Genomic DNA, 72,089 nt, shown 5'->3' with positions numbered 1-72,089 from the left:
ATCAAACAAATTAAGGTTTTTTATATGACTAGGGATTATAGGTTAGGATTTTACATAGGAACGGTTGTAGAAATACTAAATACCTTTTTAGAAACCAAACTTGCTATTAGTCCAAGAAAACACAACATGCAAGCTTACATCTTAGCCATGTTTGCTAGTACTTGTAAGTTACCCTTTTAGCCCAACCATCAGTACACTGCTGAGGTTAGGCATAGACCTGCTATTCCTAACAATTTAAAGAGTTGGCAAGTATTTGATAATGATCAGAAAATTAACCATTTTCTAACTTTAGATGAGGAATTTGTAAATAGCAAAATTGACACAGACATAGCATTAGATTTTGATTGCTCTGATAAAATAGAAATTAACAAACTAGAAGATGGTCAGATACATAGATTTCATCCCACAAAGTTTACAAAATTTGATATTCGAAATATAGAACAAATGGAAATTAATGAAGCAATTGATGAAGAAACTAAAGTCATAAACCTTAAAGGCAATTTTTTACCCAAAGGATTAACTCCTTTGGAGGACTTATTTGATTCAAACGATATTCCTAAAAAGCCTAAAATGGAACCCTTGAAATCATACGTTGAGGAATGCAATATAGGATCTGAAAAAGATCCCAAACTGATAAAAATTTTGAAATCATTACCTCCCAATGAGAAAATGAAGTATATGGAACTGTTGACAGAATTCCAAGATGTTTTTGCTTAGAATTATGAGGACTTGAAATCCTATACCAGCATAATACAACACACCATTCCCTTAAAAGAAAATCAAAAGCCTTTTAGAGAGAAGCTTAGAAGAATCAACCCTGTTTTACTACCTTCTATTGAAAAGGAGATCAAAGGAATGTATGAAGCTAAGGTTATTGCACCAATTAGATACTCAAACTGGGTTTCTAATTTGGTACCTACTAGAAAGAAAACTAGCAAAATTAGACTGTGAGTTGACCTTAGTAATTTGAATAAAGTTTCACTCAAGGATAACTACCCCCTACCTAAAATAGACCACATATTACAGAGGGTAGTAGGTTCCACCAAAATCTCACTGCTAGATGGGTTTTCTGGTTATGACCAAATCCTAGTCCACCCAGATGATCAGGCAAAGACTGCATTCGATACACCATGGGGCACTTTCATGCATGTGAAAATGCCATTTGGGTTTTAAAATGCAGGGGCCACCTCTCAAAGAGCAATGGACATAGCATTTGCAAAATAAATCCACAACTTACTGGTAATATTACTAGATGATATCACAATATTCTCTAAATCAGATCAGCAACACTTGGATCATCTTAGGCATTTTTTTATCAAGTACAGGAAGTATGGAATTTATCTAAATCCTGAAAAATCTTTATTTGGACTAGAAGAACGGAAGTTACTAGGCCACATTATCTGAAAATATGGTATTAGAATTGACCCAACAAGAATTGAAGCCATTTTGCAGAGACCACATCCCAAGAACATCAAATAACTTCAAGAATTTTTAGCAAAATAAACATTTTAAGGATATTTATCTCTAATTTATTTGAACTAATTATATTACTAAATAACATGTTAAAGAAAGATTTGACTATTAAATGGAATCTAGAGGCTAAAAAGCCATTTGAAGATATAAAGTTAGCCTTAACGCAAACACCAGTCCTTATCAGTCCAATGTTTGATAGGGAATTTATCACGTTTTCTTTTGCCTCATAAAATACAAATGTTGTAGTCCTTTTGTAGAAAAATGATCAGGGTTTTCAACAGCCAATAGCCTTCTTTAGTAAAGCCCTAAGAGATGCACTTTTAAAGTATATTATACTGGAGAAGCAGTATTTTTCTCTAGTTAAAGATATTAAATATTTCAGAGTTTATATCTTGTACTCTCATATAGTCGCTTATGTTCCCAATGCTGTAATCAAAGACATTCTAAAACAGGATGGACCAGATGGAAATAGAGGGAAGTGGATAGCTACAATATTAGAGTATGATTTAGAGATTAAACCTACAAAAATGATCAAAGGCAAAGGTTTGGCTAAGCTCATGGCTGGATCAAACTACCAGGCCCTAGACATAAAATTCATTGTAGAACTGAACAACGAAGAGGAGATGGTGACTCCACAGATCAACCAGGCTTTTATAGATTCATCATGATATGTTGACATAATATATGTTCTACAAAACCTTCAAGCTCCTCCAAAGTTGTCTAGAACTAAAAGTAGGTCTTAAAGATGAAATCTTTAAAGTTTTGTATAATTGACAATGTTTTATTTTGGAAAAATCATGAAAGCATCATTCTTAATTGTTTGTTAAAGGAGGAATCTGATAAAATTTTGAAATAATTACATGCAGGTGACTATGGTGGACATCTCTACTGGAAGACCATAGCTGATAAGATCTTAAGAGATGGTTTTTATTGGCCCTCTCTATTTGCTGATGTAAAGAAAATTGTAACCTCATGCCACAAATGTCAGATTTTTGACGGAAAAAGAAAATTGTTGCCCTTACCTTCGAAACCTATATCTACCAAAACACCTTTTCAACAGTGGGGTCTTGAGTTCATTGGTGAAATTCAAAACCCTTCCTCTACCAAACATAGATGGATCTTGACTACTATAGACTATTTTACAAAGTGGATAGAAGCCATACCCTCAAGGAAAGTCATTGATACTGTTATTATAGGTTTCCTTGAGACCAACATTCTCTCCAGATTTGGTTTCCCTACCAATATCATCACTAATAATGCAACAACCTTCAAATCAAAGAAGATGATTTATTTCTAACACAAATATCACATAACCCTTTGTTATCGGGAAATCTAGTGTCTATGCAGAGCTGCTAGTCCCACTAAGGCTGGTAGCTACCTTAGAAACAAACAAACTAAAACCACTTTCATTTTACTTTATGAAAAATAGATAAGAGGGGAATAAAGGAGACCAACCTCTGCCTTGCGCTTGGTTCCTTGCTTGATTCCTCTCCCTTTTGATAGATCTTTGCCACTCGCTTCCTCATCTACCCAGCTTCAAAGAGAACCTGTAGAATCAAAGCATCGTAACACTATCCAAGAACATAGATCTATTATCATAAACAATATAGGACCATATATATATTGACCACACCAATGCATATATCATCAATCATACAAGAATGTGGAGGAAAACTTGAATAGCTTTATTAATAATCAAGAATAGCAAAGAGGATTACAACCAATTGTTCTGACCCAACATCATCCTCTGAGCAAGAAAGCCCCTATTCACCTCATGAAAAGCTTAGATCACCCAACACTATGATGTTGCACCAAGAAACCAACAACACTTCCTTACAAGATAAAAAATTCCAGCCTCTGGATCTCTAGGATGAGGGATCCATATATAGATGTTTTCAACGGGGGTGAGTCAGCTTTTGAGATTTTATTATTGTCCTCTCTCTTATAGTTCTTGATTCCACTTGGAGATTGATGATCTCTTACTCATCCCTAGGTGAATGTAGAGAGGCAAGTGTCACAAGAGAAGTTTCTGGAAGATTCCATGATCCTCCACCTTGTAGATTGACCCTACCATTTTTCCACTCTCGCCCATTGCACCCCATAGAATGGATTTTCAGTATCCATCGCACCTCCCATGTGTATTTAGGTGGGATGCAGTGCACTTTGACCATGGAGCAGGTAAGATGGTCCTGTTTTGACCAGTTCTGAGTACTTTTTCATGGAGAACTTCTGGGAGAAGATGTAATCAGTTGACCTTGTTCTTTTAGAGGTTGGAACAACACTTTTAGGGGCTTTAGAGTGCTTGGTTTATGGACATTTATGATTGGGGTTGCAGTGCCCAAAAATGTCTATAACAGTTACCCCCTAAAGCATGAGGTCATTAATCTATTGATGTCGGGTGAAATGCTTTATCATGAGGATCTGAAGTTTTTCAAGCTGGAAGGTGACCTGTAATAAGACACAATACAATACATTATCTTCATAATATTTTCATGATCTAGCTAAGATGGGCATTCCCATGCTCAGCTTTATAAATTAATTTTCATGTACATAAGACAGACAATCGTTTGAGTGTAGACTGATGATTCTGGTAGAGCCATCATCCCTTGGATTGGATGATTATCTGTGCAGTAATGATGTACATTTTATGTCTTTATTTTCCTGAATATATATCGCAGCCCGGATGGATGAAACTAGATCCAGAGTCTTCAATCTCATTCGATCTTCACTCAAAGTACAAGTCGATCCATGTGAGAGATGTTCTAGAGTCGAACACGGAAAGACATCGTTTGATTACCAGCCAATGATGTAAGCTGTTAACAGGCGCGAGAGGAATCACTGATAATGATGATGACCCTCAAGGTGCTATAGTACAATTTACATGGTGTGAATAAGGGACTTGGCATCGAACACCACGAAAAATCATTCGGTCGAAGGCCATTGACGTAAACCAGTCGCCGAAAGTGAGAAACTTTCCATTCAGGAATGCAAGTTTCAAAGTACTGAAAGGGTTGTGCCTAGATCGACTTCTTGGATAATGAGTTGATGTCGAAAAGAAGTGATCCATCATAGGAGGGCCTTAGTGAATCCCACATCAATGACACGGAACGGAGCAAATTATTTTAATGGTGGTGAAAACGATTTGATGATATAAGGTTCAGGGTGGCGGTCATGAAAGAATGGAGTGCAAATGTATTATAGTGGGTGAGACACAGGTGAATTCTCTGAGCGACTTCTCTTGAACATATCGGTGATAATGACATCATCAATTGGTAGCATTAACCCCAAATATGGATGGTGTGATGGACCCATGGTGATATGAGCAGTGAACGGAACAACCCAACCCGACTCGGAGGCGGAGTGAAAGTGTCATGTTCAAGAGTGACTTGCTACCAATAAAGTTTCTTCAAGTTTTCTTCCTAATTTTTCCCCAATCATTGTTGACCAGTACCTCTTTATTTTTGTCAAGCTTGAGGAGGATAACATATGCTTATTCTATAATTTACCCTTCAGGAAAACACATTGCTATGTTTTAACGAGCCTAGCGATAGTGAAACTCGTTCTTGTCTGTATGGACAAGTTTGTCGCTATTCGGTTTTAACGAGTTTAACGACAAGGATAACTCGGTCCTTTTCTATTTTAGAGAGTCTGAAAAAGGGACGTAAAGAAAACTCCAATAATCCTTTTTCCTCACATAATCCCTTTAGTCCGAAAAAGTATAAAACAATACAAAAGGGATGAATTTTTAGTAATTTTAACAAGCTGAACAAAACAAGCGCTCGATATTTTTATGTAATAATCCCTCAAGTCCAAAAAGATTAAAATTTAAGGGAGGGATAGCACTTCCGGTCACTTTAATGAGCTGGAGAGGCAAATCGCTCGGCAATCTTTTCATATTTTACGAGTCAGTTGAAAAGAGCTTAAAGGAGACTCGTTATTTGAGGAATGAGTGATAAATTTGGGTAGAAGCTAATTCCAGGTAAGGTTTGGAATTTTCCAATCACGACAGTGTCACAAGGATGGCTAACAGGATCACTCTGCGCATTTGTTCCTCAAAAAGGGTAAACAATCAAATAGAGGTGAATGATCGGCCAATACAGAGTGGAGGTGATGACGAGAACATGACCAAGGCTTCAAAGGCTGATGATAATACATTCATGATGGTTATTTACCGGAAATTGGTTCATTTTTTAATGAGCTTAAACTCTAGGGGAACATTTTCTCATTGCTTATGTTTATTTTTGACGAGCTTGAATTCCATGTTAAAACTGCTCGATCCAGTCGTATAATAAGGATGTCTCATATAAAAAATGGCACTTTTTCAAAGCTTTTCCCCACATCCTTTCTTTATGCAAGTTAGGAAATGGCCAATCCTACAATTTTAAAGGGTTAGAGGACCTACAAATTTAAAAAATAAATGGTCGCTCTTCGCTTGCATGCAAAAATGTTTGCATGCCTCCAGGTATAGTGAAGTAGAGTTTCCAGGTTACCTCTCAATTTGTATACAAAACATTTGTTTTAGCGGGAAAGGACTACCTTAATAGAGGTATCTTATTCTAGTCTAACCCCATTTTCCTAAATGGATGGATGTGTCAACCAGTCATATATCCTTTGCGGAAACCTACCCTATTCCCATGGTTTTCCTGTCGAAACAGGCCAAGGTGCATGCCCCCTGGGTGTCAGTCATATCCCCCGAATCACTCGCGCTCATCAAGAGGACGGACTGGGGATTGATGAGACATTCCTTATGTGAAAATACCATTCAGGGATGGTGTATGACTATTTGCTATGTGTGAACCAGGGAATGAAAGCTGGTCTACGAGCTTGACCACTCTTCCTTGATGCGGAAAACACATTACTCTAAAGAGTGAGGAGACAATGGCTCCCATGCAATAAATATAGTCACGTCCAAGGAGTAGATTATAATCCAGGGGTCCTTGGACTACCATTACGTTCATGTGAACGGTTTTCCTTCTCAATGTTATTGGCACATTGGGAAGGATCCCTAACAGTCAACTGGTTCCTTTGTCAAAGCCTGTGAGATTTCCCATTTCAGGCAAAAGCGATGGCGATCCAAGCGCTTTCCAAGTAGTCGAGGAAAGAATACTCATAGAAGCCCCTTCATCTATGATGGTACCAGCCATGACTATTCTGTATATCTGAGCAATGATTCGAAATGGTACACTAGCCAGTAAGCGGGGTCTGCCTAGTAGATTCCAATCGAAGGAAACAACTAGGTTGCTTGGAGGTGGGACTGAATAGACGGCCGGATATGACTCTGACGAACTTCCCTCCTGCGGTAAAAGAATGGGTAGACTGTCCCCATGTTCATCCGAGTCTGTGCTTACAAAGAGAATTTGGACAGTTTCATTTTAATTCCCTCCAGTGACTATATCATCTGAAGATGGATCCTCTAAAGGCAAGACCGGGTCAACTGCCGCCTTGACCTTTTGAATTTCATCTGCTGTGGATTCAGATGGTTTATCTTCAATGATAGATGCTTTGGCCGACCATAATGGCGTGTCAACCAGATTTTCAACTAGTGACGGACTCGGCAAGAGTTTCTTATATCTAGGAGGAAGTCATAAAAGTGAAACCAGACGGTCGTCCAAAACTATTTTATCCTTGTCTAAGAAGGGACAACGGTGGACAGCGTTATCGCCTTCACATAGTTTACAAGGAAATTTAGATTTTCCTTTTTGTCTAGGGGTTTCACTTTCACTAGTCGACAATGTATTTTCAATGTGATCATTAGAGGTTGATGACACTGGATTGTGCAAACGAGGAGACCAATCCCTTAATATCTGAGGGATGCAAGGAAAATCTTGATGATAGTGGTCTCCATTGCAAATGACACATGGTGATTTAGGCTTGGATAGTGCAGTGTGTGGATTTTCGCTAAACGATGCTTGGTTGCCCCTTTTTTCCTTTGGATCCTTCTTCTTCTTCTCTTTCTTTTTATTCTCCTTCTTCTCGGTTATTTGATTTTTGGCTTTACCAACTTCATCAAGTGAAGAAGAAGGAGGAGAGGAAGAATTGGACGAAGTAGAAGGTTGGGCGGTAACTCTGGTATCATTTAGTTGCTCACTTAATTGTTCAGGAATCACGGTGTTCTGAATGACAGAGGTTGAGAAGAGCCATATGAGCAAGCTGATTGTCAATCTTGGAAGCGACAATGTGGCCATATGGGGCGCACCAACATCTCCCCAAGAGGAGAAAGGACTAGGATTTCCCCCAAGGGGAACTCCTTGGTTGGTGGACTCCATTTTTATCAACCTAAGACCAACGTAGGAAAGGTGATATTTATTCCAATTAAAACAAATTTTAGATGCTTTGACACAACTTGTTTTTTCAATTTTTAAGAGTCGCGAAAAAACAAAATATCACTCTAGTCGCCTTCGATTTTTAGTGAGCTTGATGTGACAAGTGCTCAGATGGATATTTTCCTTTAAGGATTCTGGAAAGGAATGAAAGAGACTGCTCTAGAAATCTAGATAGAGGGATTACCAAACCAGTCGCAAAAATGTAGAATACTTTTTACGGTACGACAGTCAATCTTCCTGAATGCTGTGTTCAGTGCATTGCGATCGATAGGGTGGTAGACATGGCTTCCTATGGATAAAGGATAAATCCTATTGTTGGTCTCCCAATATATACTCAACGGTACGTGGGAGCACAAGTCCGTACTGGAACTTATCGTCTCAAAGTGGAGTGATCACCCAACCATCAATTAAAACAATAGTTACCAGGCTTTACGATGCTGGAATAAGTCTCTAGCCTAGACTTCTAAATGTTGTGCGTTAGGTTCCAAAGCGTTTTTAGATTCATTAAATTTATATTACAGTTGATCTTGCTTAAGAAATTTTCCTTTCAGGTTCACCACATGATGTAGATGTACAATTCCTAAAATGCAATCTAAGATGATAAATAATTGTTTAATCTTCTTTTTGCAATGAAAATCCTAGCTACTAAGGAAAGAGAGATAATATTCTTTCAACATAGAGCAGAGAGCACACACTATATGCACTGTCCTAAATCAAACCAACAAACAGTCTAAATGCAAATGCACATGCATGTATTTGTTTTTAGCCTTCTTAATGTGTGAATGATAAAAAGAAAGCTAAGCACAAATTTGAATTATTTTTCAAAGCGACATTACTAACAAGTTTCTTTTCAAGAAAAAATGAAGGCAATGACGACACTTTGCAATTTGGAATTGAAAACTTGCTTTAAACACTTGAAAACTATTAATTCAAATCAAATACAAGAGTAACAGTGTAATCAACTATCAAGAACAATCAGATTCTCTTCTATGACTGAAAGCAACACTTGCAACACTTTCAAATCAAGAAACGACAGTTCAATTATGCTACTTCTTTGTAAAAGAGAACTAAAAATGGCTCAAAATACTTAAAAAAACGTTTACAGTTCTTTGCACAATGGAGGCAGAATAATGGCAAGGAAGGGGGTTTCAATAGAGGTGTACTAACTACAGACAGCAAAACTCTTGAATAGAGCTGAAAAGAGTGAATACAAAAACCAAAATCTAAGAGTAGAAGAGGCCTTGTCTGATCAGCGCACTTGTAACACAGGGAAAAAGAGATGCATCACACCTACTACACTCGGGAAGTGTGATGCATCCAGAATCCAAGGAAGAGACAGTGCGATGGTCCAGGGACGAGACTTCAATTGGGTTCTGGGTCATAGTTTGCTGCTCAGTTCAGGGATTTAGGCCGACCAAGTGGTAATCAGTAAATCAATCACAGGGGTAGATCTAAGGAGGTTACTAGAGCCACCACAAGGGCAATTAGAGTGCTTGTAAATCGATTGTTCAGTTTATAAACAAAACCAGGAGATAGACTGAAGCAACATTCATCTACTTTGCACTTGCATAGAAAATGTAGTTCGAAGGCTAGTTGGCTTGACTTCAGGCTCTGTCTGTAACTTTATAAAGTAAACAAATGTATATAAACAAACAATGTATTCACTCCCCAGCGGAGTCGCCATTTTGTTATCGAGAAATCTAGTGTCTATGCAGAGCTGCTAGTGCCACTAAGGCTGGTAGGTACCTTAGAAACAAACAAACTAAAACCACTTTCATTTTCCTTTATGAAAAATAGATAAGAGGGGAATACAAGAGACCAACCTCTGTCTTCCGCTTAGTTCCTTGCTTGATTCCTCAGACTTTTGATAGATCTTTGCCACTCGCTTCCTCGTCTACCCATCTTCAAAGAGCACCTGTAGAATCAAAGAATCAGAACACTATCCAAGAACATAGATCTATTATCATAAACAATATAGGACCAAATATATATTGACCACACCAATGCATATATCATCAATCATATAAGAATGTGGAGGAAAACTTGAATAGCTTTAATAATAATCAAGAATAGCAAAGAGGATTACAACCAATTGTTCTGACCCAGCATCATCCTCTCAGCAAGAAAGCCCTTCTTCACCTCATGAAAAGCTTAGATCACCTAACACTATGATGTTGCACCAAGAAACCAGCAGCACTTCCTTACGAGATACAAAATTCTAGCCTCTAGATCTCTGGGATGAGGGATCCATATATAGATGTTTGCAAGGGGGGTGAGTCAGCTTTTGAGATTTGATTAGTGTCCTCTCTCTGATAGTTCTTGATTCCACTTGGATATTGGTGGTCTCTTACTCATCCCTGGGCGAATGCCGAGAGGCAAGTGTCACACGAGAAGTTTCTGGAAGATTCCATGATCCTCCACCTTGCAGATTGACCCTCCCATTTGTCCACTCTCGCCCATCGCACCCCATAGAAGGGCTTTTCAGTATGCATCGCACCTCCCGTGTGTATTTAGGTGGGATGCAACGCACTTTGACCATGGCGCAGGTGAGATGGTCCCGTTTTGACCAGTTATGAGTAGTTTTTCATGGAGAACTTTTGGGAGAAGATGTAATCATTTGACCTTGTTCTTTTAGAGGTTGGAACAACACTTTTAGGGACTTAAGAGCCCTTGGTTTATGGACATTTATGGTTGGGGTTGTAGTGCCCAAAAATGTCTATAATACCCTTGGTCACTCCACAACCTACTATCCCCAAGGAAATGACTTGCAGAGTCTTCCAATAAAAGCTTAGTAAACATCATCAAAAAAATATTTGAAGATAAAAAGAAAACTTGGAATAAGAAGCTGGTAAATGCCTTATTTGACCACTAAGAAATCCATTGGTACGAGTCCCTATCAACTAGCCTATGTAATGGAAGTAGTCTTCCCATCTTCTTTGGCAACACTAGTAATGAAACTAATTCAAGAAGCACAGGTTGAGCCAAATGAGATTCAAAGGAAGATCAACCAAACAATACATTTGCAAAAGACAAGGGAAGAAGTCTATATCCAATCACAAATTTTACAAGAGAAAATCAAAAAGCATTTTGACAAAAGAACCAAGGTAGAAGATTTCTACCCAGGAGATAAAGTTATAAAATGGGACTCGAGAATTGGAGAAAAGGGTAAACACAGGAATTTTACTTCTTGTGGAAAAGTCGTTACATTATTTATACTTTCAGAGGTAACAAAGCTTATTTTCTCAAAAAATTGGATGGTGCATAAGTAGAAGGAGGACTAGTTAATGGTCGAATGATAAAGAACTCTATAGATCCCAGTAACTAATTCCACTAATCACTTGTACATACTATATAATTTTCTAAAAGTTCAATGTGGATTGGATGCTAAATTTTTGGAGTTGAAGCCCAAAGAGAAGGCCCTAAGCTTCAAAAGTTTCACCATCATAAGTATCAATAAAGCAGCAAAGTAAAAGGGAAAGTTGTAGAGTGGAATCATAGCAATTTAGAAGGCCATTGATCTACTAGTTCTTGACATTTCACCAGGAAATTCCATCCCCAAGTGGAGCAACTATTAGGTTTCTCTACCAATAGGAGTCATAATTTATGAATGGCTAAGATTTTTACCTGTAATATGTACATACCTTTGCTTTCTACAAATGTTTTCCATATTCAAAAAATTAAAAAAAAAATAAAAATGTAAAGAGAGTATGTCCTAAAAGAAATATCAAAGGAAAAAAAGAATGGAAAAGGTCAACAAAGATAAAAAATGAACCCCAATATTATAGACATATTTGGCACTGCAACCCCAATCACATATGTCAATAAACCAAGGGCTCTCAAACCCCTAAAAGTGTTGTTTCACACCCTTAAAGATCAAGGTCAACTATTTGTATCATTTCCCAGAAGATCTCCCTGAAAAACTACTCAGAACTGGTCAAAACTGGACCATACAGACTGCTCCATGCTAAGTGTGCGATGCATCTCATTTGCTACACACAAGGGGTGCGATTCATATTGAAAATCCCTTCTGTATGGTGCAATGAGTGAGAGAAGACATACGGCAGAGGTAGTTTGCTACGTGGAAACCCAAAGAATCTTCTAGAAACTTCTCATATGACACTTGCCTCTCTAAATTTGCCCAGGGATGAGTAAGAGATCATGAAATCTCTAAGTGGAACCAGGAACTATCAGTGAAATGACACTAATCAATAACACAGAAGCTGACTCACCTCTCTACAAATATCTATAAGTGGATCCCTCATCCCAGAGATCCAGAGGCTGGAATTCTATAATTTGTAAGGAAGTGTTGTTGGTTTCTCTTTGAGACATTGTATTGTTGGGTGATCTTGATTTTCATGAGGTGAAGAGGGCTTTCATATTAGGATGATGATGCTAAATCAAACAGCTGGGTTATAATCCTCTCTTCTAATTCTACTATCAATAAATTTATCTGAGTTTTCCTCCATAGACTTGTGCACTTTTAAATCTTGTATTTGTGAATGCAAATGCACATGCATGTATTTGTTTTTCTGCTTTCTTAATGTGTGAATGCCAAAAATGAAACTAAGTATAGATCTGAACTAATTTTCTTCAAAGTGACACTTTAGAAATTTCTTTTCAAAAACGAAAGGAAGACTAAGACGACACTTTCAATTTCGAATGGAAAACTGCTTTCAACACTTCAAATACTGGCAATTCAAATTGAATATAATGGAAAAAGTACAATCGACTATCTAGAAGAGGAAGACTTTACGACACTCTTCTTTTCGACTCACAATGACAGTTGCGACACTTTGGAATCAAAAGACGACAGTTCGATTAAGCTACTATTTGCAAAGGAGGACTATAAATGATGAAAAATACATAAGAAACATTCACAATTCCTTATCGATGGAGGCTAAATAATGTGAAGGAAGAAAGTTTCAACAATGATATATTGATCATAGGCTGTAAAGCTACTGAACAAAGCTTAAAACAATGAAGAAAAACCAAATTCTATAGAGGGAAACAATCGCATTCAATCATCGCACCTGTCCTTAAGGGAAACAAGGATGCATCTCTCCTACAACACACGGGAGGTGCGATGCATCCAAACTGCCAATGAGAGAAAATGTGATGGTCTAGAGAATGAAATTGAGCTTGGTTTTTGCTCAAAATTTGCAGCTAAATTCAGCTATTTCAGTCAAGCTATAATAGAAAGTAAACACAAAGTATAGGGTTGTGATATTATGAGGTTATTGAGCTACCACTAGGGCACTTAGGATGTTTGCAAGTCAGATGTTCAGTTCATAAACCAACTAGGAGATTGACTAAAGTAGCGTTGATCTACTTTGTACTTGCATAGCAAGTGTAGCTTGAAGGCTAGCTAGCTTAACTTCAGGCTCTGTCTATACCTTATAAAGCAAACAACAATAACAAACAAACAAACTAGTCATTCCCCAGCGGAGTCACCATTTTGTTTCCGGGAAAACTAGTGTCGCTATTTTGTCTACTAGTCCCACTAAGACGGGTAGTCATCTTAGAAAGAAACAATTCAAAGCAACTTGTTTTTTCCTTTATGGATGATAGATAAGAGAGAAACAAAGAGTACCAACCTCAGTCTTTTTCTTGGCTCCTTGCTTGTTTCCTCTCTCCTTTGATAGAGATTTGCCACTCCTTTCTCTCTTGTCCCACTTCAAAGAACACTTGTAGAGGCAAAGCAGCAAAATACCATCAAAGCATAGAGATATATAATACTATAAACATTGTAGAATCATATGTACATTAACAATACAATTGCATTCACAAATACAAGATTTACAAGTGCACAAGTATATGGAGGAAAACTTAAATAACTTTACTGATAGTAGAAGTAGAAGAGAGGATTACAACCCAACTTTCTAATCTAGCATCATCCTCCCAACATGAAAGCCCTCTTCACCTCGTGAAAAGCAAGATCACCCAACAATACAATGTCTCAAAGAGAAACCAACAACACTTCCTTACAAATTATAGAATTCTAGCCTCTGGATCTTTGGGATGAGGGATCCATTTATAGATATTTTTAGAGGAGCAAGTCAGCTTCTAGGTTTTTGATGAGCATCATTTCACTGATAGTTCTTGGTTCCACTTGGAGATTTCATGATCTCTTACTCATCTTTGGGCGAATTTAAAGAGGCAAGTGTCATATGAGCAATTTCTAGAAGATTCTCTGAGTTTCCACCTAGAAAACTGCCTCTTCCATTTGTCTCCTCTCACCCATTACACCCTACAGAAGGGATTTTTAGTATGCATCACACCCCTTATGTGTAATAGGTCAGATGCATCGCACCTGTAGCATGGGGAAATCTGTATGGTCCAGTTTTGACTAGTTCTAAGTAGTTTTTCAGGGAGAACTTATGGGAAATGATGTACTCAGTTGACCTTGGTCCTTTAGGGTTTGAAACAACACTTTTAGGGGTTTGAGAGCCCTTGGTTTATCGACATATGTGATTGGGGTTGCAGTGCCCAAATATGCCTATAACACCCAAGGAAAAAGAAAAAGACCATGAAAGTGTGCAAGTCCAAATGGCACTACCATTTACTTTTTATGTATAATAATGATTATGTGCAACTTGTTATTCCTACCACAATCCACTGTCATCAAATAGTTTAATCTTTGTTATTCCATGTTTTGAATTTCATGTTTAGAGATAGAGAATAATATCTGACCAAACAGTGTAATCTTGGTAGATAAGTAGACACGTAGAGTGAATAAAAGGAGCTCAACAGTTTAATCTAAGCCCTTGGATGTAATAAGGATAGACTTGGATATATTTCCATTGTAAAATAAAAGAAAAATTTTTGATAAGGGTTTGCCATCTTAAGTGCACCCTAATAAAGAGTAGAAAAAATGGTAGGATGAGTAGATGGGTAAGTAGTTTAATGGTTGCAAAATTATGATGAATGATTAGTTAAGATCATATCATTTTCTTTCATCGTCAAGTTACTAAAGCATGGATGATAATTGAGCAGTTATAAAAAGTCAATTGATTAATTTCCCTATTCATTTCACCCTTAATTTTACTAATTTCCCATAAATAAAGGCAAAAGTACCTAAAACCTTAAGTTAAAGGGGTTGAGAGCATTTCTCTGACTTTTGGAGGGACCAGACCCTCTGCCCAATAATTTATAGGGTTTAAGTACTAAAACCCCCTTACCAACATTCACTCCCTCCCTAATACATTCATTTCATCTAAAAATCCCTTTTCCTAAGGTGAAATCACCATTTGCCTAGGAAAAATAATTAATACTACATAAAACCCCTTTTTTCCACAAAGAACCCACAAAAAGGAATTTAGCCTAAGTTATATTGAGTAGGTAATAATTATGTAGATAAATGTTCAACACATTATACTTAGCACAAAAACCCACTTTTCCTGTTTCATTTCATGTTAACTTTAATATTCATTATATTTATTTAACTCCCAAAAATAAACCCCTTTCTCGTATATTTATTAAATCCCATATGATAATAACCCACCTCGAGGTTTTAAATATAAACCTTACTTAGTAAATTAATTAAATGGATTAATTAGCTGATCAGTGACTAGTTAAGAGCCATAACCCTCTGCCAAACAAAAAAGGGTTAATTAATCAAATAGTGATTAATTAGTAACCCGTTCCACCTATCAAATCATCCCCGAAGGCATTAAGCCTCCCTAAACCACAACTAATATCTCGTCGAGCCCCTCCATTAACTCCCTGATCAAATAACACCCTTGATCACCGTACGATCTAACCCCTTTAGATCCAATAGCTGACACCCATATCAAGCGGCTCCCGAAGGCCAACCTTTACTTGCCTGATGAGAGTGGTTTTACTATTCACCCCACCGCTACGTGGTGCTAGATGAATGGCATTGGGCAGCCTCCCTCCAAAACCACTTATTTTGAAAAGCAATGTGATGGATTCCGCTTACCACCTCCACTAAACGCCAAAATGTCACATCCCCTTATTGGTGCCAACTGTCGTTTTCCCATGTACCCGCCAATATTATTGACTTTACACATGAAACCAGGAAACTCATTGTTTTTCTATTTTTCATCATGAAAGGAACATTCGAACTCCCATGCAAAGCATAGAGTACATTCAACTGTCAACCTGCTGCCAACCGTCAACCTTACACAGCTGCTGAACTCCAGACCACCTTGCAGACCTGCGCGCTTCCTGTAAATAGTGCATAACACAATTACTCCGTTCAAACAGTTGAAACTAGGTATTTACCCCATTTTCACTGGAAAACCATGTTTTATTGTTGAACCTGAGCTAAATTGCTTTAAGTACTAAGTAATTTACTAAATTAAGCCACCTGGTAGTCCTAAAACACCTTGAAACAAACTAATTTTTCCCAATTTACTATAAACCCTTTGCCTATGTCCTTGAATGCACAAGAAAAAAGGATGGAAGCCTCAATTGCCTTGAATATGATGCCCATTACGACTCATCATAGTGATTTAGACCATCTCCCACTTGCAGACAAAGATTTCCAGATTAAAGAAACAGTTTTCTCAACATCCCCCCTGAAATGTTTTTGCAAGTACAGAGACTAGTACTTGAACCAAATAGACTCCATTGGACTTTGGGAATCAGTTTTACCCACGTACCAGTTCCCCAGAGTGCATATATTCCCAGAGATTTTACATTACTGTCATGTTAACTATGATCCCATCCAAAAGGCAGTGAGAACCCCTGACCATGTTGTTCTATTCAGCATCATTGTTGAATCTATTAATGAATTGGTACAATTACAACCTAGCCAAAGTTTAAGTCCCCTTTCCATTCAAGATGTGTTGAATAGATACCCTACCCTTACATCAACTAGATTGGCTCAGTGTTTCCAGACCTTCATTAAAGATGAACAATATACCCCAAAAGACTCTCCTCCTTATCTATGGACAATATTCCCCAGCCTTGGCCGAGACATCATAGACATGATATCCAGTGTGCTAGGCTACACCACAAGTGAATTTGTTGATGAAATCATAATATATTCTATGTCAATCTATTCTCTTGGCCAACCCCCAGCCATCGTGTTTGACTATGCCATGTTTATTACTGACAAAATGCATAATCAATTCATGAGATTAGAAAATGAAAGAGTGTTTAAGTATTCCTTAGTTCTGTACCATTTATTCTTGTATTACCAAGCTGATAGATTTCTAATTTCCCTCCAAAATATGGATACTAAAGGAAATCCTAGATTAACAATCTTCTGGATATTGTTGGTCCATCAATTTGATTCCCAATACTCTTATACATATTTCATAGAGCTCTTTGTGCACCCTATTACAACCATGCTATTAGGAAGCCCTCCACCCAGAATTAGTGCAGACATTAGGAGGGTCCTACAGTTTTCAAAGCAGTACAAAGTGGGGGATTGGTAATTGTACCAAAACCAAACTGGAATTCGAATCTATGGATGTGAATTGGCACCCTACAAAATGCCTAGATACCTCCCCATGAGATTGGTTGCTCTGGAGTACTATAGGAAAATGATCAACTCAGGTGAGGTGCAATTTATCAAAGCCAAGAAGAAAGCCAACTCAGGATAAAGGATTAGCTGGGTCCATTTATTTGTAATAGTAGGGAAGCAGGAAAGGAGGTAGATGAAATCATCTAAAGGTTGAAACTGAAACAGAGTTTTGTATGGAATTATGATCCCTTAGAGTTCATTTGTAATAGGAGACAAAATAATAAACTATCTCCTTACATCCACCATAGGATCCCTGAAATAGAAAAATATGCTAATCAATCTGAATAGGTGGAAGGCACTTTGATAGATAGAGATAGAACAAAGGTTCTTGTTGATAATGTTTTGATAGATTTAAACAGAAGACTTGATGAAGATTCCTTTATACAGGTGCTAGGAGAGTCTCAATCTCAGAGGAAATCCTAGGGACACAGTGGAAAGACAACAAAGGGAAGACCATCAGGGCAACCAGAGTCTTCAGGTCAAGCAAGGCCATCAAAGCAACCAAAACTTTCAAAATAGCCAGAAGAATCTAAACATCCTCAAATTTCAGATGAACTTGCTCCACTTGAGCAAATCATGAGAAATACTCTTGTTTTACAGAATCCTTTAAATGAGGAGAGGAACCTAAAGAGAGACATAGATTATTCCACCCCTTCTAGCAGGCCTGTTGCCCAAACATATGCTAAGAGGTATAGGTTAAATCCCTATGCAGAGTAAGAATGCACTTAGTAAACAACAGGGACTTCAGGAGCAGAGAGGATAGAGAGTAGGCATACCATTCCTTTAGGGGGGGCACACGAACCTTCCACCTCTCAAACTCAAATGTTGGAAAGGAAATAGAGTGTGGAAGTATCCTCCTTCAGGGCTCCCACTAGACAGAGCCTTGATATCAAGGAAAATTACAAGGAATGAAAAGCAAGGAATGAAAGGTTAAAGGTGTAAAGCTATGCACATTATCTGAATATGGCTCCAACAAACCAAACAATGTAAATGTTAGCCTTTGACATCAAAGAAGGTAAGATGTAGATGAGCTTTCTGAAGGCAACCATACAGCAACCTAAATCAATGGCAGACTATTTGAAAAGAGATTTTGAGGTCTTGGACAAAGAACCTCATCTCATTGATCAAATAGAGCTACATAAACAAACTGGTGAAATGTTTTATTCAAAATTGACCAACAAAGCAATCATAGCCCACTAGCTTCAAAATTCATTAAACAACATATCAACACAATTTCAATTAAAGAAGGCTTCCTCTCAAGCCAAAGACACTAGAATAAAGTCCTTTGAGGACATGGTCATAGAGCTGGGACATTATCCCAAAGATGTAGAAGCTGCAGAGAAGTTGATAAAGAAGAAAAATGATGACATAGCTTTACTGAAGAAGTAGCTTAAAATTCCTCCACTACATCATCCTCAGACTGCTGAAGTGTTAGAAACAAAAAAGGAGGAAGAGCTTATGGACTTGGTCCTGAAGCTTAATGATCAGTTGAAAGAAACTGAAAAGGATCTAGACAATTTGATACAGTCTAAGCAGAGTGAGTTGGCCACCGCTCCTCACACAGTAATGCCTACAGTCTCCACAGTAGTACCCTCCACTTTGGCAGCTGCATTAGCACCAACAATTCCACCAGCAACTGCATTGTTAGTAACAGGTACTTCAGTAGGCACATCTACATCAACAAGCACAACGACATTAACAGAGAAAACTACAGAATTGATCAAAGCCATGGAAGAAATGAGTATCCAAGCCACTGAGCTCAAGAAACTCAGAGAGCAAGTGACAAGTCTAGAATCCAATTGTAAACTTGCACAAATACAGCACAAAGGAGAAACTCAAAGGAACCTAGGGATGGCAGAAGGGATAAAAGCCCTTGGGAAGGACTTAACACTACATGAGCCATTAGCAGGTATGAAAGAAATCCTTTGGTCCAACACCATTCATTCCATCAATGATGTTTGGCCTTCTATTTAGATTATTTTTTAGCAAACATCATTAGTCAAAATGGCTGGAGAGGCAATCCAAAAGATAGTGGAAGAATTGGGAAACAAACTTGAAGAACCCAATCAGTTGATCACAATTTTTGAACAAAAAAAATAGATATCAACTAGATGAATTGGAAATATAGGAAAAAATGGAAACAATAATAGATATCAAAAACATTCTTACCAAAACGAACCTAATGCTTAATCTGGAGAAAAGATGTCAAAGCATCCAAACAGATATTGACAACTTTATGCTAAAGTATGGCATCTTAAGAGAAACAAGACTTCCCAGCCCTATGGTGATACACGACAAGTTGATGACCTAGGAAGATTACATTGAAAAGTTAAACAAGTTGGCTAGGCACCAAGCTAGTACTTCAGGAGTGAAATCTTTACCCACTGGGAAGGTTCTTTATTGTGGCTTGAGAATCTGTTCTACATAGAACATGAAGTTAAGCACTTATTCACAAGCAAACCAAATTTTGCGAAGTACACAAAAGTTGATGAAGTTTACAGAAAAAACGATAAGGATGAAATTACTTGATAGTGAACGCTGGACAAAATTGACTGATTTACTATAAGTTACTATAGTAAATCTATATGGTAAAACATGGCTGTCAGGTAAAACGGGTAAAACAGAATCAAAGCAGCATAGATAAAGAGTATCAGTAGGTAGAAGATAAAAGTGATTCCAGCACATAACTACAAAGCAACTAAAAGAGCCAAATCCGAGTTACAACAACCAACACAGTCACAATACAAGGGACAACTAGAAGAGAGTTCTCCATCTGTCTCTATCTTCGTGTTGAAGACATTTTTTTTTCCTATAATAATTCTCATATGGTTATCAGATATTTTGTATCAATTTTTGAATAAATACTTCACAAATTGAAGCAATTAGGGTGGATTAAATTACATTTCTTTAGACATTTTATTTTTGAGGCAAGGAGCTATTGTACTCAAGACTAGACTGGTTTTACTGGAAATGAAATAAATCTAACGAAATTTCACTGGATTCTCGTGCACAATTGGAACAAATAAGTATCATTTTCTCATGTTTAAATATTATGTTCTTTTCATGTTTATCGATATTCATATGTGTTTCCTATTAAATCTGTAAAGTGATCAAGGAATGATATCAACAGAATTAGCTTAAGTGATCTCTATTTTAATTGTTTTATTCCTTTATGTTTTCAACTAAACTACCTTGGTCTAGGAATTCTTAATTGCTCCCTTACTTCCATAGTTTACCCCCCCTTTGGTCCATAGTAAAGAATTATTCATTTCCCTTTGCCACTGATCATCCTTCCTTTCTTCATCTTAATCCTGGTTAACGATTCTTCATTGTGCTTTTCCCTGTTTAGGACTACTTCACCCATTTAAACTTACAGATTTGCTTTTGTTGTGCTATCCTGCCCTGTGGATTCTTACCTTAGCGATAGATCAAATCCAATTAAACATTTCTTGGTTAACTCCATAGACCAATGGCCTGAATTCTTGCTTTGTCCATCTGTCTTCTTAATTCCACCACCTAATCAAAACAAAACACCTTAGTCTACCCCAAAACAAAGATAAATCATAAAGAGAGAGCCCTCTCTCGACTTAGGTTGGCTAGAACCTGAGTCTAAAAGATTAGGTTTGTGGTTACCTCAGACTATTCCTTCTTTGATAACTTCTAAGGAAAAAAAATTGACTGCTAACATAGTGGAGACCATACTGGGGAACTGAAAACCCCAGTCTTAATAAACCTTTGAGAAATTAAAATTTTTATTTTTAAGCATCTTAGAAGGTTATTAGAACTTATTTCAAAATTTCTTAAAGGGAAAGAAGTAGAAAAATCTCGAAATATGGCTTCAGGGAGAACTCATTATACCAGGGCTAATCATGATCTAAATCTAACTCCTCTATTTGAAAATCCCACCCTTATTCTGAGAATAATCAGAAGACAAGAAATTTCAGTAAGCCCTAGACCTGTTTTTAGATCCAACTTATGCCCTGTTGAGTGGTTATTCATTGAGGACATCCCTTTTGATGGTTATTTTGACCTATCACTATTTAGAACTAAGTTTGAGAGTGAAGTTGTGGACATAGTCCTAGACCCAGAATTCACAAGTGAACTTGAAGTCCAATGAGCCAACTTATCAATTGATCAGTACGTTTTGAATTTCCCTCATTCATCCCTTACCACTAATAGACTCCCTGAGCTTTCTGAAACAAATTCAACATCTTTTAGCTTAGTATCATTTCCCCATGTTTCTGAAGATCACCCTTCATCACCATTCATACCTTCACTCCCCCATCAACCTATCATTACCATTCAAACACCCACTACCCTTGTTACCCCAACTCCTCTTGTTGTCCCAAATCTGCCAGTTACCCCAACTCCAGTTCTCAATCCTGTCCAACTTAGAGACATGGCACTCAAATATGCCCCTCTTAACATGCCTGCACCTCGGGGTGTATTACCAGCTGATTATCAGAGTAAAATTACCTTATTTGATGGCATTGGAACTTACATTTCTCAACATCACACTAAGAAAATGGAAAATTATTTCGAACTGCATGAGATTGACATAGAAGATGTCCAAATGAGAATCTTTACCCAAAATCTAGATGGAGAAGTGAGAACATGGTTTAGATCTTTGCCTCCTAACAATATAGATAGTTCAGAACTTTTTTACCAACAATTTTTACATAGGTGGGAGAGGAAAAATAACCCCCTTCAAATTTTATCTGAATATGAAAATGTTAAAAGGGGACCAAATGAAACTATTCAAGACTACTACAATAATTTAACAATGTGTATAATGAAATCACACTTGACTTTAGGCCTCCAGCTAGCTTAGCCCTGATGAAGCTTCCAGATGTGTTTGACACAGATATGGCTTTTCAACTTAGAGAAAGGAATCCCCCTAAACTAGAAGATATGCAAAGTGTTGTAGTAAGTGTAGAAGCTAATCTGCTAGCTTAGAAATGAGAGAAGAACAACCCTGAAAGATGAGACTTCACCCTTTGATTAAAAAATGGATGGTTTAGCTAAAGGGATGGAAAAGTTGATGGATAGAATAGAAGTGATTGAAAGAAAACCCCATTGGGATAGCCAACAGGCACCTCCAGTTAGGAATCCAAATTTTAGGAAGAACGATAACCAAACCACTGGTAAAAATGGGCCTGATCAGAACATTCGACCACCTTTCGAAGAGAATTATGCTGAAACCTCCCATCAAGAAGACCCTGATATAGACACCCAAATCAACTTAATGGGATTAGATGAAGAAGAGACTGTTTTTCTAACTTAGGATGACCAAGAATTATACATGTTTCAACAGTTGCAGACCCAAACTGGAGAATCTTTTGATTGCAAGCAAGGGTATGACTCTACTATTTTTGAAGTGCATAAACAATACAATTTGAGGAGTAAAAAGAACATTGATGTTCTAGACCAAAACAAAAAAGTAGCACCTAATCAGCCTAAGAAAGTGAAAGCAACAAATCAGAATCCTCCAGTTACTAAAACCCTGCAAATCCTTTCTAGACCAAGTCAAAATCCTCCCAGTCCCACCATTGAATTTGTAACTGATAATCAACCTTCTAACGAGAAACCTTCCACTTCATTCCCCCTCAAGGGAACAATGGAACAACCTCCAGAAATTGTAGTAGAAAATCCAACTAGAAAGACTCTAAACAATGAAAAAGAAGAACAAATCACTCAGAACCTAGGTGCTAAAATTTCAAATTTCCAAACAGACAAAGCCCCTTTACCTTTCAATTTGGGAGTAGAGGTGGCCAAGCTCAAAATCTCAGTGCCTTTGACAAAATTGGTTAAACATGAAACTTACAGGTCTCAAATTAGTAAATCTTTAAACTTCGTTGAAAATGAAGACTCTGTGAATCTATTTGATGACCAACCTGACTTAATTTTTAGACTAGATGTTAATGGAAAGCTAGTCGAAGAAGGGATAACACCCTTTTTTATTAGCCTTAACATCCATGATAAAATCCTACATAATGCCATGCTTGACTCTGGAGCTTCACATAATCTTATGCTTAAGTCTGTAATCGAAAAGTTAAACTTGGATATCACTAGGCCTTACAAAGATCTGTTTTCCTTTGATTCAAGCCAAGTTAAGTTCTTAGGGCTTATAAAAGATTTGTGTGTTTCCCTAGTTCATGAGTACCTTGCTAAGACTATACTTATGGACATAGTTTTTGCTGATGTACCTCCTAAGTATGGTATGTTGTTGTCTATATTTTAGGATGCTAAACTCCAGGGACATCTACAAGTAGATATGTCATACATTACCATATCAGTCTTTGGACATCCCAAGAAACTGTATAGAGAAACTCTGATGAAGTATGTAGTGAGTACACTGGGGAGGCCTCAAAACTTTACTATATATTCAGTGCATTCTGATATTGATTCTTTCATGCTTTACAATGCTAAAACTAATCAAGAAGACATTTCAAATAGTATAACAATAGAACTAAAAGAAATTGCAATATTATAAGAAAATCAAACTGTCCAAATTCATGAGATTTCAGATAAAAAAAATGACCTACATAATTTAGTCAAGAAATATTCCATTACCCCAGATGAAAATTATGAGCATGAAATCCTATGCCATCTTGAATTTGATGGGCCAGTCAACAAACTTGGTGCAGGAGCAGGTGTATGGATTTATAACTTAGAAAATGATCATGCATAAGGTCATGCCTACAGATTGAACTTTAAATGCACAAACAACATGGCCGAATATGAAGCACTTTTGTTAGGTCTGAAACTGGTTAAAAGATTAGGAGCCATAAGAGTCTCTATTATGGGAGATACTGAGTTGGTAATCAAACAAATTAAGGTTGTTTATATGACTAGGGATTCTAGGTTAGGATTTTATGCAGGAACAGTTGTAGCAATACTAAATACCTTTTTAGAAACCAAATTTGTTGTTTTCCAAGAAAACACAACATGCAAGCTCACTGCTTAGCTATGTTTGCTAGTACATGTAAGTTACCCTTTCAGCCCAACCATCAGTACATTACTGAGGTTAGCGATAGACTTGCTATTCCTGACAATTTAAAGAACTTGAAAGTATTTCATAATGATCAACAAATTAGCCATTTTCTAACTTTAGATGAGGAATTTGTAAATAGAAACATAGACACAGACATAGCATTAGATTTCGATTTCTCTGATAAAGTAGAAATTAGGAAACTAGAAGGTGATCAGATAGATAGATTTCATCCCACAAAATTTACAAAATCTGATATTCAAAATCTAAAAAAAATGGAAATTGATGAAGCAATTGATGAAGAAACTGAAGTCATAAACCTTAAAGACAATTTTTTAATTTTTTAGCAAAAGGATTAACTCCTTCGGAGGACTTATTTGATTCAAATGATATTCCTAAAAGGCCTAAAATGGAACCCTTGAAATCAGACATTGAGGAATGCAATATAGGATCTGAAGAAGATCCCAAACTAATAAAACTTTCAAAATCATTACCTCCTGATGAGAAACTGAAGTATATGGCACTATTGAAAGAATTCCAAGATGTTTTTGCTTGGAATTATGAGGACCTGAAATCCTATGATACCAGCATAATACAACACACCATTCCCTGAAAAGAAAATAAAAAGCCTTTTAGACAGAAGCTTAGAAGAATCAACCCTATTGTACTACCTTATATTGAAAAGGATATAAAACGAATGTATGAAGCTAATATTATTGCACCAATTAGATTCTCAGACTGGGTTTCTAATTTGGTACCTACTAGAAAGAAAACTAGTGAAATTAAACTATGTGTTGACCTTATGAATTTGAATAAAGTTTCACTCAAGGATAACTACCCCCTCCATAAAATGGACTACATATTACAGAGGGTAGTAGGTTCCACTAGAATCTCACTGCCAGATGGGTTCTCTAGTTATAACCAAATTCTAGTCCACCCAGATGATCAGGCAAAGACTGCATTCACTACAACGTGGGGCACTTTCATGTATGTGAAAATTCCATTTGGGTTAAAAATTGCAGGGGAAACATTTCAAAGAGCAATGGACATAGCCTTTGCGAAAGAAATCCATGACTTCCTGGTAATATAGCTAGATGATATCACAATATTCTCTGAATTAGATTAGCGACACCTAGATCATCTTAGGCAGTATTTTATCAAGTGTAGGAAGTATGGAATTTCTTTGAATACTAAAAAATATTTATTTGGACTAGAAGAAGGGAAATTAATCAGCCACATTATCTCCAAATATGGTATTAGGATTGACCCAACCAAATTTTAAGCCATTTTGCAGATACCACATCCCAGGAACATCAAAGAACTTCAAGCAATTTTAGGAAAAATAAACTTTTTAAGGAGATTTATCTCTAATTTAGGTGAGCTAATTAGATTACTAAATAACATGCTAAAGAAAGATTCGATTATTAAATGGACTCTAGATGCTAAAAGGTCATTTGAAGATATAAAGTTAGCCATAACGCAAACACCAGTCCTCATCAATCCAATGTTTGATAGGGAATTTATCATATTTTCGTTTGCCTCAGAACATACAATTGTTGCAGTCCTTTTGTAGAAAATTGATGAGCGTTTTGAATAGCCAATAGCCTTCTTCAGTAAAGCCCTAAGAGATTCACCTTTAAATTATAATATAATGGAAAAGCAATACTTTGCTCTAGTTAAAGCTATTAAATATTTTAGAGTTTATATCTTGTACTCTCATATATTAGCTTATGTTCCCAATGCTATAGCCAAAGAAATTCTAACACAAGATGGACTAGATGGAAAGACAGGGAAATGGATAGCTAAAATATTAGAGTATGATTTAGAAATTAAACCAACAAAATTGATCAAAGGCCAAGGTTTGGCTAAGCTCATGGCTGAATCAAACTACTAGTTCGTAGACATAATCTTCATTGTAGAACTAAATAACAAAGAGGAGATGGCGTCTCCACAGATCAGCCAAGCCTTTACAGATTCACCATGGTATGATGACATAATATACATTCTAAAATACCTTCAAGCTCCTCCAGAGTTGTCCAAAACTAAAAGTAGGTTCTTAAATATGAAATCTTTAAAGTTTTGCATAATTGACAATAATTTATTTTGGAAAAATCACGAAGGCATCTTTCTTAATTGTTTGTTAAAGGAGGAATCTGATAAAATTTTGCAAGAATTTCATGCAAGTGACTGTGTTGGGCATCTCTACTAGAAGACCACATCTGATAAAGTCTTAAGAGCTGGCTTTTACTGGCCCACTCAGTTTTCTGATGTAAAGAAATTTGTAACCTCATGCCATAAATGTCATATTTTTGAGGGAAAAAGAAAACTACTGCCCTTACCTTTGAAACATATATCTACCGAAACACCTTTTCAATAGTGGGGTCTTGAATCCATTGGTGAAATTCACCCCCCTTCCTCTGCCCAACATAGATGGGTCTTGACTGCTACAGACTATTTTACAAAGTGGATAGAAGCCATACCCTCAAGGCAAGCCACTAATACTGTTGTTATAGGTTTCCTTGAGACCAACATTCTATCTAGATTTGGTTTCCCTACCAAGATCATCATAGATAACGTAGCAACCTTCAAATCGAAGAGGATTATTGATTTCTGCCACAAATATCACATAACCCTCAGTCACTCCACAACCTACTATCCCAAAGGAAATGGACTTGCAGAGTCTTCCAATAAAAGCTTAGTAAACATCATCAAAAAACTATTTTAAGAAAACAAGAAAACTTGGAATAAGAAAATGGTAAATGCCTTATCGGTAGATAGACTGACCAGTAAGAAATCCATTGGTAGCAGTCCCTATCAGCTAGTCTATGGAATGAAGGCTTTCTTCCCATATTCTTTAGGAACACCAGTAATGAAACTGCTTCAAGAAGCACAGGTTGAGCCAAATGACATTCGAAGGAGGATCAACCAGATAATACATTTGCAATTATAAGAAGGGTTTCGGCATAAATCACATGTAGAAAACATTATTTGACGTGTTTTGAACCAACCAAGTGGTTCATTGTCAGGACAAGTTGAAGAGTCAGATCATGGTTGGATATTAAATAGGGAGAGCAGATCTTCCAAACGGTTAGGTGTGACCATCAACGGCTATATAAAAATGGCTAGATTTGTAATATTAAATTAAAATACTCTTATAAGCTTAATCATGGGTTAATAAGTCAAAAGTTAATAACTAATAGTAATAATAAATAATATAATATTATAATCATAGTAAATAATTTTCATCTTAATAATTAATTATATATTTTTTAATATATTATGTGTTTGTACTTTATTCTATTTTATTTTATTTATATATTTCTATTTAGTTATTTATTTAATTCTTTTTAATTAATTTATTCATTTAATATCCAATAGGGATAAGATATACTCAATATAGGCAAATAAGTTTAGAAATTTTAATTCCTATACATATTAATATACTAGGTTATACAGGTAAAACAGGTAAAGGGGGTGTTTTATAATAATATTGATTTAATATAACTAATAATCGAATGGAATTAATAAATTATTATTGAATATTAGTTAAATAATTTTGGAATTATTAAGGTAAGGGTAAAAGATTAATATCAAAATTATTAGTAAAGTCATCTAATGGATCTAGGGATGCTAGTACAAGCCAGGATTGATAATATTAAGATATTAATGTTATGGTATTAGTAATAAAAATATTAGAATGAGAGACAAGTTCTAAATTCAAGAAGGTCAAGAACAGGACAATTAATAAAATAAAATAACCACAGGAGAAACCCTAGGAGGATAGGAAAGTCAAGGCTCAATGGAGAAGGATACAAGATAATACAGCGAAATACGGGGAAACCTAGAAGGCTAGAAAAGGTCAAAAAAGGGGGAGGCGGGGGGGAAGGGGAAGGCGTGGCTAGGAAGAAAGGGTATGGATCCAACAACTACTGATATTCCAACCGTCATCTCTATTGAGATTGTTTGGCCTTCTTTCAATTTCAATAGCTTCCCTAAATTTACAGTGATGGGGTTGTGCAACCTTGGCAATAACCTTGGCTTCTTCAATACAAACATGATGCTTGGTCTTTTCCACATGCTCTGCTAATGTAGAAGACTTGGTTCTCCCATGCCTTAGGTTAGCTACATGTTCGCTGATCCTTTGATCTGGTAATTCCTCTACCTCTTGCTAAATGTTTCCCTCTGTTCCTCTGATTTTGTTTTCTCAACATCTTCTCCTCTGCTTTCAAAGCTTCTTGATAGCCATCTTCAATTATCTTCAAACTCACCAGGTTTATTTCATCTTATATGCCATACCTCAAGCCATTGATGTATCTGGGTACCTTTTCTATATCATCCTCTGCATGTCCTGCTCTAATGCTTAGCTTATAAAATTCTTTTGTATATTCTTTGACAGTCAGTCCTTTTTGTCTCAAATTTTGCAATTGTCTGAAAATATTTAACTCATAATCTTTTGGCATAAATTTAGATTTCAATCTACTCACCATTTTATCCCATTGTTTGATCTTGGGCTTCCCCTTTCTTGCTCTGGATGTTTGTAGCTCATCCCACCAGATAGTTGCATGACCCTTCAATTTGGTAACTGCAAATTTCACCTTCTTTTTGTCATCAACCTCCTCATAATCAAAATACTTGTCCAATGAATTGATGCAGTCCATCAAATATTCTACATTGATATTCCCATCATACAAAGGTATTTCCACCTTTGGTCTTCCACTTGCTTTGGCCAATATTTTGAGTACTTTGTTAGCTTCACTTTAATCCTCTTCTTCTTCCTCAGAAGATTCCTCTGTAGCACTAACATTTCCTCCATCAGGTTCTCTCCTTTGAGCAGTTTCCATTATCTACATCCTTGTGCGTAAGTTTTGAATCTATTATAGCATAACTGCATTCACTACAAGTCTCCCCTGACATATGCCAGCTCCTCTCCTAGGTGGCATGTTTACTGTAGCAGAATTAATCCTTGGGATCTGATACCAAATGATGAGGGAGGTTGATGAAATTTGAAGTGATAGTCTATAATTAGACTAATGGTTCACTTCCAAAACAACTAAGCAATGTGTTAAACATAATTTGTACATGTATTTCCTTTGAGGGTCCCACCAAGATGACTAATCACCACCGGTCCCACTTGACTTCTTACTCCCTGAGCGTTTCAATCTCCACCATTGATCTGGATTTTCTAGATCAGAAAAATATCACGTGATATCACACAATAACTCATTGAACAATCTCCACCATCGATCTGTCCCGTTCGATCCAAAATTTATCACACCATCTCGCGTGAATTCTTGCACGACTGATATTAGGTTGAGAGTGTATCATAAAATTGGTTTTCCAGTGCTACATGTCAACTGTTAAGGTTAACCACGTGACTTGGAACAATACCATTTATCATTTCTTAACCACGCAAGATATTGCTTACCACTTGGGAATATTTCCCATGTGCTAAATACATAACTTTAAGAAACATAGTTTAATAGAGGTTTATCTCAATCTCAGAATAAAGCCTTAATGCTAATTGACAACGATTAACAAAAAACACATAAGCATCAATTAAAACCTGATTGGGGTCCAGAATGTTGATCCATAGATTCAAGAGAATTTCGCACCAAGAATAATACACCACACCGCACTTAATCAATTATTCAATAAAATAGAAATTATAGACTTGGCCCTCTCAGCTCAATTACAACAATTTCTCTGACCTTTGTTTCTCTCTCAAGTCCTATCTCTCTCTCAATTTCTTGATTCTCACTCTATCATTTCGTCTCCTTTATCATTATATTCTTTTCCTTTCTTTTATGGATCGAATCTTATCCTAACAATATGGACAACTCAATCTCTATTTTTAACAACTCAACTATTAAATCCACATTCTCAAGCTCTGATGCACACCTATTCTAACGACTTATCTCCTATTCTAAAAATAATACCATAATCCAATTATTACAATAATTTAGATAAAGATCAATTCGAGAGATCCAACCCTCTCTACTAAACTGATTTTTACCACTTAGGTTAATGAAGTTCATCTCATGTTAGCACAACTGTGAACATACAATCACATTGCTGGCTAAGTCTGGATGCTCCTGCATCACTGTCACTCCCACACCACCCATTGCTTGCCACTTGGATTGTTGTCCCCACTCACATCCATGTCATGTATCCTCACTATCCCCACCATATGTTCATTTCAGGGTTAGTTAAAGATATGTTTTTCTCATATACAACAAATTCATTTAAAACATGGTTTACAAACATCTAAGAATGAATTTTCAAAACTTGAAAGTGGTTTTTTCTGATAGCATCTTCCTATACAAAAACCTCTCTAAGTTTTGTAATATCTATTATCATTTGGGAGATTCCTATGAATCTTTGCAGGTATATTTGACCAAATTTTCCTACTTTTAGGCAATGCTTTAAAATGCAGGTTTCTAGCAGGTGGAAATGAATTTTTTAGAATGTGAAGAGATTTTTATTGCTAACATCATAGTTGACAATAACGTCTCTCAGTTGTCTAACATCTATTACGGTTTTTGATATACGAATGGATTACAGGACCCTATTTTTTAGAACTTCAAGAGGAAAATGCTCAAAGGCAGTTAGTGACTTGGAGGCCACCTCATCAAAAAAGAGTTGCTATCAAATTCAAATTTCTCTTCTTTGTCATTAGAAATACATAAATATAGTGCCAAGCAGATTCATTAGTTTTGAATGTCCTATATCTCAATTCTATTTGTGTAGGATAGTCTGTAATATTTGTAAGTAAATATTGATATTTTTTCAAGATATGTTAGTTTAGAATTTGTATAAATACTTCATAGTTTGATGTAATAGATGTTGATTTCTGAATATAATTTCCTCTGCATATTGTAAGTTTTCAATGTTGTTGGAAGCATCAATAATACGGGGACATTATCATAGGATTCATGCAGTGTACAAAATGGTGATGTTTTTCTTCAGTTTATGTGTTTAAATCATTGTTTTTTCCTTTGTTATTTATGGAAATCTTAATTACTTAAAATAAACTGTGATGAATAGGACGTGTTACATAGAGCACCCTATTCTGGCTCTCAGTAATTTATACATTTTCTGTTGAAGTCAAATTAAGTAATTCCTAATTTTTACTTGATTTCTACTGAATCTTACAGTTTTTTTCTTTGATAATCCATTTAATTTATTGAAAGATCCAGATAGTGCAACCTATCTTGCCTGGTGAAACTCCTCTAAAAATTGATGCCAAATGTAGTTAAATCTTTAGACTCCATATCCCAAGGGAATTATGATAGTTTAATCAACCAAACAATTAAAACAAAACAACCGGTACAATCATAACTAGCCTAAAATTTACATAAAACAAAGATAATTTTTAAAAAGAGATCCCCCTCTGAAGTTGGAAGTGCTAAATCCTAGCTCCCAAACTAGTTTTGATGTTGTCCTATGTGTTTACTCCCTCAACCTCAAAAATATAGAATGACAACACTTCCTTGAAAATAAACTATATAAAAAATATATTCAATACTTAGCCAAATACTTTTCAAAATATTTATGAATAAAACAATGCTAAAGGAAATAGATAAATTCTTCTTTTCTTCTACATACACTCCACTCAACTTCCATAGAAAAAACTGCAGGAATAACTTCCAGAAGAAAATTTGTAGCAATATTTTTTTAACTCCAAATTACTTAACCCCCATTTAAATGAAAACTTCAATAAACTTACCAATAGTCGTACGGTTTCAATACAGAAATTCGAATCATTAAGCAACTCCAACTTCAGAGCTTTCACACTCCAATGCAATTACAGTTTCAGTGCAGCATTAAACAACACCAACTCCATGGATTTTACACTCCAATACATATCTAAAGATGGGAAGTATGATGAGATGCATACGTAGCCTTGACTTAATGTTAATTGTCAACCTGTTATAGCTCCACAGTACTCTCCAAAATTCCTTAACAACACCAACTATTTCAGTCACAAGTGTTCTACACAGTAGTTCTATTCATCCTCACACAACAATGAATTTCAGGGACATGACAAAGGCTTCTAACTGAATCTCAGGGTATAAAGACATCCAATGAAATCCAAACTAGCTCTGATATCAGATGACAAAAACACGAAAAACACAGTGAACACTAGTTAAAGCTGCTTATTTAAACCAACAAGTAAAAACTAGGCGTGGATGCTTTCTACCTCTCTATGATCCTTCTATTTATAGGATATTTTAGGTCAGTTAAATCAATTAAAAAAATATATTTTATTGGGTGCTACGCATTCACATTCATCGGTGTTGGCCTTTCATATTTGAGGAGGTGAGGCAGTGTGACCGGTGGATAGTGACTCTTCGTTGTTTGAAATGTCATAGTGGTGGATACAGTAGAGGATGTGAAATAATTATTTTCTCTTATAGATCCCAAGGCTGTAAGCATGAGAATATACTAGTATTCTTCCATTTTCTCATCATTCACATTGCATGTAGTTTTGCTATAAATATTTGACGCGAGGAGTGATTATACATGCTAAGGATTCTTCATTAGCCTCAGAATTTAAGAAAAATTTATATCCCTTTCAAACATTACTATTATGATCCCAATTTGGGAGTAACAAAAGTACTATCAAACTGCATTGTGGTCTCTTTGCATGTCATATTTAATGAGGTTTTGAAACATATACAAGGCATTGGTAGTGATTTTAAGTTTAATGCTACTAATTCTCTATACTAGGAATTAAACTGATTGTTGTAGGCAACTAATCTCTCTACCCTTTGATTTTTGAAATCGTATCTCAATCTTCCCATCCTCCATTTTAGTCTCATACAACATATTTTTTTTAGTACAATATCTTTGATTTCTTCACAATGTTATAAATACTTCTTAATATGTTATCCTATATGCCTTTTGTGATGACTTGCATCATAGCCATGCCACTATTCTTTATGTCCTTATAGAAGGAATTCTAATTTTCAATTCTAGGGGGTTTAATTTTCCATTGTATTTCATGCTTCCCTCGTATAACTTATAGTTCAATGTTTTCGTATCACTTCCGCTACATTAAATATAATACGAGCATATCTTCATCACAAAGATCGTATCATGCTGAAATAATGGAGCTAGACTTGACTAAGAATGTCATTTTTATGTTGCTTAATGTATCTACAGAGATTCAACCACTAGTCCAATTATTGACATTGATTATATTACCTCATTAAGAACTATATCCTCACAATTCCACATTACCCTCTCCGATAGAACGCATCAACACCAAACTTTGTTACCAGTTGCATATATTGTAAAAGTTTCATATGAAGACATCCAAGTTGACTCAATCGTTACGCTTAAAAATGTAGCTTACATGGTCTTTCATCACTCTTCGTAAGGCCCACAATTTGTTTGCAGTTTCCTTCATACTTATGTCTCTTTTTTCTCTCCTTGCATCACCCAAAAAATATAATGAATTCTACATTAAATTCTTCTTCTTCACTTTGCAAAAGGTCGATAAGAGTTCTTGAACTTTAGGCTGTAAGGCAAAAAACAATATTGACTAAAGACCCATCAACACTACGACATGCAAAGAAAAGAACATCACAAACTAGCTCTTCATCGTCACAAGAAGGACGACCCTCTATACTAACTCCAGTGAATATGCTCACACCTACAATTATCTCATTCAAGGTGTTCAATCCCTAGCAGAGATATTAGTCGATACAAGGTAGAGGTTTTGTGAAGACAACATTGAGGACTTACAACAATGTGAGTGGCTCAAGAAAAGTCTTTGTCTTTGACCTTATTGATCGGGATAGAGATTAAACCCACCTTTTTCCATTCGCTGAGTTGGATGAATTCTTTTATAATATAATCCTTGTTGGGAAACTATACATTGTTTCAAATGGCACAGTAAAAGAAACAAACCTAACTACAACCATATAAAGGAAAAATTGGATATTTTTTTGTTTGTTGCAACAATTACCAAGCCATGCAGGCATGATGATACAAATTTTTCTTATCAATGCTTCCATTTTAAAATCATCAATGAAATCAAGTTTGCAAGCCCAAATACCAATGTTGATGTTATTGGTATTTTCAATTCAACCTAACCTACCTTGATTATCTGAGAAAGGGATGGAACTGAAACAATTAGGAAAACCCTCACATTAAAGGACATGTTGGGATTTAGCATTGATGTAACATTATGGGGAGATCATTGTGAATCTGAAGGTATGGAATTTGCTTAGCTATGCTCTTTTGAAAGTCCACCAGTCCTTGTAATCAAAGGATGTCGTTGTTATAGACATATTTGGGCACTGCAACCCCAATCATATATGTCGATAAACCAAGCGCTCTTAAACCCCTAAAAGTGTTGATTCATACCCTAAATAATCATGGTCAACTGATTACATCATTTCCCAGAAGTTCCACCTGAAAAACCACTCAGAACTGGCCAAAACTGGACCATACAGACTGCTCCATGCTTAAGGTGTGATACGTACTGACTGCTACACTAGGCAGGTGCGATGCATACTGAAAGAGCCTTTTATGGGGTGCGATGAGTGAGAGTAGACAAATGAAAGAGACAGTTTTCTAAGTGAAAACCCAAAGAATCTTCTAGAAACTTCTCATATGACACTTGCCTCTCTGAATTCCCCCAAGGATGAGTAAGAAATCAATGAAATATCCAAGTGGAACCAAGAACTATCAGTGGAATGACATTAATTAAAAAACTAGAGCCGACTCACCCCACTGCAAATATCTATAAATGGATCCCTCATCTAAGGGATTTGGAGGCTGGAATTTTGTAATTTGTAAGGACGTGTTGTTGGTTTCTCTTTGAGAGGAGACATTGTATTGTTGGGTGATCTTGCTTTTCATCAGGTGAAGAGGTCTTTGATGCTAGGAGGCTGATGTTGGATCAGATAGTTGGGTTGTAATCCTCTCTTCTATTTCTACTATCAATAAAGTTCTTTGAGTTTTCCTCCATATAATCATGTATTTGTGAATATTGTTATGTGTAGATGCAATTGTATGGTCAATGTATTTCTAGTTCTACATTGTTTATGATATCATAGATCGAGATGCTTTCATGGTGTTTTGTTGCTTTGCCTCTACAGGTAATCTCTAAAGAGGGACAAGTAGGAGAGGAGTGGCAAACTCTATCAAGGGAGAGAGGAAACAAGAAAGGAGCCAAGCAAAAGATACAAGTTGGTCCTCTTCACTTCTCTCTTATCTATCATACATAAAAGAAATCTCGAAGCACTTTGAATTGTTTGTTTCTAAGCTGGCTACCCGTCTTAGTGGGACTGGCAGATCGAAAATACACTAATATTCCCAGAAACAGTCATGTAACTAAATTCAACAGAATCACCATAGGGACTGTCTCGACCAATAGGCTTATCATAAATCAAAACATTAAAGAAACTCAAGAACTTCAAACATGGTTCTGTGAAATAAGTTTCAATTCTTCCTCTCCATATTTGAGCATAAACTACAACGCCGCTACTAGGTGAGCTCGAGAAAGGAAGATGATTCGTGACATTTATTTCATGGAAATTTCTGAGAAAGAAATATGGGTTTCTATTCGTGCAACTATAGGTTCTCCTCACATTGACGATTTCTACTTTCTTGCATGCACGTTGAGTTTCAATGGGAAGCAATACATGAAAAAAGTGATGCACCATGCTAACAATATGTGGCACTACACAAAATACAACGACAGCTTCCCTGAACGTGACTACCATTACAAACTTAGAATTGAATTACATGACCACATTGGGAACTTAGACAATGTGAACTATTTTTCAATGATGTTAGAAAAGAACTCATCGGTGTTACAATTTTTTATTTTATTTTTCCCTCGAAGAATATGATGTCCAAGAAATTTGGGAAGTAATTTCAGGTCATCTTTTCCTCCTAACACTTTCCATCAAAACATACTTTTTCAATGTTGTTGCGCATTTATAAATAGTTCTCATCAATTGAAAATAACTTCATTATGACTTTGCATTCAAAGAGGTCCTCCAAGACATACAAGAAAGTTTGATGCCAAATGATATACTATATGTCATCATTGAGATCTTTTAATGCCATGAAGGACCATTGCCATTTTCTACATGGAGTATCATATCTGTACAAATCATTGTTCCATACTCCTGTATAATATATCCATGCTTTTGTAATACACTATTTCTAGCAAGATTCTTGTTCAAAAAATTTAAAATATGTATGTTTACGCCTTTCGATTTAATAGAAAATACATAAGAATGTTTACATGTTTATACATTGAATATTTGTTTTTCATAAATATTCATGTTATCTCTCAAACATGTTCAATTAAAAAAAAAAATCAATATCTCACTATATTGATTCCGACATTCAATGCTATCATAAAACAATTACATACAAATCTACCATGTATCTTTGTAAACTTTCAAGCATGTCATGAACACACTCTTTTCCTAATAATGCTAACTTTTATCTTGTTTATATAAACTATATTTTAAACATAAAGATTGAAAATTTATTTTCTATGCATGTACACTTCATTTATAGATCTCTATAATTTTCTTATACCTCCATTTTAACAATAAATTATTTGTAACTACTTACATATGCCATCCAACAGTGAAAATGCAGATAAAAATGCATGAAGGCACCTCCTTTATGCATATAATAGAGACACAATAAATTCACAATGACAACTAATTTATAAAAAAACACGAAAACTCTTCTACCCAACCTACTTCCACTCCCACCATGTGTTCTTCCTCAAATGTGCAAGCCAACTCACCTCACCTCTTTCAAACACAAAACAACCCCAGCCTCAATGATGAACATCATCGATTTTGACAAAGGATAAATAAACTTTCTCTTGTGGATGTTTCCACAATATGCAAAGAATCATACCAAGTGTTATCACAAAATCAGGTACTGAAGGCTGCCAATCAGCAAGACTCTGTGTAACTGTTTCAAACCAAGCTTTTAACTAAGGCTTAGCCTCCTCAGTCTGAGAGGGCGCTCTCATAGGTTATTGATATTGAACAAGATGGCTAACTCTTACAAGACACATGAAAAATGTACTGGCTGGACAAAATTGCTTCCCATTGGGCTTATGGAGTCACTAATATCTCAGTAAACAATAACACTATCCTTTCATAGAAATCAGGGCACTTTACATCTAATGTTCAAACATAACTTACATGAAACACAGTTTGCCTAGGCATACAGGAAGTCAGAGCATGATTCATGAGTTCTGAGTGATTATGCATTAACCAAACTGTAAAAGAACATTAAAGAGAATAAACCATCATACATTTGAACAATAAGATCTATTGTGAATCCTGAGAAGAAACAACAGTCATTTGCATTACTGAAATCTGCTATACATAAACCAAAACAGTCTTCTCTAAAAACATCCAACCCCCATTACATCCAAGTCTGATCTATATATAGGGATACATTCTTAACCACCTTGAGCTTCCTCCTCCAGCATGAGGGGAGCTCGAAGACTGCTATTAACTACTCCTATCTACTGTTTAACTAATTCATTAAATACATTAAGTGCTGAACTGTAATTACAAAGAGTCCTAATTTAATCAAAACTCAAATTCTGTCCTCCTCGTAGCATGATTCCTTCTTGATTCTTGACACCTGTCTTCTTTCTGTTTTGGCCGAGATAGCTTAGAGGAGAATGCAATGAACAAGCTGGCTTTGGATACTGGATGCGTTGATGGTTCATTAATCATCAAGATAAGTCCCCTGTTTTCCCGGTCCTTGTCTCCCATCATTCTTCACAAATTAAGTAACATGTTCCCAGCCCTTTAATTCCTCAAAAACTACGAGCATCACCATATTCCCCAATGTGCTGGAAGCCTTGTTGATTGAACAGGTGTATAAACCAAAATCTCCGTATGCATTTCCTATCAGAACCCTAACAACCGGTAATAAAGTACCTTTATCAAAGCTTTCACTAAAGACAAAATATTTCACCTTTTCAAAAAGGCACACTTGTCATTCTCTGAATAGCTAGGATAGCCTCAAGTGGTCTCCCTTATGTTCCTTAGGCGTTTCCTTCAAAAATTTGCTGATCTCATCATTAAACTGTTTGTTTTCATCATAAAACAGCACCTACAGCAGTTTCGTAGCGCGCTACGAAACTGCTGTTTTTGCTAAAACAGAGTATATTTACATTAAGGCGTCTTTTGCTTGAACTTATGACTCTTTAGACTTCTTCTACAGGTGTCAGAGACTTAAATGACTTCAAAATAATGGAGCTTAAACAAAATTGACCAAAACTAAGAATGGCACCTTTTTCTTCAACTCAGTGAGCTAGTTGACCTAGCTGTATCTTCAAATTTGCAACCTCCTTCTTTAAGGCTTTGTTTTCAGCTCTCAGGCTCATGTTCATTTTTTTGATGAGTTTAGCTTGCTTGAGGGCTGGAACCGTCCATGTATACACATCAGCGACTGAATCTACCTGACCCACTAGGTTTTTGCTACCTTTTAACACATCTCTTCGATAGTTGGCATATCTAACTGCAAGCTCCTTAGTAACATTCTTCACCTGGGCAAATTCATCTTTTGCTGCTCCCGCTTGGTTCTTTATGGCTATAACATTTCCTCCTTGGATAATAATAACCTTTCTGTTCTTGTCTTTATGCTTGACTGCCTCCACTGTTTTGGTCAATACTTCAATTACCTCTGTTCTGGGCATCTTTACAGCTATCTCTCCTTTATGCACTTTCTCAGCTTCTCTAACTTGTTTCCTTGTAACCGGCCTTCGTGGTTTGAACATAAACTCCTCACTAGGTTCATCAAACCTTAATCTCTTCGAAGCTTTTGATTTCTTAGTGCTCTCAGGTGATGATTGAGTCAAATCAATATGCATAGGTTCAATATGCACCGGTTTTACCTGCTCAAACTCAATGGCCTCAAGAAAATCACTTAAGCTGGCCTTTGATATTGGACTTTTCTCAACAGCTAGTGATTTTCCCTTCTCTTTGCTTAATTGACTCCTGGTCTTTACTCTTGATACCTTTTCAGACCCACTTGATCCAGGTGCATCTTTCTTGTGCTTAACCCTTTCTTTCAATGATGGCTGAGATGTCTCTTTAATAACCAAGGGCTTTACTGGTTTTTTCAACTGAGACCTGGTTTTCTTTTTATCCTTAGCCTCCTTTCTAAGCTCAGCTATTGTAGGTTCCTCCACTGATTCTTCTCTTTCTCTAACCGGCTGTGGGGTGAGGCCTGTCTTACTCTGAAAACCAGCCATATAGATGAAAGAATTCCAATCCCTACCAATTTTCTGAAGACCATCCAGCACTAACAGTTTGACTAGACCATGGTGAAATAATGATGTCTCACAATCATCCTTCCTCAATTGGACTTTGTCACACATCTTGCTAAGGCTACGAAACAAGTAAAATGGGATATCTATAGATGCTTTACCCGTAAAATGCAGCAACAACTTAAAATGATAGGAATAAACCTTATTATATCTGCCCTCACAGGTTAAATACTTTTGAATACAGTTAAGAAGCATGGCATAGTGCTCCTTAACATAACTTCTAGTCACAGCCTTGGTTAGATCTTCATTCACATAGGCTTCTTTCAAGAACTCTTTGCAGGGTTTCCTATCAAATTTGAAGTTTTTAAACCACTCCTGCCCTCCTCTCGGAATCTCAGTTACATTAGCAATAGCCTCTGGAGATACTTGGAATTCTAACATAGACACTTTAGAATTTAAACCTGTAAAGTTCAAGGCAAACTCTTTTGTTACCTGAGTGTGGCAACCCTTCAGTTTTTCACAGAAACTCCAGCAACTAGCATCTTTGAAAGCCTTTCTTACACCTTCATCTCTTAATGCAAGGTCCAATCCTTCAGGCTCTGCCCTCTGACATCTTCCAGACCGATGCTCCTTCTTCTCCATTCCGCTTTTGAAATCTTTCGCACAGAGAAACACCACCAGCCTCAACTCAAATGGCAAATTCAAATTTTAGAACGCAGGCTCGCTTGCAATCAGGTTCTCTTGAAGAAGAAACTCGGGCTCATTTGCAATTCAATTGTCTTATCATCCAAACGGGTCAGTTTATGCATCATTAACAAACATCATAACACAACCATGCATGACAAAACCGTTTGAATGATTTTTATGTGCATGGCTATGAACCTATTGGTGGAGTGATGGCTCATAATTGCTTGGAAAGAACGCCAACTGAAAATAACCGGACGGACACAATGACTCATCCCCAGACATGACACTTTAAGAATCTGCGCTGCAAAATCCCCGAATCCGCGATTTCGTAGCGCAGATAGTTATAAATTAGCAAAATGCGCTGCGAAATGGCTGGATACTAACGCGCTGCGAAAAGGCTAAAACATCATTGCGCTGCAAAATCAACCAATAAAACTGCGCTGCGAAAATTCGGAAAGGACCAGTGACGTATACAAGATAAGACATGTCTTATACAATCATGATGGAGGATGACTAACGGTATTTGAAAATGATTCACATCAATATCCTTTAGAAACATGACCCCTAAGTAGTAAACATAGGACAACAACCATTTGACACCCATTTTTGACAACGAAATTTTTTGGACAAAATTTATGTACTTGTGACTGCAGTTCTAGGTGATAACACCAAGGCATGAAATCATGACTTCTACATGGTAAGATTTCATGTTTTCATTGTGCCTCATCTAAGCCTCCATATCATTTTCCTCATTAGAACAATATGGACCCCGACACACAACCACTTGTCCTTTCTAATTTAACACAATTTGAGGAAACACTATTCGCATGTGCTGACCCTATTCTACAAGCTACTCATGCTCGTGGTGTCCAGTACAAATACAATGACCATACAGTTAGCTCCCCCCAAGACATCGCTAATATTGATAACTACTCACCTCATATGGTTTCTAACTTAGACATCCTCATTTTCAATAGACACAATACTCCTGAAAAGGATAATGAATTCCTTGCTTGTAAATCATGTGTAATGGTTATGCTTGGATATAAACTAATAAATGATCCCTATTACAAGGATGTTTAACTTGACTTGTCTACAACTAACACTTTTCCAGATCAGCCTACAAATAGACATTTTCTTCTTCATAGTGTAACCACCTCTTTAGCCAAACCTGATGAACTTGTAATTGATTCTAATTATAACCCTAATGTAATCTTCATTCCATTAGGTATCCAAACTTCATATTTCATTCCAACTCTCCAAAATTCATATACTGAACTTGAACACATATGTGCTTATTTACACTCAACTAACTCAAATTCAACAAACTCGCTTGATCATCCTGCAATATCCCTATCCCCTTTAAATGAATACAGTATGAAAAGCTTTTTCAGTGTGTCATTCCCCACACTCTTCGCTACAAGAATTTCTATTATTTCACAACCAAGAATTATAAAATTTGAGATGTATGAATATGATTCGCATTTAATGACCTGCCATGATAACTGATTTAGCCACCATCCAACATTCTTCTACTTCTGATATAAGATTCTAATGCGCCATCATAGCTAAGAAACTAAAACCATATTTGTAAAAAGACACATTGAAAACAACTTACCAAAAACCGTTTCATATCTTTGACAATGTCTTCATGAATTTCCTGATTCCAAATTTCTAGAACAAGTTAGGCATTTTGAACCAGGTCCTATAAGAACACGCTCTTACTGAAACAAGTGACAATGTGAATTGATTGATATTATCACACAAATAGGAAGGACAACATTTCTCTTCACCCTCAATACAGTTGATACTAAGTGGCTTGAGTTACACATGCTCATGCCTCCCACTATTCCCTCAAATTCAAGAAATCTCTTCCAATAATGAATTCAAAACATAATAAAAACCCCACATATTATAGCCTATATATGCATTGTAGATTTACAATTTTCCTTGAAGAGGTTCTACAAAAGGGCTTCCACACACTTGATTATTGGTGCAATTTTTCATCTAACCATTTTCTCCACCATTATTTTTACATTATTAATATCCTTATTCTACGAATTTTGAATTTTTATTATTTTCAGATATGAATGGAAGCATGGATGATGTGAACACATGCATGTCTTCATTTGGCTAAAAGATGCACCAGATATTGACACTCTTGATTGGAACAATGAAACAAAGTCCATTGATGCTAGGAATTATTTTGATTGGTTTGTAACCACTTAGAATCCACGTCATCTATAGCATAACAATCTTGTGCTTCATAAATCAACAATCCATGGTCCATGTCTTCTTGACACAACATCAATATTCACATCAACTTTTTCTAAAGACTACGAAGAGCTTGTCAGTTGTGTTCAATGACACACATTGTGTCATGAATCTTCCTATGTTAAAAAAAAAAGACGATGCCTTGAGCTTCCAGTATGGAGCACTATGGGAATTACACTGTGCATATTCAATGTTCATAGATGATAAAGGGGATAAAATTTACATCCCCGCTTGCAATGATGATAAATTGAACATCCAAAATGTTGATCTACGTTCCCTTTGGAGAGAAAATGTTGATTACAATCTTGTTCTATCACACCATGTTGTGTCAAAATACATTTCAAACTATGCAGCAAAAGTGGAAACAATATCATAAATCTATCATCAAATGTTATCACCCCTCTCAAAAATAGTGCCTCCAGAAACACCTGTCATTAATTTTTTCTAAAACATGCTAATAGAAGTTATTGCAAACAAATATATTAGGGCAAAAGAAATATTCCATTTGCTACATAAACTAACACTTTCACTCTATAGTTTTACATTCGTTTCTTTGAATGTTAACCAATCTATTTTTAGATGTCTTTCCCTTGATTATCAAAACTCCCTCTCAACACGAAATTTCAGTCTCCTTGAAGTTACACATTCTTAGCGATTTTCTACTCATCGAATGAAAAACCAATGGAAACATGCGTTCTCTCCATTCATTATTCATGTCTTATCATGATACACTACTATTATTTCTCCCAGTGATCCTTCTTATGATACTTTATGCTGGAGTGAACTGCTATTATATTTTCCTTTTTGCACACTCCCTATCGGACATTGGTTCTACCAATGAAGAAATAATTACACATTGGGAATAAAAAAAGGGGACATATACACCATGGCATGTTGATTGACAACCTAAAACCCCACAATATACAAGCCCTAAAGATCCATTCACTCATGTGGTTCCCCCTCCTGACTCCATTGACATTGATGAATGGAAAATCCTTACTCAACTCCACCCAGGATACAATATTGAAGTTGATGAGCTTGAAATGGTTAGCCGTCATGACTTTGATACTAGCCATAATTGATCACATACTACTATTCCTCTCCACTTGCAAGAATCTTCAATGCATTTTATTGAATTCAACTACTCAGCTACCCAAATCCAACACCATCACTCTTCAAGCCCACATCAAAATTACTCCTTGTTATCGGGAAAGCTAGTGTCTATGCAAAGCTGCTAGTCCCACTAAGGCTGGTAGCTACCTTAGAAACAAACAAAATAAAAACTACTTTCATTTTCCTTTATGAGAAATAGATAAGAGGGGAATAACAAGACCAACCCCTGTCTTGCGCTTGGTTCCTTGCTCGATTCCTCTCTCTTCTGATAGGTCTTCACCACTTGCTTCGTTGTCTACCCAACTTCAAAGAGCACCTGTAGAATCAAAGCAACATAACACTATCCAAGAACATAGATCTATTATCATAAACAATATAGTACTAGATGTATATTGACCAGACAAATGCATATAACATCAATCATACAAGAATGTAGAGGAAAACTTGAATAGATTTATTGATAATCAGGAAAGAGCAAAGAGGATTACAACCAATTGTTCCGACCCAACATCATCCTCTCAGCAATAAAGCCCTTCTTCACCTCATGAAAATCTTAGATCACCCAACACTATGATATTGCACCAGGAAACCAACAACACTTCCTTACAAGATACAAAATTCCAGCCTCTGGATCTCTGGGATGAGGGATTCATATATAGATGTTTTCAAGGGAGGTGAGTCAGCTTCTGAGATTTGATTAGTGTCCTCTCTGATAGTTCTTGATTCCACTTGGAGATTGATCATCTCGTACTCATCCCTAGGCGAATGCAGAGAGGCAAGTGTCACAGGAGAAGTTTCTGGAAGATTCCATGCTCCTCCACGTTGGAGATTGACCCTACCATTTGTCTACTCTCACCCATCGCACCCCATAGAAGGGCTTTTCAACATGCTTCACACCTACTATGTGTATTCAGGTGGGATGCAACGAACTTTGAAGAACTTTGACCATGGAGCAGGTGAAATGGTTCAGTTTTGACCAGTTCTGAGTAGTTTTTCATGGAGAACTTCTGGGAGATGTTGTAATCGGTTGACCTTGTTCTTTTAGGGGTTGGAACAACACCTTTAGGGACTTAGGAGCCCTTGGTTTATGGACATTTATGATTGGGGTTGCAGTGCCCAAAAATGTCTATAACAGTTGCCCCCTAAAGCATGAGGTCGTTAATCTTTTGATGTCGGGTGAAATGTTTTATCATGAGGATCCGAAGTTTCTTCAGGCTGGAAGGCAACCTATAATAAGATACAATACAATACATTATATTCATAATATTTTCATGATCTAGCTGAGGCAGGCATTCCCATGCTCAGCTTTATAAATTCATTTTCATGTACATGAGACAGACAATCATCTGAGTGTAGACTGATGATTCTGGTAGAGCCATCATCCCTTAGATTGGATGATTATCTGTGTAGCAGTGATGTACATTTGATGTATTTATTTTCTTGAATATATGTCGCAACCCGGATGGATGAAAATAGATCAGGGGTCTTCAATCTCATTCGATCTTCACTCAAAGTACAAGTCGATCCATGTGAGAGATGTTCTAGAGTTGAACATGGAAAGACATCCCCTAATTACCAGCCAATGATGTAAGTTGTTAACAGGCATGAGAAGAATCACTGAAAATGACGATGAACCTCAAGGTAATATAGTACAATTCACGTGGTGTGAATGAGGGACTTGGCGTTGAACACCATGCAAAATCGTTCGATCGAAGGCCATTGATGTAAACCTGTCGCTAGAAGTGAGAAACTTGCCATTGAGGAATGCAAGCTTCAAAGTACTCAAAGGGTTGTTCCTAGATCGACTTCTTGGATAATGAGCTGATGTTGACAAGAAGCCATCCATCATAGGAGGGCCTTAGTGAATCCCACATCAATGACACGGAATGGAGAAAATGATTTTATTGGAGGTGAAAACGATCTGGTGATATAAGGTTTAGGGTGGCGGTCATGAAAGAATGGAGCGTAAATGTATTGCAATGGGTGAGACACAGGTGAATTCTCTAAGCGAATTCTCTTGAACATATCGGCGACACTGACATGATGAATTGGTAGCATTAACTCCACATATGGATGGTGCGACGGAACCATGGTGATGTGATGAGTGAATGGAACAACCCAACCCGACTTGGATGCGGAGAGAAAGTGTCATGTTCAAGAGCGACTTTATACCAACAAAGTTTCTTCAAGTTTTCTTCCCTATTTTCCCCCAGTCATTGCTGACCAGTACCTCTTTATTTTTGTCAAGCTTGAGGAGGATAAGATATGCTTGTTCTATAATTTTCCCTTCGGGCAAACCCATCCTTATGTTTTAACGAGCCTAGCGATAGTGAAACTCGTTCTTGTCTGTTATGGACAAGTTTGTCGCTATTAGGTTTTAACGAGTTTAACGACAAAGATAACTTGGTCCTTTTCAATTTTAGAGAGTCTGAAAAGGGACATAAAGGAAACTCCAAAAATCCTTTTTCGTCACATAATCCCTTCAGTCCAAAAAAGAATAAAACAATACAAAAGGGATGAATTTTCGGTACTTTTAACGAGCCGAAGAAAACAAGCGCTCGATCTTCTTGTGTAATAATCCCTCAAGTCCAAAAAGATTAAAATCTAAAGGAGGGATAGCACTTCCAGTCACTTTAATGAACTGGAGAGGCCAATGGCTCGGCAATATTTTCATATTTTACGAGTCAGTTGAAAAGAGCTTAAAGGAGACTCGTTTTTTGAGGAACGAGTGATAGATTCGGGTAGTAGCTGATTCCATGTAAGGTTTGGAATTTTCCAATCATGGTAGTATCACAAGGATAGCTAACAGGATCACTCTTCGCAGCTGTTCCTAAAAAGCGGTAAACAATCAAGTGGAGGTGAATGATCGGCCAATACAGAGTGGATGTGATGATGAGAACACGACCAAGGCTTCAAAGGCTGATGATAATATATTCATGATGGTTATTTACTAGAAATTGGTTCATTTTTTAATGAGCTTAAACTTTGGAGGAACATTTGCTCATTTCTTATGTTTATTTTTTAACGAGCTTGAATTCCGCGTTAAAACTACTCGATCCAATTGTATAATAAGGATGTCTCATCTAAGATTCCATTTTTATGGAGCTTTCACGTTACAAATCTTTGCTCCAGATCCTTTCTTTATGAAAGTTACGAAATGACCAATCCTACGAGTTTAAAGGGTTAGAGGACCTATAGATTTAAAAAATAAATGATCGCTCTTCGCTTGCATGTCAAAAGGTTTGCATGCCCCCAGGTATAGCGAAAAATTTCTAGGTTACCAAAGATTGTTCCATCTGTGTCACAGACAAAACACTTCCTCTGCGATGTCTACCGAAATAGACAAAGGTGAGTGGCGCAGATTCCTCCACTCACATAACTTTGATGAGGGAATCTTACTCCAGCCTAACCCCATTTTCGTAAATGGACGGGTGTGTCAGACTAGTCATATATCCTCGGCAGAAACCTACCCTACACCCAAGGTTTTCCTATCGAAACAGGCCAGGGTGCATGCCCCCTGGGTTTCAGTCATGTCCTCTGAATCACTCGCGCTCATCAGGAGGATGGACTAGGGATTGATGAGACATTCCTTGCGTGAAAAGACCATTCAGGGTTGGTATATGACTATTTGCTATGTGTGAACCGGGAAATGAAAGCTGGTCTACGAGCTTGACCACTCTTCCTTCGCGCGAAAAACACATTACTCTAAAGAGTGAGGAGACGATAGCTCCCATGCAATAAATATAGTCCCGTCCAAGGAGTATATTATAATCCAAGGGTCCTTGGACTACCATTAGGTTCATCTGAACAGTTTTCCTTCTCAACGTTATCGGCACATTGGGAACGATCCCTAACGGTCGACTGGTTCCTTTGTCAAAACCTGTTAGATTTCTCATCTCAGGCAAAAGCGATGGTGAACCAAGCACTTTCCAAGCAGTTGAGGAAAGGATACTCACAGAAGCCCCTTCATCTATGATGGTACCGGCCATGACCATTCTATATATTTGAGAAATGATTCGAAATGGTACACTAGCTGATAAACGGGGTCTACCTAGTAGATTCTAGTCAAAGGAAACAACCAGGTTGCTTGCAGGTGGGACTGAATAGACGGTCGGATATGACTCTGATGAACTTCCTTCCTGCGGTAAAGGAATGGGTAAACTGCCGTCATGTTCATCGGAGTCTGTGCTTACGAAGAGAATTTGAACAGTGTCATTCTTGTTCTCATTGGTGACTGTATCATCTGAATATTGATCCTCTGAAGGCAAGATTGAGAAAACTATTGCCTCGACCTTTTTACTTTTGTCTGGTGTGGATTCAGATGGTTTATCTTCAATGATAGACGCTTCGGCCGACCACAAGGGCGTGTCAGCCGGATTTTCAACTAGTGACGGACTCGGCAAGAGTTTCTTATATCCAGGAGGAAGCCGTAACGGTGAAACCGGACGGTGTCCAAAACTCTTTTAGCTTCATCTAAGAAGGGACAGTGGTGGACGACGTGATCACCTTCACACAATTTACAAGGAAATTTATATTTTCCTTTTTGTCCAGGGGCTTCACTTTCACTAGTTGATGGTGTATGCTCAACATGATTGTCAGAGGTTGATGACACCAGATTGTACAAAAGAGGAGACCAGTCCCTTAAGATCTGAGGGATGTAAGGACAATCTCGATGATAGTGGTCTCCTTTTCAAATGACACATGGCGATTTAGGCCTGGTCGGTGCAGTGCATGGATTTTCGCTAGACGATGCTTGGGTTCCCCTTTTTACCTTTGGCTCCTTCTCCTTCTTCTCTTTCTTCTTCTTCTCCTTCTTCTTCTCTGTTACTTGATTTTTGGCTTTACCAGCTTCATCAAGCGAAGAGGAAGGAGGAGATGGAGAATTTGATGAAGTAGAGGGCTGGGGGGTAACTCTGGTATCGTTTAGTTGGTGACTTGATTGTTCAGGAATCATGGTGTTCTGAACGACAGAAGTTGAGAAGAGCCATACGGGCAAGCCGATTGTCAATCCTGGGAGAGACATTGTGGCCATATGGGGTGCACCAACATCTCCCGAAGAGGAGAAGGGACTAGGATTTCCCCCAAGGGGAACTCCTTGCTTGGTGGACTCCATTTTTCTCAACCTAAGACCAACATAGGAAAGGTGATGTTTATTCCGATTAAAATAAATTTTAGACGCTTTGACACAACTTGTTTTTTCAAATTTTAAGAGTCGAGAAAAAATAAAAGATGGCTCTAGTTGCCTTCTATTTTTAATGAGCCTAAACTGACAACTGCTCAGATGGACCTTTTCCATTAAGGAGTCTAAAAAGGAATTAAAGGGACTTCTCTGGAAATCTAGACAGAGGGATTACCAAACCAATCGCAAAACTGCAGAATACTTTTTACGGTACGACAGTCAATCTTCGCGAATGTTGTGTTTAGTGTGTTACACCAAAATTTGTCACCATGACTATTTGCAGTTAGTATGGCTCCATCAACTGTCATACTATCCTCCTTGGCAAGCCTCATACCTCTGCTCTCCATGTCAAACTTCAAGAAAGAGAGAAAGTCATTAAAAATCTATATATCTTTGGGTACGCAGTTTCTCTTAGCCTTACCTGCGTGTACGCACCCCAAGTTCACAATACTTGCGTACTTGTACGCTCTGTATGTAAAGCAATGGGTGCGTACTCCTATAAAGTTCAAAAGGCGCAAGTTTCACTCCCAAAAAGTTACTTGTGGTCATTTCTAGAGTATTCTAGAAGCTTGTTTGACGTGTATGAAGCGCCTCCAGATGGTTCATGTATCCCTACCAAAGAGGAACTTATCCCATCAAGAGGGGAGCTATCACATCCAAAGAGGGGCTTATCCCATTGATGGTGGACCTGAATAACTTCCTCTAGAGCACTATAAATATAGGCATTGGGCCAAAGGGAGAGAGGTTGAAAGCTGAACATTCCTAAGGGTCGATGCTGCTGGAATTAGGACTTCCTTGTAGAAGCTTGTGAGGATAGATTACCATCTCTGCTTGTTTCATTTGGAAGTGGGTGAGCTGATCAGAGTAAAGGAGAAATCTTGTGGACCCTGGGAGGGACTTGCACAACACCAAGGCTCAGGTTGTAATGGTTCCTTTTGTTACCTTTTAATACAAATAAGTCCATTCCTCTCAACAATTTGTTATTTATGAGTTGTTTCATATACTCCTTGGTCTATATGTTAAATATGTTTTATTTTATGTGATATTCAGGTGCTATTTAATCGTTTGATTGTTAGTGAATGCAGGTTTCGAAGGGAAGGAGGAGCTCATCCGGATCAACGAAGCTGGACTACTACAATAGCGTTGGGTTATAGGTAGGATCTAAACACTTGATTTCTCATATCGTAAAGGCATATTTAGTGAAGGATTGCTCTTATTTGTCTTGTTTGTCACTAGAAAGTCTTAGGCTTCTAGGGAAGTCGGTTGTGTCCGCACTAACGACTCTTTCCGTATGACAAAATGGCGACTCCGCTGGGGAATCCATTGATGTGAATGTTGTTTTCCTTTGTATCAACTTTTGATCCGAGAAAAGTTATTTGTTTTCTGGTTTTTGGCTGTCTGACTGTGTATTTGGGTGGGCTAGCTTAGGGTTAGATTAGATTTTAGTTTTTCCTTGTTGTGCTAGAAGTATGCAGCCTCTGAGTTGAGCACAATGCGTACCTGTACGCACTGTCGCTTTGTGCACAGAGAGTACCCGCACCTGTGTAAACAGGTTGCCTGCGTACCCCTGTCAAAGCTTAGAAAATTTCCAGTTTTTCCATTTTCTCCTATTAGATTTTGTTTATAGCTTGTTTTTCCTACCCAGATCCACTGTTCACCTGTCAGAAGTTTTCATCTTGGTTAATTTCATTGGCATTCCTGCTCAAAGTTTTCATCAATTGGGTGTTTTGAGTCTCTTTTTGAGAAATTCTTGATTTGTTTTCCTTTGGTCATTACTTGGAGGTTTATCTCAGTCCTTTCACAATTTTGCATCCTTTTGCTTTTGTTTTTGCAAAAAAATTTCCCCCTCATTCGTCGGGGGGGGGGGGGGGGGGGGGGGGGGCGAAATTGTGTATGAGTGATAATCGCCTTTGAGTGTTTTTATTTTTTGATCTTTGGAACTCTCACCAAATTTTCTCGATTTGCACTTGATTGGTTCTTAGATTACATTAGAATCATCTTGTGTTTGAGAATTCTCTTGCATAGATCACATTTGCATAATTAGAATTCTCATTTTCAGAATATGAATGAAAAATGTGCATAGATTACATTTGCATACTTTTCAAGTGAGTTGTGCTTAGATTACAATTGCATAGTTTACATTCTGAAAAATCATTCGTAGATTTAGATAAGTTTTCTTTGATTTGAATTTACACAAAAATAAAAATAAAAAAATGGTTTCGAATTGATTTGCATTAGTTTTTCCTGATGAAATTAGTGCATTAGAGAATTTGTTATATTTTCTCTTAGTGATCAATTTTTTTCATTGTTGGAAGTGAATGGAAACTCTCTCCTTACTTTAGTTAGGATTCATCGAACTGAAAGGATTACATTATCATATTCGATTGCATTCAGTTGAGTCGGGTCATAACACCATTGGTTTTGTATCCATTTACCCCTTTGAGTAATAACAGCCTAAATAACACAACGCTTAATAAAAAATCATCTAGTAATTTTTACATTTCTAGGGCTCTGAAACACAAACATAGATCAGGCTAGTGTCTTGGAGTAGGAGAGTAATTAACTCTCCAAGATAGCAAAACCAAACAAGTAGCTCATATTGTGGTAGGATAAATCCAACTGTTACATTTATGCTCTGGGAAAGCTCCTCTTAAAGGAGAAGCACGAGACCGTGTCTGAACCAGTGAGGGGATCAATCCTCCTTCATTGAGAAAGATGCCAGATACGCACGTACTACAAACGGTAAACCTCAGATTATTGTCGAGGAGCCTGGGGTCACTTGTCGGTAAACCTTGGATTATTGTCAAGGAGCCGGCAAGGGGATTGATCTTGTTACTCTGCCCTTGCGTGCTATCGGGTCGTAGACTGTTCCCCCAGGTGTATTTGTTGCTGTTGGTGACCTTAGTGACAATTATCTTTAGGGTTCTACCCAAGGTGACGGTGGAGGGAAGATCCCACTGTACCTGGAGCAGACGTCGGCTAGACTCACTTGGATTTTTTGGGGGGTTCACTTCACTCGAGACGGTTAAAGTGGAGGAACTTGGTCCAGTCTATTCATTAAGCAAGTTGCCGGGGTAACTGTTCCACCCGCCACTTCTGTACTGAATTCTGCGATGTTGGATTTCATCACCAACTAGTGTTTTGGGTCTGGAAGGTTACTGTTTGTGTGTGGTTTGACTCCTAGATTTGATAGCGCGTGTTAATTTGTTTGTTTTTACTTTTAGAGACCATAGGTGTGAATTCTGAATTTTAATTGTTAGGTGTGAATTGTGAATTGTTAATTTTAGTTTTAAAAATTGTTAATAAAATTCACTGAAGTTGAATATAATGGCAAATGTTCTGGAATTTACCAACCTAGGAACCCCTCCTAACGAGAATCCTAGTACTTTTCCTTACATTGGAAATGTTGGTCCTCCTTATATGGCTACTTTGTCATTACCTGGATTTACAATAGGTTTACCGATATGGTTATTTTCAACTTCGTTGGCCCAAAATACTCCAATTGTTCCATCTCAACCGGATGCTTCACCTCAACAGAGTTCACCATCTCAACATCACCAACCTTCTGTTGACCCTTTACCTTCTTCGCCTAATTCTTCTTCCTCCATTTCTTCCTCTTCACTTGGTAAAATCCTTGATGCTAGCAACCAGGAGGCTAAGAAGAAGAAGAAAGGGAAGAAGAAGAAGAAGAAGAAGAAGAAGAAGCAAGATAAGAAAGAAGTCAACCAACCAACCACGACTGTAAGTGTTAGTTGTGTTGAGGAAAACTCCGACATGCATCGTAAACCCAAATACCCTTGCAGGCTTTGTAAGGGTGACCACTTCCTTGTCAATTGTCCTAGTATACCAAAGGTCTTGGTAGTATGGTCAGAAGAATCTCATCAACTTTCCGTTGATCCATCAACCAGTGATAGTTAGGTTCCTGGGAAAAAGGGTAAAGTTAGGTTTCCTTGTAAGTTATGCAAAGGGAGTCATCAAACTCACATGTGCCCTCACATGGATGAAGCCTCAACATTGTTGGAAAACCTTACTGTTCCACAGCAAGAATTTCCAACTGGTTACCGTAAACTTTCTCCCAACCTACCGTCAACTGACGGAGTGATTGATCTAAATTCAAGTACAGTCAATCACACTCTCCCATTGAAGAGTGAAACTCATGTCACTCAGGTTGATGATCCATTAGTTGATCAAGTGGTCGATTCAATTTCACATTCAGTCGATCCCACTTTCCCTTTAGAGAGTGAACTTCATACTGCTCAGGTTCTTCTTGTTACATCAGATTCTTCTATGCCAGGGAGCATTTCACCTGTTTCTACAGAACCCCCTCCAAGCACTGAGGTATTTTCCTTTGATTGGAATAGACTAATAGAACCTCGTCTTCCTTCCTCCATCCCTTTCCAAATCATTGTCAAGGCTGGTGGTAGGGAAATACATCGTACTCAGGTAGATGAAGGTGCTTCTGTTAGTATTTTATCCTCAACTGTTTGGAAAGATTTGGGTTCCCCTCAGCTTGTGCCTATTACGCAGAATCTGAAAGCTTTTAACAGAACCATTAGTGAACCTTTAGGGATCCTTCCTAAGTTTTCTATTACCTTGGAAGGTAAAACTGTCTGTATTGATCTTATGGTAGTTTGAGGTCCCTTGGATTTCAATTTACTCCTTGGGCGAGACTATGTTTATGCAATGAAAGTTGTCGTATCGACACTCTTTCACGTGATGTCTTTCCCTCACAATGGCAGTATTGTGACTGTAGACCAGCTTTCGTTCCCTAGTCTTGTTGCAGCTACCAATAATATGACACCCCTAAATGTTCCTGATTCTAAAGTGGTATCTACCCTGCCACGGGTTAATTATGTGGCAACTGGTCCCATGTTTTCAGTTACCGATGTAAGTGAGCCTCTCACTGTTTGCTCATCTTCCTTTGATTTAGATCCGGTAATTGACATGGAAAACTCTATGGCATTACTTGAGCACGATGTTCTTATCCCTTTTGAGTCCCTTGACATATGTTCCTTCAAGAGAAGTATTCTTCCTTCTGATGAAGACCTCTTGGAAGCCATGATCGAGGTGTGTCCATTGACATGTCTTTCTTCCAGTTGGAAGCCATGATCAGTAAGTATGAGGATAGTTCCTGTTACTGAGTCAACCTCGTTAAAAAATGAATCAGGTATGAGGATAGTTCCTGTTACTGAGTCAAATTCGTTAAAAAATGAATCAGGTATGAGGATAGTTCCTGTTATTGAGTCAACCTCGTTAAAAAATGAATCAGGTATGAGGATAGTTCTTTTCTTGTGTCAACCTCCTTAAAAATGAAACAACTCCCTTTTCAGGTTAAATATTGAAAGTAAACCTTCATTCCATTCATCTGGTTGAATGCAATGAAGGCTGGGGGGCATGTACCTCGCTTTGCATCATTATACTGGGGGATGCGAACTTTTTGAGCATAGTTCCTTGTCTTGTGTCAAGCTCGTTAAAAATGAAACAAGGGTAGGTTAAGTAGGTATATTGTAGAGATTAGTCATGAGCATAGTTCCTTGTCTTGTGTCAAGCTCATTAAAAAATGAATCAAGGATTTTAGAGCATAGTTCCTTGTCTTGTGTCAAGCTCGTTAAAAAATGAATCAAGGTTTTTAGAGTAGAGTTTTTGTTAGGTAGATTGTAGAGAGTAGTTATGAGCATAGTTCCTTATCTTGTGTCAAGCTCGTTTAAAAAATGAAACAAGGGTTCCGAGCATAGTTCTTTTCCTGTGTCAAGCTCGTTAAAAAATGAAACAAATCCTCCTCTACTTGAGTCGAGAGTTTGACTAGATCTCGTAAATGTTAAGTTGTATATTTAGGTTAGTTATTTCAGTTTTTTGCATAATTTTCTTACAGTTTTAGGTCAAGTCTTTCGAATGATCTCGTAACTCAACCTTCATTTCATCCAACTGGTTGAATGAAATGAAGCTGGGGGGGCATGCGCTCTAGCAGTTATGCCTAGGGGGCATCAAGCACAGTTTTCTCTCTGTTTCAAGCTTGTGTAAAAATGAAACTACTTAGAAGCATATTTTTTCTCTGTTTCAAGCTTTTGTAAAAATGAAACCTATCTCGAGCCAATTTCAGTTATTTTCAAGACTCGTTAAACTCATGAAAATACCGAGATTATTTTGCTATTTTTCATTCTTGTAAAACAAATGAAAATGCCGAGTTCTTTCTGTTGTTTCCTGCTCGTAAATTAAATTGAAAGTCGACCATATGAGTACATTTTTATCATTCTTTCAAACTCATTAAAACTTACGAAAAAGTGAAAACCATGAGTACATTTTTATCATTTTTTCGAACTCATTAAAACTTACGAAAAAGTGAAAACCATGAGTAAATTTTTATCATTTTTTTCGAACTCATTAAAACTTACGAAAAAGTAAAAACCATGAGTACATTTTTATCATTTTTTCGAACTCATTAAAACTTACGAAAAAGTGAAAACCATGAGTACATTTTTATCATTTTTTTTCGAACTTGTTAAAACTTACGAAAAAGTGAAACCTTGGAGTTCTCTTTTAAGCCCTTTTCAGACTCTTAAAATATGAAAAGACTGCCGAGCGTTTCTTTTACACTCGTTAAAATGGAATTAAAAGACGGTCCCCTTATAGCTCTTTTCTGACCGTAAAAATAGGAAAAGATTGCTGGGTTTTTGTCGTTTCAAACTCGATACTGGAAATAAAACGACGTGTCCTTGATCGCTTTTTACTTTTTAGGTCAGAGGCACTAATCATGAAAGTACTCCTTGGTCGCAAGACTAAGCGGTTCTCTCAAGTATTATTTTATACTTTTTCGGGCTTGGGAGACACAACTTTACGAAGAAGTTCAACCTGGAGTCTTCTTAAGTTTTTTCAGACTCTCTAAAAATGAAAAACGCCGAGTTTCTCCTATACTGGACTCGTTAAAATTTCACAGTAAAGGACCTGTTCGATTACAAGCAGGAACGGACCACTCCTTCTTAGGGTTCGAATCTAAACTATGTTGGACTCATCTGAAGGATGAGCTTATAATCAAGCATATGTTATCCTCCTCAAGCTTGTAAAAAATAAAGAGGTACTTACCAGAAATGGTGGGGGAAAAGAGAGAAAAATGAGCCCATTTGTTATCCTTTGTCTCAGAAGAAGCCTTATTACCACTTTTGAACACGACACTTTTCATTTACCTGGGTTGGGAAATCCTTTGCCTCACAGTTGATCAAACCACATTAAAAGTCTTTAGCCGGGTATTAACTTTGGGTGAAATGTCACCAAGCCATCTATCGTGTCGTTATGTGTTCAAGAGGTCTCTGCATATAAACATTCATCTGCAAAATACTCGTCATCCATTTTGACCATCCCTGAGTCAGTCCTTACAGCTACATTTCTTCAACTTGATCTATGATTTCGTGTTGTGGGCTTGCCTGCAACGGGTCGCTTTCTATCGACATCAGCACATTATCTAGAAAGATGACCTAGGAATCGTCAGTACCTTTAAGTCTGCATGCATCAATGGCAGGTTTCTCGCCTTTGACTTTAATCTACATCATTGACTTTCGATCGAAGGATTCAGTGAAATGTTCGACATCAACTCATCCATTCACATCTCATGGATTGTACTGGGTACTTTGAGAACCATTGACATCACTCGTGGTCTCTCTCACACTTGTTAACAGTTTACATCATTGACTGGTAATCAAGTGGTTTCTACCATGTTCGACATCAACTCATTTATTTCCATGGATAGAATCGTACATGTTTGGGAAGTAGAAATGAAGACCCTGGATCTAGTTTCCACCATCCAGGCTGAGAGGAGTTTTGTATACATTATATAGTAGACTAATCATAAACAGATGGCTACGTCCATACTGTGTCTACAAAAGTCTATGATTATGATGTATTGTAGAATCATTCCTGTATCAGAGCAGTAGATAGTCAATTAGTTAAAGTTTTCAATCTGAGTATGGGAATGCCTACCTCAGCGACGATATGATCATATATATGTATTTTGTGTTGAATACTTGCAGGTTCCGACTGGGCTCTCCACAAGATAATCCTTGAAATGATAAGGTACTTCACCCTTCCTAGATGATATGAAACCCTTATCTACTACAGGCTTCGCACTTTAGGGGGCAATCTGTTACACCAAAATTTGTCACCATGACTATTTGCAGCTAGTATGGCTCCATCAACTGTCATACTATCCTCCTTGGCAAGCCTCATCCTCTGCTCTCCATGTCAAACTTCAAGAAAGAGAGAAAGTCATTAAAAATCTATATATCTCTGAGTATGCAGTTTCTCTTAGCCTTACCTGCGTGTACGCACCCCAAGTTCACAATACCTGCGTACTTGTACGCTCCGTATGTAAAGAAATGGGTGCGTACTCCTGTAAAGGTCAAAGGCGCAAGTTTCACTCCCAAAAAGTTACTTGTGGTCATTTCTAGAGTATCCTAGAAGCTTGTTTGACGTGTATGAAGCACCTCCAGATGGTTCATGTATCCCTACCAAAGAGGAACTTATCCCATCAAGAGGGGAGCTATCCCATCCAAATAGGGGCTTATCCCATTGATGGTGGACCTGAATAACTTCCTCTAGAGCACTATAAATACAGGCATTGGGCCAAAGGGAGAGAGGTTGAAAGCTGAACATTCCTAAGGGTAGATGCTGCTGGAATTAGGACTTCCTTGTAGAAGCTTGTGAGGAGAGATTACCATCTTTTCTTGTTTCATTTGGAAGTGGGTGAGCTGATCAGAGTAAAGGAGAAGTCTTGTGGACCCTGGGAGGGACTTGCACAACACCAAGGTTCAGGTTGTAATGGTTCCTTTTGTTACCTTTTAATACAAATAAGTCCATTCTTCTCAACAATTTGTTATTTATGAGTTGTTTCATATACTCCTTGGTCTATATGTTAAATATGTTTTATTTTATGTGATATTCAGGTGCTATTTAACCGTTTGATTGTTAGTGAATGCAGGTTTCGAAGGGAAGGAGGAGTTCATCCGGATCAACAAAGCTGGACTACTACAACAGCGTTGGGTTACAGGTAGGATCTAAACACTTGATTTCTCATATCGTAAAGGCATATTTAGTGAAGGATTGCTCTTATTTGTCTTGTTTGTCACTAGAAAGTCTTAGGCTTCTAGGGAGGTCGATTGTGTCTGCACTAACGACTCTTTCCGTATGACACAATGCATTGCGATCGATAGGGCGGAAGACACGACTTCCTATGGATAAAGGATATAGCCTATTGTGGTCTCCCAAAATATAATCGACGGTACATGGGAGCACAAGTGCGTATTGGCACTTGTCATCTCAGAGTGGAGGAATCACCCAACCAATAATGAAAACAATAGTTACCAGGCTTTACGACACTGGAACACGTCTCTAGCCTAGACTTATAAATGTTGTGCGTTAGGTTCCAAAGCATTTTTAGATTCATTAAATTTATTTTATAGTTGATCTTGCTTAAGAAATTTTCCTTTCAAGTTCACCACGTGATGTAGATGTAAAATTCCTAAAATGCAACCTAAGATGATAAACAGTCATTTAATCTTCTTTTGCAATGAAAATCCTAGCTACTAAGGAAAGAGAGATGATTTTCTTTCAACAAAGAGCAGAGAGCACACATTATATGCACTTGTCCTAAATCAAACCAACAAACAGTCTAAATGCAAATGCACATGCATGTATTTGTTTTCAACCTTCTTAATGTGTGAATGATAAAAAGAAAGTTAAGCGCAAATCTGAATTATTTTTCAAAGAGACAATTACTAACAAGCTTCTTTTCAAAACAAAATGAGGACAACGACGACACTTTGCTATTCGGAATTGAAAACTTGCTTTCGACACTTGAAAAACTACTAATTCAAATCAAATACAAGAGTAACAGTGTAATCAACTATCAAGAACAATCAGATTCTCTTCTATGACTGAAAACGACACTTGCGACACTTCCAAATCAAGAAACGACAGTACAATTACGCTACTTCTTTGTAAAAGAGAACTGAAAATGACTCAAAATACATAAAAATATTACAGTTCTTTGCACAATGGAGGCAGAATAACGGCAAGAAAGGGGGTTTCAATAGAGGTGTACTGACTATAGGCAGCAAAACTCCTGAATAGAGCTGAAAAGCATGAACACAAAAGCCAAAATCTAAGAGTAGAAGAGGTCTGATTAGCGCACCTGTAGCATAGGGAAACTGTAATGCAACGCACCTACTACACTCAGGAAGTGTGATGCATTCAGGTTTCGAAGAAGACACAGTGCGATGGACCAGGGACGAGACTTTAACTGGGTTCCGGGTCACAGTTTGCAGCTCAGTTCAGGGATTTAGGCCGAGCAAGTGGTAATCAGTAAATCAATCACAGGGGTAGATCTTATGAGGTTACTAGAGCCACCACAAGGGAAATTAGAGAGCTTGTAAATCAATCGTTTAATACATAAGAAAAACCCGGAGATAGACTAAAGCAGCGTTGATCTACTTTGCACTTGCATAGAAAATGCAGTTCGAAGGCTAGCTGGCTTGAATTCAGACTCCATCTGTAAGTTTATAAAGTAAAAAAATGTAGATAAACAAACAATCTATTTGCTCCCCAGCGGAGTCGCCATTTTGTTATCGGGAAAACTAGTTTCTATGCAGAGCTGCTAGTCCCACTAAGGCTGGTAGCTACCTTAGAAACAAACAAACTAAAAAATACTTTTTTTTTTCCTTTACGAGAAATAGATAAGAGGGGAATAAGAAGACCAACCTCTGTCTTGCGCTTGGTTCCTTGCTCAATTCCTCTCTCTTCTGATAGGTCTTGGCCAATCGCTTCCTCGTCTACCCAGCTTCAAAGAGCACCTGTAGAATCAAAGCAGCATAACACTATCCAAGAACATAGATCTATTATCATAAACAATATAGGACCAAATGTATATTGACCACACAAATGCATATAACATCAATCATACAAGAATGTAGAGGAAAACTTGAATGGATTTATTGATAATCAAGAAAGAACAAAGAGGATTACAACCAATTGTTCTGACCCAGCATCTTCCTCTCAGCAAGAAATCCCTTCTTCACCTCATGAAAAGCTTAGATCACCCAACACTATGATATTGCACTAAGAAACCAACAGCACTTCCTTACAAGATACAAAGTTCCAGCCTGTGGATCTCTGGGATGAGGGATCCATATACAAATGTTTCCAAGGGAGCTGAGTCAGCTTCTGAGATTTGATTAGTGTCCTCTCTCTGATAGTTCTTGATTCCACTTGGATATTGATCATCTCTTACTCATCCCTGGGCGAATGCAGAGAGGCAAGTGTCACAGGAGAAGTTTCTGGAAGATTCCATGCTCCTCCACCTTGTGGATTGACCCTACCATTTGTCCACTCTCGCCCATCACACCCCATAGAAGGGTTTTTCAACATGCATTGCACCTACTGTGTGTATGCAGGTGCGATGCAACGCACTTTGACCATGGAGCAGGTGAAATGGTTCAGTTTTGACCAGTTCTGAGTAGTTTTTTATGGAGAACTTCTGGGAGACGCTGTAATCAGTTGACCTTGTTCTTTTAGGGGTTGGAACAACACCTTTAGGGACTTAGGAGCCCTTGGTTTTTGGAAATTTATGATTGGGGTTGCAGTGCCCAAAATGTCTATAACGCTCCTTCTCTCCTAGTCAAATGTAATACCCTCCTCCCACATTTACCTAAGTTAACTAGTCCACTAGGGAAAACATGTGACAAGAGGATATTGTGATATGATTCAACTCCCCCTGTAAAGTTAAGGAAGTGGAACTAACAAAACATAACAAATTCTACACATGTTACAGAACCTTCAGGAGCCAACCAACCTTTCTAGGTGACCAACCCCTAAGGTGACTTGATATTTTACTAACCTATATCCTTAGTCACTCCCATGACATGGGCATGCATGTGACTAGGACCCTCTAGTCACTCTGAAAATAGGGCATGATAGTGATTGGGGACATTTTCAACTAGTTCCGAGCAAGTGAACTAAGATTATGTGTCACTTTTTCAAGGCTAGGAGTCAGGCCACTGCCCAAAACTTCATGAAACTTACATAAATGAAAAATAACATTGAAATAATGATACTAATGCAAATACTTGCTCAAATACTTAATTTGACCCCTACTATCCATGATAGCCATTTCGTCAGACATTTCACAAATATGCATTCTACAGGTCATAACAAAAGATCTGTGCATAGGGGTCTCATACTTATCTGAGAATCGCTATGAAACATTAATGACTTATCATAATAGCTAGATTATCATCTATTATGTCATATATTCATTTACTAATCAAAACATGATGAGAGAAATATATCATCACTATCATTAAACATACTAATAATCAACATATAACCAACAAAACTATAAAGGATCTATCGGTCATAAAAAAACATATAAAAAAGTATATTTACCCATAAAATACAAGAGGAAATATGCTCTTATAAACATATGAAAAATGCAACCATGTTTGGGAGTTCCACGAACAACCTGACCAAAACTAGGCGGAACCAAATCTCTCTGTGAACCAATCCCCTTTGGGCCATATTCCAAGCGTGAATGTGGGATCCCATGAAGCAACTCCAACAAAAACAAACCAAGGCTTCTAGAGGCAAAACGATCTCAACCATCAACCAATGATTCCACCTCACGGTCAAACATCACTAACCATCACTAGATTGGTCTCTACCGAGGCTGTCGATGGCTCAAGAGAATTTGTTCCAATTAGGGATTCCACGACTAGTAACTCAACCCACAACTACTACCGGGCTTCTAGAGCATCTGTCCAACTAGGGCCTCCAAGACTAGTAACTCAACACACCAAGGGCTTCCAAATTGTTTTTCCAACCAAGGCTTCCAATAATAGTAACTAAATCGAAGATGTTACAGGGATTCCATAGCGTTTTTCCAACCAAGGCTTCTAGGAACTAGTAACTCAACCCACAACCATAAGGAACATGACATCCAACTAGAAAATAAAAGGAAATATACCCACAACACCATCGCTATCTAGGAAATGGTAAGGCTACACAAATCCATTGTTAATCTAGGTAATCCTCCATGCCAATCGTAGATCATAACCAAGAAACCACATTCATGTGCCATGCATGCCAAAACTAGAAAGGAAATCATACATGCAACTTAGTACCCGCAAGAAAAATCCATTGTAGTTGTTGATCCCAATGTCCTATTGCACTTTCCTACTCTTCGTTTTCCTTGTTGATGCAAAAATCCAAGTATGTCACACTCCTCCGAGAGTGCTCCAAGAAACTTTAGGTGTCGAAGAGTATGAGAGGGAGAACAAAGTAGAGAGCTCGAAGATAAAACTAAAAAATATTGTCAATTGATCCTTAGAAGCCTTTCTATTAATGAGGCCCTTATTTTCTTCAATTTTCCATTATTTTCCTTCATTTTCCTCCTCACATGCAACCTGCGACATTTTGCCTTCATTTTTTGCTAATTTCCATTATTCTCATAAATAAAATGCCAATTAATGCCACTTTATCTTTCCAAAGCGTTTGCCAATTTCCCTAGCCATTAATTAATCACAACTGATCCCTGTCATTATGTTTTTTTCCGAACATTCAACTTGGAATATGTGTCCCATGACCATGGTTATTATTTTGCGTTGGTTAAATTTATTACATGGATTTTTGACTAGGGCTACTACACTAAAGAAAAACTTTTGACATTGTTTTTACTCACTTCAAAAACAATACACAAAACCCTCCACCAAGAATGATCACCCAGGGAATAGCTCGAATAGGAAAATATCATTTAATTAGCTACCTACAAAAGCCATTCTTGGAAAACACTCCACCATACAAAAATCCCTTGCTACTAATTTCACCTACTAGAGTTGCAACATTCAACATAAATTCCCTTACAATTCATTATGCACTTCGCATCCTTGTGGAAACAATGCATCCTCTTCAAGGAAAATCACTTTTAAAATTCCAAGAGTAGCTTCACCATATAAAACACATTCTAATGGATGAAATGGTTTCATCAGTTAAAAGATGCGCTCCTGTATTGATGAATGCTTGAGAGATGCATTCCCTTCTGAGTGAAATACACCATTTGGCAGTCAGTCCATTATCCTTTTGTTGATTTAGGCCAGCTACCTCTTGTGAAAGGCATTCCTCTTTATGTTGGAAAATCACATGGCAGTGCACTATGGTGCGGTTTCAACACATTCATTACAGTTTCAACTATTTTTCATCAATAAGCTGAAAGCACTTCATAAGTTTCTTTTCATCAACTCCTCACGAATCTTAGGAATGGAATGCCTACTCAAGAAGATAGGAATATTCTAATGTAAAGGATGGACTCATATCTCATGCATGAAGAGAATCAAGTGTTTGAAAATTCGATTCACCTATATGCAATGAACCACTTGGTTGCTTTGCATAGTAAAAGAATGTTAAAAAAATTAAACTTGCCAATTGCAGCATGTTACACAAAGCACAAAAAATAAAGAAATTCTACTAGAACAGAAGATGAACATTTAAATAAAGAGTTCATCTTAAGCAATGAACAAAAAATTAGCTTACCAGAAATTTGTGGGTCAACGCCAGCCTTATTAATGGTGTGCTTGGCAAGGTCATTTAAATCTTTTATGCACTTGACTCAAAGACTAGAGCGTTGTCATCTTTCATGGTAATTCACTTCCACCAATATAGAGGGACACCATGGGACCATTCACATCCAACATATGTACCCATTTCCCCCATTACAGGAGGTTCAAGTTACCTCTTCAAATGGAATGGGATTTAACAATGCATAAATCATAGGGTATGACAATAGACAAAGCAACTATAGACATTAACAACAAAGAATCACAAGGTTTAACATTTACTGTCATATCAAGAGTCAGATTGTTGTTGGACCTCTAAATCAAACTAAAATTTCCATTCTCATGTTTCCCACGTATGCATGATAATCCATATCTCAAGCATCGAAAAAAGGAAGAATTGCTTGTCATATTAAAATCCCCACAAGAAAATATACCTCAATCACCCATATATCCTATCCTCTCAATTTACCCATGGTAAAAATTGCTTGTTACTTAACCATATTTAACATACAATTACTTATTATTGCATGTATCCATATATTGTTTTATTACTTTTTAGAAAACGAATAAAAACCAGATCTGCTTACTTTGTTTAAAAAAAAGTTACTCTTTACATACATTTCCCCTAACAATTTTTATTTCTCCTTTTGTTCATGATCAATAGATATGGATACAAACTACCTATCCACACTATATGGATACTTCCGAGAAATTCAATAGCAGAAGCTTGCTTTAGAAGATATACAAGTTAGGATCATGCCACCACAATCCCCGCCTCTCTACCGTCTATGACCAACTATTATTTTGCTTCACAAGATAAGAAGACTCCTACAAAAAATAATCCACATCCATGAAATGGACGTACACAGGAAAATATGACCTCACTGGAAAGACATCTTTCGCATCTTGAAATCACAATAAATATTAATTGTTATTTTCGATGCCATGCACCATTTTGTATATATGATTAGTTCCTCATTATCAACTGCATTTGTATATATCTCATCCTGTATAATGACATCACATGGTTAGTTTTGCCACTAGTCTAGGGTTTGAATATTATATTCTAATTTTTTTGCAAACACTTGTAGCGATTTTGGAGTCATCATTGTTTTTCATTGTTTTTCATTTTCTTAAAAATGTTAATGTATTTTGCTGTTATACATAATCAAATAAATAAAATGGTTTTCAAAACTGAGATAATTATCACCACACAAATTAGCACTATTCCCACTGTATATGATTATTCATTATATCCATTTTTTATTCAGCGTTTTTTACTTTATCTATAATTTGCAGTTGGATCTTACTAAAGAATGGGCAACTTTATAATGAATTTTGTCAAATTGCTTCATAATGCATCTTCCAAGATAAGGAAAATGTTTTAGATTCCTCAGAGTTCTATATTTATTTATTTTCTTATGAGGTGATTATTATGTCAGATGAAATTTATAAAATTGTCACTTCTGGTAATTATCATGTTTATCAATTGGTAGTTTCACGTACTTCTTCCGTTTCACTTTCACTTGGTTGTATAATCGAAGTCAATAATAACCCATAATATTTTATGGAAGTTCAAATATACAAATAACCTATAATCTTTTAGGAAATTTCAGGATCCCATAATTAGTTTTTGTTCCATCTTGCAATACCAAGAAAAGGTTGAAATATCAAGGTTGTGAAAAACAAAATTGGACAAGAAAATATAGGTCTTGCAAAAGTAGCTGAAGGAGAAATTCCACCAATATATTTAACATTTTCATTGATCAAATATATGAACTTGAGAGTCCATTTGAGAAATTTGTGTTATGATGATGATGGAACATGCCTGGAGTTTCAGGTATAAGAATGTCCTGTTAAAATTTCATTGTTAAACATCTCATAGTAGAATATTTCTAGACTCAATGTTCAAGGTTCAATTGTAGGTACTATTACCAACAATGACTAAATTGTTCACGGTAAGGAGCTCCTCTTGTTGTATACATGAAAACCCTAAACTTACTAGTCAATATGTTACTCCAAGTACAACAACTGATGGATGGCCTCTTTACATGGTAGGAAGAGTGAACAATTGCCCCTGTGAGGCCTTGGAGCATAACACTCAAAGTCTGAGGCTTTGATTTACTAGCATGTGACCACTACTCCTAGTAGCACCATGGTTTTAAATGTGCTTCCCATTAGTCTTTATGATAAGCATCTTTGTTATGTTATTGAATGACAAAGATTTCTTGTACTACAAAAATTTTCACTTCTTTGATGCTCTTACACGTAGGTTTGAAGGGCCAACGAGTGGAATGCTAGAGGTAGTAGCTATGTTTGCAGGTAAGCAATGCACCTCTAAGGGACCATCCAAATGATAAGCCCTAAAAAAATGAGGCTGAACTTAGACCTTTTCCTTCCTACCATGTGTCAAATCTCAGGACAAAATTTTTCACCTCACAACAAATGTGTACGAAAAACCGGTATTGTTGTCCAGGAATTCATGATGGAGGTTCCAAGTATGTAAACCAAAGGAGAGAATTAAAACATATAAGGGAACTCAAAAACCTGTAAACCAAAAGAGAAAATTAAAATATATAAGAGAACTCTCACATTGAGGGTTATAAATATAAGGGCACTTTGTGACATTCAACTTTTGAAGGTTCTTAGCTTGCATTGATAGTTTTACAAGAAAAACAACTTCAAATTACTAAATTTAATAGAACATCATTATTTCAAAAGAAAATAAGAAAATAACCTTATCCATTTCTAATTCTATCCATTTCAATTTACTTTACAGATTCTTACCGAGAGATTTTTTCGTGACCGTCCAAATCAACCACCTCGGGTTTCAGTTAAAACAGCTCGAGCTTTTGCGTGATAGTGAGCTGTTGCCTCTCCGATTTGATCTCCATTTCCAAAATCAAATTAAAATTATTATTATTTGAAGTATTTAAATTCCGAGACAGGAAGAAATATTAAAAAGTAAAATGGTTGTAAATTCCAAATACTAAATATAGTTCACGCACATGCAATCGACAAATACAAGCTGTTACATAATAGCAATTGTAACTTTTGACGGTGTGGATAGGGATTCATTCTAGGTTGAGTACCAAAATATTATGAGTAAAATTATAAAAAAATATAAAATTGAAAATAAATTTAGATTATAAAAAGTTTATTGTTTAAATTTACCATTTTGACTCATTGTTATAATGTTTAAAAAAATTATATTAAAATAATAATTTTAGAAATTTTTTAAAACATATAACAAATAAATTACGATTTTTTATTTATAAAATATTTTAAAATAAATATTTCAATTTTGTTGACACCTAATCATAGGGATTGAGTGAACAACTATAATTAACGTAAATATATAATAGAGAGATTGGAGAGTCATCGCAAGATGAACAAAATAGTCACTCTCTATTGTATATAATAATGAACAACGTAAATGAATAATACAATTACATTTGAGGAGTTACCTCCTGGTCTGACATGGTATGAGAGTCTACGCCATTTTTGACTTCTCTACTTTGTAACTCCCATTCTGCTCTTTCCTGAGTCTGCTCCGCAAGGAAGTCTAACGATGCTCTTTTAAGCATGCAACTCTTCAGCCGATTATTTTTACTCCTGCCCTCTAGATTATTTTCATTAGTTGGGTGACTATTTACGTTACATATAAACAGAGCAATTTCTTCAGAATATTTTAATGGTTTTGAAAAACCAATTCCATCTCACCAGGCTCCACCACCCAAAGCTCAGACCTTGAAAGAAGATTTTGAAACTGACTACCTGGATGTTTCACACACCTTTTGGGAGGCATCAACATGAGAACGTCTTACTGAAGAAAGTCTCTTACACCTACAATTTACCGCAGGGCTTCGTGGTTCTCAGCCCGATTTCCCCATGTAGTGAAAAGCGAGACTTTCCTGAGCTATCGAACCACCCTTTGCAGCCCTCTCAACCGCCATTATTCTCTGTTGTGGTTTCTCCCTTACTCCTATTGCGCAGTGGAACCCTCCATTCATGCTCCCTCCATATGTGCATTCTCGTCCATACGAATTTTCGCTAAATGTGTCGACGAAGGGGGAAGCATGGATGAGATGGGAGCGATGGTAACTCCTCCTGCTGCTCCAGCCACACTGTTTTTCGATGGAGCCTTGGATGTCAAATCTCGTGGTGCGAGAACTGGCTTCATGCTTAGAGATGGTATACCACGCTGATCCACATACCACACTACGTTTTACTATTTATCACTGTGTTCAATAATACTTGTAACGCTTCCCATTAATGCAGTCTGAATCCACTCCTCTCCCACTCTTGATTTTTAATACATGTGATTTTTTTATTAGATATAACTACATTTTAGTACTATGTTTCCATAACATATATACCTCCCTATTAAAACTCCTCTGCCATATATATCTCTCCCATATATACCTATGATATTTACATATCAGAATAGTATTTTTAAATTTTTGTTTACATAACAAGTGCAAATTTTTGCGAGTAGAGGAGCATTTTTTTTTTACAAACTACACATTTAAATGCATTCATTGATCTCTATAGTTGGAGTGGTTCTCATAGGGAAGGAAAACTATCCAGAATGGTCGCGAAAAATCAAACACACCCTGATTTTTAATGAGCTGTGGAAAGTAGTGTGTGTTGGAAATGGAGACAAAGAGCCATAACATGCTATCTCAGAGAGGGAATTCACCACTTGGGGAAATAACAACAGCAAGGCTTATGCATTGATTGTAGCATCAGTAAATGAAGAGGCAAGTTGCCATATTTCATCATTTTCAAATTCTTTCGAAGCCTTACAAATACTGAAGGAACTCTATAACTCACACTCTGCACTTGAAGTTGTTCAACTCATGATTAAACTGTTCACCTATGAATTACAAAATGATGATCGTCTTGCTCTTGAATCAGAAGTAAAATCTATTATGCATGATATCAAAGTCAGTAATGTTGAATTGGATATTCCTCTGATATATTTTCTCAAGGCACTTTATCTTGAAAGAGAGAAAGCTTTTGGGAAGAAGACATCTCATCAGTGTTCTAAAGAGGTTGTGTGCCTTGCACATAGAGAAAAGAATCTTGCTCAAGGTTCCTCCAGAGAAAGAGGTGGTCGAAGAGGAAGAGGAAGAAATTTCAGAGGTGGGGGGGCAGACACTCTCAAGGAGAAAATTCAGATTTGTATTGCATATGCTGCAAAAGAGATGGATCACATGATACATCCACATGCAAGTTTCCTTGGGACAGAGTTGAGTAGGAAAGAAACCAACCCAAAGGTAAAAGTAATGACAAAGAGAAAGGTAAAGCACCTGAATCTGCTAACTATGTTGTGGCACATTGTAATATTGGAGTAAATGAAGACTTATTTAATGCTTCACTTGCTTCTTGGAAAAATAATTGGTTGCTTAATTTAGGAGTAACTTGCCACAAGAGATTTAGAAGAGATTTTTTTGAAGAATTTACTGAGGCTATTGATGGAACAATATCCTTTGTAGACAAATCAAAACTCAAGCCATTAGGGCTTGCACAATTAGGCCTAAATTTCTCGATCTTCCAGACTCTCTTCTGCATCATGTTCTATATCTCCAACAACTGGGGAGAAACTTGTTGTCCTTGGTCCACATCTGTTAGCAAGGACACTCCATTCATATGTTTGATGACAAGCATGAGGTGAGAAAAGAATCAGACCACTCACTTGTCATGATGGGGATAGAAGAAGAAAGCCTTCTCAAGCTGCAGGGTACCTCTGCTCATGCACACAATTTCTCATACAATTCTCATTATGAAGAGGGTACATTTCCATTAAGTTTATTATGGAATGCTAGATTTGGACACTTTAACTATGACAACCTCCGCTTGTTGAAGAAAAATGGTGTAACTGGTTTGACTACAATTCCTAGGAAACTTAAGCAATGTGATGCTTGAATTCTAGGAAAGCATAGCAAACAATATTTTCATGATTCACATTCCAGAGCACATTGAAAACTTGAACAGGTTCATTCAGATTTATGTGGTCCAATGCATGTTCCTTCTTCAAATGGAAATAAATATATGATGACATTTATTGATGACTACACCAAAACGTGTTGGGTTCATTTATTGAAGAACAAATCTGATGCTTTTCAAACATTCAAGAACTTTCATACTTGGATTGAAAATCATGCACAATCTCATATTGGCTCTATTCGCACCGATAATGGAAAAGAATATAATTCAAATGAATTTGAAGACTATCTTCGCCAACATGGGATCAAATATCAAACAATTGTGCCTTATAATCCCCAATAGAATAGAGTAGATGAAAGAATGAATAGGACATTCTTAAATATGGTCTGTTCCATGATGTTTTTGAAAAATGTAAAACTGATGTTTTGGGTTGATGCAGTTCTATGTGTTGTATATGTAAAGAATAGATTTCCATCTAATGCTATTAGAAAGAAGACTCCTTATGAAATGTGGTATGGGCACATTCCTTTGGTAAAGCATTTGAGGATCTTTGGTTCCACATGTTATGCCTTGATACAAAAGGTACATAGAAACAAACTTGGTGCAAGAAGTTGTAAGTGTATGTTCCTGGGGTATTCAAACACCTCCAAAGCATACCATTGCTATGATGAAGTCAATAAAAAGTTTGTTGCATCTAGAGATGTAATTTTTCTTGAATCATCCAAAACTGACAATGTTGTTGACCGACAACTTGATCCCTTGGATAGATTTGCAAATGCAAAATCATTTCAAGAATTTGATAATCAGATTTTCCATCTTGAAGGGGGGATTCCTATAGTAGATCAACCTATAAATCTTCTTCTGAAGCACTCTCTCCACCACATGAAACTCCAAGAAAGGATGATACTTTGAGTGATGTGCTTGACAGAATTGGGAGACTCAATATTAATTTAGTCCCAACTCAATCAATGGAGCAGCCTGGACCATCTCAGAAAGTTCCCCCAAAGTGGATGGAAAAGACACTCGAAAGTGTTCATTGTGATGAAGTTGGAGAGACACGAACTAGAATTTCAACTTGAAAAAATGGAGGTGATGTAGATGACTCTGATTTACCTGTTGATATGGATGTTTCTTATGATTGTGAATTGAATTTTTCTACAGATTTTGAGCGAACTTCCTTCAAAGAAGCTGCTTCTCATGATGAACGGAAAGAAGCAATACAAAAGGAGTATGATGCCCTCATAAAGAATGGCACTTGGAAGCTGGTTGATCTTCCATTGGGAACCAAACCAATTGGCTGCAAGTGGGTCTACAAGAACAAGTAGAAAGCTGATGGCTCACTTGACAAGCACAAATCTAGGCTTATGGAAAAAGGTTTTGCACAGAAGGAAGGGGTCGATTATGAGAAGAATTTTTCCCTCATAGCAGAATGGGCTACCATCCAGACACTCTTTTCCCTAGCAGCTCAAAATGGTTGGAAAGTCCATCAAATGGATGTAAAAACTGCCTTCTTGAATGGAGATCTAAAATAGAATGTTTTTATGTCCAAGCCTGAAGGATTTTTTGTGAAAGGACATGAACATAAAGTATGAAAACTTGTGAAATCCTTCTATGGCCTCAAACAAGCACCATGAGCTTGGTATGAAAAAATAACTAAGCATCTTCTGAAACTCAATTTCAAAAATTATGACATTGATGATGCAACTTTCTTTGTCAAGAAGTTTGGAAAAACAGTTGTATATCTTGTGGGATATGTAGATGATGTTTTAATGATCGGGAACAATGAGAGCGACATTGTATCCATAAAGAAGGAATTGAGGAAAGTTTTTGAAATGACTGGTTTGGGCTATGTTCATTACTATCTTGGTATTGAAGTAACTAAACATCCGAAGTCCATATTCCTTTCTCAAAATAAGTACGTTGGAAATCTGTTGAACAAGTTTAGCATGACTGAACGCAATCCTCTAACTAATCCAATGGAACAAAACTTAAAGGTCACATCCATTGAAGGAAAAGAATTTGAGGATGCAACAAAGTATAGATAGCATGTAGAAAGTCTCAACTACCTAACTACTACCATACCAAACATTTCATTTGTTGTTGGAATCCTCTCCAGGTTTATGCAAAAGCCTCATGAGGGACATTCGTCTACTACAAAAAGAGTTATAAAGTACTTGAAGGTAACTGAAGACTTTGGAATCAAGTATACACAGGTGGGCAACCTCAGCTTGATTGGATGCTGCCATTCAGACTGCGATGGAGATAAAGAAACTTGGGTATATACTTCAAGTTATGATATGAGTCTTGGGTTAGGAGCTGTCTCCTAGAGATCACACAAACAATCAATTCCCGCAGATTCCACAACATAGGCAGAATATGTGGCAGCAATTGCGGCAACAAAGAAATTGTGTGGCTCAGGAAGATTCTTGAATATTTGCCCGTAAAACAAGTACAATCGACTCTTCTCATGATTGACAATACCTCGGCAATAAAGTTTGCCAAGAACCCAAAGTTCCATGATCTTATGAAGCACATCAATACAAAATATCATCTGATTGGACATCATATTGAGTCCAAAACAATCCATCTTCATCATTGTTCCACTAATGAACAGATCGCAGACATATTCACCAAATAACTTGGAAGAGAAAAGCTTGAAAGATTCACAATGATGCTTAGGCTCACCAACATCCCTTCAGATTAAGCGGGGGAATGTTGACACCTAATCAT

Source organism: Pinus tabuliformis, chromosome 6 (assembly GCF_031772625.1).
Source record: "Pinus tabuliformis cultivar Carrire ecotype Pingquan chromosome 6, CPIR1, whole genome shotgun sequence".
In the NCBI taxonomy this organism is placed as follows: Eukaryota; Viridiplantae; Streptophyta; class Pinopsida; order Pinales; family Pinaceae; genus Pinus; species Pinus tabuliformis.
The sequence above is the reverse complement of the archived record's forward strand: the minus strand, read 5'-3'. Positions refer to the sequence as shown.